At 31.2% G+C, this 60,948-nt stretch overlaps 4 protein-coding genes and 1 long non-coding RNA gene across 5 annotated transcripts; 2 read left to right on the top strand and 3 right to left on the bottom strand.

Moving 5' to 3' along the window:
- The first annotated feature begins 388 nt into the window (after window positions 1-388).
- On the top strand, window positions 389-5,970 carry LOC114370186 (CAAX prenyl protease 2). The gene is made up of 8 exons (XM_028327471.1): window positions 389-706; window positions 1,752-1,811; window positions 1,962-2,174; window positions 2,392-2,503; window positions 3,435-3,506; window positions 3,659-3,721; window positions 4,594-4,671; window positions 5,683-5,970. Exons 1-8 carry the CDS (start codon window positions 500-502, stop codon window positions 5,838-5,840), a joined length of 963 nt encoding a protein of 320 aa, XP_028183272.1. The 5' UTR covers window positions 389-499; the 3' UTR covers window positions 5,841-5,970.
- Window positions 5,971-10,464: 4,494 nt separating this feature from the next.
- Window positions 10,465-11,587, bottom strand: LOC114370741. The gene is made up of 2 exons (XR_003657914.1): window positions 11,388-11,587; window positions 10,465-11,045 (listed from the first exon to the last, which is right to left on the bottom strand). It is a non-coding gene; the product is annotated as an uncharacterized LOC114370741 (long non-coding RNA).
- Window positions 11,588-26,247: 14,660 nt separating this feature from the next.
- LOC114371288 (uncharacterized mitochondrial protein AtMg00810-like) lies at window positions 26,248-27,360 on the bottom strand. The gene is made up of 2 exons (XM_028328765.1): window positions 27,244-27,360; window positions 26,248-26,964 (listed from the first exon to the last, which is right to left on the bottom strand). The coding sequence occupies exons 1-2, from the start codon at window positions 27,358-27,360 to the stop codon at window positions 26,248-26,250; spliced, it is 834 nt and encodes a 277-aa protein (XP_028184566.1).
- Window positions 27,361-33,885: 6,525 nt separating this feature from the next.
- LOC114370173 (purple acid phosphatase 22-like) lies at window positions 33,886-37,741 on the top strand. Its single transcript, XM_028327462.1, has 5 exons — window positions 33,886-34,114; window positions 34,357-34,648; window positions 36,106-36,674; window positions 36,745-36,833; window positions 37,263-37,741. The coding sequence occupies exons 1-5, from the start codon at window positions 33,968-33,970 to the stop codon at window positions 37,477-37,479; spliced, it is 1,314 nt and encodes a 437-aa protein (XP_028183263.1). The 5' UTR covers window positions 33,886-33,967; the 3' UTR covers window positions 37,480-37,741.
- A 10,653-nt stretch (window positions 37,742-48,394) lies between these two features.
- Window positions 48,395-49,978, bottom strand: LOC114372039 (zinc finger A20 and AN1 domain-containing stress-associated protein 4-like). Its single transcript, XM_028329423.1, has 2 exons — window positions 49,816-49,978; window positions 48,395-49,530 (listed from the first exon to the last, which is right to left on the bottom strand). Exon 2 carries the CDS (start codon window positions 49,470-49,472, stop codon window positions 48,939-48,941), a length of 534 nt encoding a protein of 177 aa, XP_028185224.1. The 5' UTR covers window positions 49,473-49,530; window positions 49,816-49,978; the 3' UTR covers window positions 48,395-48,938.
- Window positions 49,979-60,948: the final 10,970 nt, after the last annotated feature.

Here is a 60,948-nt window from a genome sequence, read left to right as displayed (position 1 = left end):
GATTTGTAAGAGGATGAAATGTTTGAGAAGTTTCTCTAGAAGTATTTTTTTAGAAGATAAAAATAAAATAAAATTTTCTATAAGATAAAATTATTTATTTATTAGCTAATTTATAAATATATTCTGGTTTTTAAGAGAAATTATATGAAAAAATTTCTATAACATCTTAGATTTATTTTAAGGATTATCTAGGAGAGATGATTTTTTTTATTAATATTTAGGAGAGAGGATAATACTTCATAAACAATTTGATTGTTTATTCATTTTTAAATATATTTTTATTTCCATAGAAAACATTTATTTTTAATAAAAATATTTTTTTTCTGAAAAAAAAAACACTAATAAGTAAGAAGTAGCCATGAACTTGACTTCTTCAGGTGACCAAAATAGTAACCGTCCTCATTCCTCAAGTAGTCAACCAATGTCCTAAAGAAATAATTCAATTGACCACTTTCCCCCTTCTTGCTCTCTAGGGTTACTACAAGAAGCAGCATCCGCAATGGAGCAAGACGGTGTCGTTTCGCAGCCAGTTGCGTTAATGGCGTGCATAGCAATGGCCCTGTTCTACGTGGCCATCCTCTACGCTCCCACCGTGCTCATTCGTCTCCCACCTCCTCCTTCCTTCAAAGCCTACATGATCCGTCGCTTCCTATGCGCCGTCGTTTCCTCCATTCTCTCACTCTTCATTTCCGCTCTCATCCTCCCCGTATGCACTCTCCCATCTTATTATTAGTATTATCAGTAATAGCAGGCAAGTTAGGTATTGAAAATGGAAAGTTTTCATTGGGAAATATCATGGATTTGTTTCAGCTTAACCAGAGGTCTCGAGTTTGAGTCCTAAGATATATGTAACTGTGTTAAATACTTGGAGTGAGAACTTTGTCGCCTCATAGTGGTCTTATTGCGTCTCGAACAAGGAAAAAAAAAATTAATGTGATTTCCAATGCATCTTTAACATGACTTCGAATAAAAAAAAACATTCTATTTCAAATTACTTAGTGAGGACATTTCTTAGCAAAACCCTTGTGTTATTAAAGATTTAACGAGCTACTGTTGTTTTTGGTGATTTGGATGCATAATTTATGGCAATTTTTTACTGCAAGAGAGATTGAAAAGAACATTTTTTAAAATTGAAGGAGTAACAAAAAGCAAATTTAAATTTGGGGACAAAAACACGGTGACATTAATTTGAATTTCGAGGGACAAAAATACATATTAAAACAATTATTAAAAGACTTAGATGCATTTAGCAATGGGAATTGAGTATAGGGAAAGGGGATAGTCTTAGTCATTGAATGGGTAAGTCACCAATCCTTAAAACGGACTATTTAATGTACTTTATCCACCCGCTGGGTTACGGGTGAATATTTTACCAGATAGCTAACTAAGGTTTGAGTTTCCGTTGGGAGAGGTGTCCTACATGTATTATTTGATAGTGTCTTGAACAAGATTGCTTATGAAGGAAAATTACGTTTGGTAAAAGAAAAACTTACATGCATTTGTTTTGATAATTTTGGTGTTTTGCAATTAGAATTACAGTTTTACTTTTACAATTTTAATATTTTTAACGCAAACCTTTATTATACTGGTTCATGAGGTGAAATTCAGTTTTAAATAAAGAGTAACAAAATACATCTAAGTTTTGTCCTATATTATTGTGAAATTGGTGGGGAATTTGTAGTCATTTTTGTAAAAATTAGCTAAAATAATCACAATGTTTGAGTTTACTCTTGTGATTTTTCTGTGTGAAGGTGCAAACTAAGGAATCGCGGCACATGTTTGGTGTATTTGGCATCCGGAGGGACCATATTGTGAGTAATGTGTATGAAATTCATGGTTCAATTGAGGGATGAAAGAGCATTTTGTCTTGTGTTGTGTGGTGATGTCAAGTTGTTGTTTTTGTTATCATACGCAGATTGGGAAAAAGGGTCACTCATTGCTGAATTTTCTGTATGAAACAGTGGCAGGCTGTGGTTCTTCCTCTTTGCTTGACCTCTCTAATGTATTCTGGGTCTATGTTCCTCAAGTGTCTTCTCTTGCTGGCTTCTTGGAGGCAACACACAAATTCTGGTGCTGCCCTTTCCTTTGATTCCTGTAAATTTGCCTTGCAGAGGTTTCTTGACTGGTTATCTGCGATTTCATCAAATATTTTGGTGTGGCGAAACTATGTTGTGGTTAGTATCATTATCATCATCATGCATGTTTAAGCTTTTGCTATCAATAAGCTGCTGTGTGTGTAGCTTATTTTTCTCTTGTGCTTATAATGAGAATTTAAACATATCTGTTTGCTGACTTGTGAATACAGCTTAGTTGATGTGTGTTTCATGGGTTCAGTTTCATATCTCACATTTATTATGGAAATGATTTATTGTGGTATACTATACTGAACAGGCACCCCTTACTGAGGAGTTGGTGTTTAGGGCATGCATGATACCTTTACTTCTGTGTGGAGGACTTAAGACATACAGTATTATTCTTCTTTGCCCCATTTTCTTCAGCTTAGGTAAGTACATAGATGTCAATTCTAGAAGATGTATGTGATTTCGATAGTTATAGAGTAGAATTTTCTATTGTTGGATGTAAATGAGAATCTTTTATCATTTAATATTCAAAAAATTGTTTTAAGAGAAGGCATCAAACATCCATTGTAGTATAACAATGCTATTGTAACAAGTTTTATTAGAGCTGAAGTTCACTGCACTTTTGAGAAGTTTTATTTTTAGTAAGAAATTTTATATAAAACATTTGGAAGACTTTGTCCTTGAGAATTTGGTTTTTAACAAAGTCCAAAGGTGTTATGTGATCCATGTAGTTGAACTCACTCAGTGGGATAAAACTAGTGTTGTTGTTGTATTGAAGACTTTAGAAGGGGACATAATAAATTCATTTTATGGTTACAAGTTGAAGAAGCATGTGTGTGCGTATGCACGCATGTGCATGCATATGTATATGTATATGTATATAAGAGATTCCCTTTGTCCCTGTACTATAAGGAATTAGTGGCCAATATCTTAACTGTCTTGTTTAATTAGACTATATATGCAAGAGTAACTTGCTGCCTTTATATTTTAAACAAGACACAAGAATAAATATTAACTACTAATTAGCAAAGGGTACCTACCAGAAAGGAAATGTAGTGTCGAAAACTCTGTTCAGTGTTCACACTATCTCTCACATGCACAATCCTTTTCAACAGTGTTGTCCTAAGATGTAATCTTAGAAATAATTTTGGAAATTCTTTATACTTTAATGAATTATTGTATATTTTGCATTGCATAGATACCAGATAAAAAGTTTTAATGGTGAGCTATAATCCGTTAAATATTCAGCAAATTTTCGTTTGGTTGTAGATTGAAGAAAATAGTGAGCAGAAATTGTTGTCCTTTTCAAATGCAAGGCTAAATAAGAAGTTTTACTGCATTATTGGTTTGCAGCACATTTAAATCATTTCTTGGAGATTTACGCCAAGCAAAACTACAGAATAGTGAAGGCTGCTATGGTTATAGGTATGGTCAATGTTTATGTTGTTCATTACCAATGTCACACTGGCAAAGTTGCTGTATCTTTTATAGAGAATTTTAGATTTTGGGGCATTTCAACAATCTCAACTTAGTATTGTTGGATAATAATCTCACTGCAAAATGAATTTTGTCTCCAGGTCTCCAGCTTGGCTACACTGTTGTCTTTGGGTCATATGCATCTTTTCTTTTCGTTCGAACTGGTATGTGGTGTTTGGGCACTTGATTGATTGGTAATGTTACTGGTTATGTTGTGGTTATATTTGGTCTGACTTCTATTAAGTGATGATAGAATGTGCTTCTGAAACACAAATATGAATAGATTCAGCATTGCTAAAAAAATGATTGGATAATGACGTTTAGGGTTAAAATGACTCTGGATTTTACCCTTTAGACTGGAAAGTTTTGTTTTTAGTCCCCTTATAGTTTTATTTATTTATTTGGTTTTGGTCCCTGCCACTAACGATATACCACAACACATATTCTTCGAGAGACAACCATCAAGGCTAATTTTTGGTATGAGATCTAAACCTAAACGGAATGAAACTATAGGAACCAAAAACTAAAACAATGAAGTTGTGACTGAGACAAATTTTTAACAAAAAGGGACCAAAACCAAAATCATGATAAACAATAGAGTCCAAAAATATTTTAAACCTTTCTATAATTATATATGCTTGCCAATATTATAAAAATCAGGAAGGTAAGTACTAAATTTACAAGTTAGTGGATCTAACTCCTCTTCTATTTTAAAGTGTCCCTAACAAGAAAACACACAGAATAAAGCCAATATTAAATGTGTTGGATAAATGTAAATTCCAGCACTTGCCTTAATATACAGAAAGTTTATCTCTGTTATGGGTTGAAATGATAGGAAAGACAGATAAGTATGATATATTGATATTATATTATTATGACATGCTATCATTCTCTTCACTGTTCATTAACCTTACTTTTCTTTGAGCTATATAGCTGTAGTTAGCAATTTGATATCATTCTCTTCACTGTTCATTCTCTTGTGTTTGGTTGCCGTTTTTTTCCTGTCTCTCATTTGCTAATGGCTTATGCTTTGCAGGACACCTTTTAGCTCCCTTAGTTGTGCACATATATTGTAATTTTATGGGACTGCCTGTATTGTATTCGCAGAGAAGTGGTACGTGTATCAAGTTGCTTATGGAGTAAATTGCAAATTTGACTTCTTTGGTTATTATATCAAACTACTATAGTACTATTATTATTATTATTTACTTTTAATCTTCTTACCCTTTTTCTCTTGTTTTTTCTTTTCATCCCAAGCCTCTTTGCTTTTAATTTGTCTTTCATTTCTTGAACTATTCTCTACTTACTATATAATCTAGAGCTCAAAAAGTACTGCCATTTTGTGATGAACTTATGATAGATTTGGAAGTTTAGTTTCAGCTGGACTTCTGACTGGAGGCACAAGTTAAGAATTTTTAAATTCTTAGTAATTGCTTAAATTGTACAGTTAATTAGTTATTTTCCTCCATATCTCTTTTCATTACGAATTATTTACTAAAAATATGAAGAAAAGAATGTAGAAAATATATAGTTATCAGTTACAACTTTAACCTGAGACCTTTTCCTCCTTTCCCTCCTTCTTAACCATCCAACCAGCCTTATATCTCCTAGAAAAGTACAATATTATTGGAGTAACTAAGACATTTCACTTACAATAAACAAAATTTTAATTTTTTAACAGTTTGGTACATATGGGACTGAAATTTTACACTAACAGTGAATCAAGATTAAATCACTAGTTGTAAAAGTTTGATCTATGATTCTAAGTATGTTTATTTTAACCGTTTCTCTAGCATGAAACTTGAAATATAGTTCTCATGCTTCTGTGGCCATTATCAAGTTTTAGATCTAATATCTGATGGTGACACACCGACACCCAATGAGCTCTCCCTCTTCATAAGACCTTATATTATGCATGCATAGGAAGATTTATTTTATTTTATTTTATTTTTTCATAAAAAAAAGAAGAGGGGGCCAGGGATAAAAACAGTGCTAGTTAGTACGATTAACTGTACTCATGGTCTGCTCATTTTTTTCATGGAACTATGAATAAGGTGATTTATGGCTTCACTATACATTTCCATACAAATGTTGTTTTGGACTTATTCATCTGTTTCTGTTTCAGGGATTGTAAGTGTAACATTCATAATAGGATTCCTGGGCTTCTTGTGGCTTCTTTTCCCAATGACGGGCCCAGAATTGTATAATGATAGAATAGATAACTGCAGTTGTTGGCAAAGGTACTGCACATGGAGAGAAACGATAAGAATAACCCAGATGTAAATGTTACTATCTTTTTTTTGGTGGCGAAGGAAGAGTAAACTAAGAATGATTGAATAAATTCTAGAAGAACACGGTTTCACTCAAAATTGCTAGAAGTTAAAATGAGTTTAACTCAGTTGGTTAAGTAAAATGTGTGTTATAAATTTTCTAATATTGTTTTTAATTCTTACAAATAAAAAATACTTATAAATATCTTATTGTAAGACGAGATCAAACAAGTTCAGTAAAATTCATGCAAATGACTCCATAATACAATAAAAGTGAAGAGGAAGAATGCTTGTAACTCATTTTGGCTTGAAATGGTGAAGGTTTGGTAGTTTATTTGTCCTTCAATTGCTCAACTACCGAGTTAAATCTTTGTATGCATTATTAGTCTCGGAGGCTAAGCAAGCCAATTTCCTAATCTTAGAAATGGTGAGTTTCTCCATGTGCATAAAAAATATTACTGTCTGGACCTTTTACTTAGATATGGGTTTTTAATACATTTTATTTTCTTTTCAAATAAGTATTTTTAAGAAAATGCTGCACCAACACCGCATCCTTTTCTGGAGTGATGATAGTTTTACTGTATTTTTTTTAAAAAGAAATGGCAGTTGGTTGAAAAAAAAATTAAGAGTTTAATTTTTTTTATATTATTAAGGTAAAATTTTTACACTACCAATCAATTAAAAATTATTATAGATATAAGTTTTAAAATAATTTATGTAAAAGTTAATAAATTTATAACATACGACAGTTTGTATTTAAATGATAGTATAAAATTCATTTTCATTTAAAGTTCATCCACTATTTACAATTATTCCAAAATTGTCACCCATTTATTCACATTGTGAAAATAAAACATTGTGAAGATTCTCTAATTTATTTATTTATTCCTGAAGCGGCTGTTAAGTGGGATTCAATATTACAATTCACCACCTCAAAACCTTAACCTCAAATTCATATTCACGCCAAACTAATCGCAATGTGACTTGGGACAATTCAAAACCCCAAGATGATGACTTTGAGTTATGAGATTCCTTTTAATTTTTCAATTTGCCACTCGAGCTAATCATTTTTTTATTTTCAAAAGCCATTTTTTTATTTACATTTTTTGTTTTTCATTTGTCAAACCCGTCCTAACTCCATAATATAGTCTTAGATATGGTTATGATGGCCGAATCTGCAGGCTGCAGATACTCTGTAACAAAGAGAATATAATTTCAACAAACATTTAATACAGCTAAGTTAAATCCAAGAGGGGGCAGTGGTAAAATGTTAGATATGTTGGTCCTGCTCTGAGGCATCTCTTGGTTTAGCCATATGGTTCTGTTATACTTCAACTCCACATTACTATTGGTTATTTTATTTATTGTTTTATAATATATATAATTTTTCTTCAGTATCTTTCGTCATATTTTTGGACCCATTTATTAAAATCTATAGATTTTGACTGACTTGTGGGTCTTCAAAGGGAATCTCAGTCATCATGCCCCGGTCCTTAATTCCATATCAAAAACATGACATACTGAGCTGGTTTGGTGACCTTAAGAGGTCAGTTTCAGTTAGATGCAGGATTTACATGATGAAAAATTTGTGAATTCCCTTTGGATTTTGATTGGACATTCTTTATTGTATTTTGAACGGAGATAAATGCAAATTTGTTTGCAATTTTTTTTTTCCCATTAGAAGTTTGAACACGAACTTGTATTTTTCACTCTGAAAATGATGATGTCATGTTCCTTAAAATGTCATCTGTAAATCGAATACTTGGCAAAGTTTTTTAACTGCATGCTACTTGATTTGGTTTATTCAACAAAAATTTAATAAATACAGCAATAATTACAATAGTGTAATGTTAACCAATAATAAAATTTTCTCTAAAACAACAATGATAAAATAATATAATAATTAAATTAAATATTTGTGATATTTTAATTACATTTTGTTATGTTGTCCTTGTGCAAACCTAAGATGAGGAACAAAAACACCAAAGTAGAGGTACAAAATGTTTTATTAGACTAGTTGAGTCAATCCATTTATTTATGTTTCTGTTTTTGTAGGGTGGGTTGGAGTCTTCAATCCACCAATTAATCCACTTTGACTTGCTCTGCTTAACTTGTCAGCCAAATGAGGTGAGGCAGGTTGGCTTGTTGGGTTAGTTTGTGGGTTGGCTCGTTAGATTTGTGTACTTGTTTTTTTTTTGTGATGTGTTTTAAAACATTGAAATTAATTTGTGTTATTGAGGTTGTGGACGACTGGACTTATGTTAGTGGAGACTTGAGAGTAGTTGGTTTCAGATTTCTAATATTTTATGAATTGTGGGACTCATTGAAATTGTGATTTTTTTTTAAAAGGCCTCATTGAATTTGTGGTTGACTGGCTCTAGTTATTGGTTTATATGATGAAATAATTCATAACTTCTAATTGTTGGAATTGTTAGATGAATCCTAATAATTTAGCAGTGTAGTATTGTCATGACATTCCCTTAGATCATATTTTACATGTTGCTTGAATTTTCTATGAAATATGAATGAAACACTTAGCATTGTGCTTTATAGTTGACAACTAGAGATAGTATTTCCTATTTTATTTTTGGTCATAATTTTGTATAGATGAGTAATAAAAAATTTTATTTAGATAATCTTTATTCTTTTCTATTTGTATTATTATTTTTAGTAAGTTCATTAATTTTTTAATAAAAAAAGTACAATACCTCAATTCGTCAACCTGTCTATACAGAGTAGGTTGAGATTTCCAATCCATTTTGTCTACGTACCCCTTGATCTTAGGCAGATCAATGGCTAGATGAATTGCTCCCTTTCATCACCCTTACATTCGAGGTGTTGCTTAGGAAGAAATGAGTTCGTAAATATAGGGATGAGAGTTTTTTCTTTATTAAGAGAGGATAAATTAAAGAAATATAGGGATGAGAGTTTTTTCTTTATTAAGAGAGGATAAATTAAAGGTTAAATAATTGGCTTAAATATGTTTTAGGTGTTAGTTTTTTCTTTTTTTGATCGATGTAAGTCTATTTTTTTAATTTTAGTCCTGCTAAATTAGCATTTTTTTAATTTTGGTTTTTGTAAGTTTTTTTGTTATTTCTATTCCTTTTAAGTTTGTATATTTTCAATATTAATCGTTTTAAGATTCTAATTTTTTCATTTATAATCTCCATAAATTTATGCATACATGAATCAAAATTAAAAAGACACAAACTTATAAAGATTACAAATGAATAAAATATCAAGGATTAAAATTAAAAAGATACAAAATTATAAAAATTAAAATTTAAAAAATAAACTTATAGTGACAAAAAAAGAGTGCTAGCTTACAAGAACAAAAAACATATTTAAACCTAAATAATTTAACAACTTTTCAAATTATTCTAATATTTTTTTTTACCAAAGAAATCAAATTATTTTCATCCTTTCCACTCCTAATTTTTTTCTCTACCAAACAGACCATAATAGAGGTATTTGTGCTCGTGCTTACTTTTAAAGAACCCGTGCCTGTTAATAATTTTGTTAGAACTTCATCTTATTAAGGTCAAGCAACATTTGCCTTTTTTTTTTTGTTAGTAATATGTGCTTACGTAATTACTACTTTACTAGTGCTAAATTTTTATTGTGGACCTTGCAATGTACATTTTATTAAATAATAATTGCTAGTAATTAATGTTAATTCAATCTAAGAATATAAAATTATTTGGGAAATTCATTTAATAAAATATTTCAAGTTATTCGGTTGAAGAAAAAAATTACTGAAGTTAGTAAAAAGTAAAAAAAAAAATAAAAATTGGTGTAATGGTATAATTAACTAAAGATGGGTAAAAAGTAAAAAAAAAGAAAAAGAAAAAAAAATGATGTTGAGATGGACATACTCATAAATCTTAATGATAAATTGCTAATATATGTTCAATTATATATAATTTTTAATTTGAAATTAAATAATATTTAAGACTTTTTGACACAGTTGTTTTATGATATGATACGTTCTGCATCCGAATTGCAGTCAACCGTAATTGTATGCTATGAGGCATTGACAATGTCATGTCCTCTCTGATATTTTCTGGGTTGCCTTTGTTTCTTCTTCTCCCATTCTAATGAATCCTCTTTGACTTTTATTCTTGAATCTTTTTATGACTTCTTTTCTGATAAGAAGATATCTCTTATAAAAAGAATCTGAACGATAAGCCATCTCTGTCACCCTTCGTATTCATTTCTTTTTTTTTTTGTAATTTTCATCAAAATGTAACATATCTTTTCACTTTGAAAGCTGACTGAATGACTAACCACGTTTTATTTTTATTCCACCAACTTAATAATTTTTTATTTTATTTTATTTTTTCACTTTGAAATTGAGCTAATACACTGGCAAAGGTTATTTGTTTAATTTACAAAAAAAAAGGTTATTTGTTTGTCAAGCCAAGTGAAAATAATAAAATAAAACTTGCAACATGACACCATTATACAGATTATGACTTTGCTTCTTGGGGGAGGTTCATACTTGATATAGAATCAACTTATTTTAATATTATTTATTATTAATATATGGAAAATCAACTAGAATTCATGGTAGCTAATAATTATGTTAGTATATATAATTTCCATAATCACATAGAAACAAGCAGAGGCACTAGCAATAATGAGAGCTAAGCATATAATAAGTTTATATTCATTTCTAGCAGATAGACCAGATACACCATCATACAACAATGTAGTTCAGAAATTCATATCTAAGGAAAATATGATTAAACATGGAAATGGAAGCAATAGTGCCCTGGTAGAGGATTAATTGCTAGTATTGTCCTATGGAACAGAAACTACAACTACACTGCTCCTCACATTGGTTGGTTTTACACAAAAAAAAAAGGATTAGAAAAAAACAATTACAGTCACTAGAGGGGTCACAAGATGCTTCTCATAATCACTAATTTAGCACATTTAATTGGTGGAACTAGAAGGGTTTTGACTGGAACTTGAGCTGAGACTCAGGTCAAGAAAGGTGTTTGGATTACTAGCATTATTGGCTTTCTGATTGCCCTTGGAGAGTTTTTGTTTGAGCTCAGACAACAGGGCCTGATTCTCCTGATTCAGAAGCTGTGCCTTCTTCCTTAGTCTCTCATTCTCCTTCATTATGTAACAGTTCTGCAGGTACAGCTTTGAGTTCAACCTTTCCATCACTACTTAATCAAATCACCAAAATTTCCTCCTGCACTTAACCCTGAAACAAAAAGATACTAATTGTTATTAATTGTTTCACAAAACAAACTATGATGTATCAAGCAAGTGAATCAATCCAAAGGGGTATATTATATTTATATGAATGTAATTGATTGAGATTTTTTTGAGAAGAACAAAAGGGAAAAGAAGGTAAGAAGAAAACAAGAAAGGAACAGAACCACCTTAATAAAATTAAATAAAATAAAGGAATATGCAAGCTTCCTAGTGAATGTGTTGATTTATGAAATGCTTTGGTACATATAATTATGACACTTAAGAGAAGAAGGCAATATCAACAGGGAAAAGGCATAGAAGAAGAACAATTGAGTCTTTTTTGGACCACCTTGTCAAATAAATAGAGCATATGGGGTTGTCTGAAAAAACTAAAGAAGAAATTGGGATGAAATGATGCAGGGAAAGGAAAATAAGTTAATAACAGTTGTCCAAATCCTGCACTGACTTGAAAGCAGAAAAAAGAAGAAGAAGAAGAACATGGCTTCTTCTTTCGGCTATCCCAAGAGGGAAGAAAAGGATAAAATAAAGGTCCTACGTAGAAAAGGAGACAAGCTTCGTACACCAAGATCTTCTGTGTGTCTATGCAAAAGCCACAGTTCCTTGGTGTTCCAAGCACACACACATTATATAAGAGGCAATGCAAAAGGGTTTTAGTATCCTCAAAAGTGCCAAAAGTAAAATGGGAAAAAACGAATAAACAAATCACTTAATGGGAAGGCTATGGCTAGAGAAAGACAAAGAAACCATTGAGGGTGGTTTTCCTTTTTCATTTTTTTTATAAACAAAAGAAATTATAAAATAAAATAAATGAAACAGAATCTACAAAGAAAAAAAAAAGATTTGATAGGCAACAACAAACATTCCTTCCACAAAGGTGGAGTGAAAATAACTAAGATACCTCAAACAATGTCTATCCTTAAGTTAGATAGAAGAAGCAACTAAAATAGTACAATACAAGTGATTTGGACTCAGATATCTAAACCCCAAAAAAACACCAACTTTGCAATAGCCTGAAATATACCATGTTTACATTTGTTTGTGAAAGTAACGAGGAAAAACAAAAGTTACAAAACAATAAACATAGTGTGTTGTGTGTGTGTGTGTGAGAGAGAGAGAGAGAGAGGTGGGGTCCTCTTGTCTTTCTCTCTTGAACTTTTCGAAAAAGATCACCTTCTGAAGAAGGGTTGGTTGGTTTGTGGCTAAGTAGGAGACTTTGGTGGAGGGAAGCAGAGTCTCTGGATTTTGTGGAAGGATTGTTGCAGTGTGAAAAGGGTGAAGAGGAAGTGAGGGACAAAAGGAACAAAGGGTGTTAATTTATAGAGGAAAAAAAAAGAGAAAGAGAAGAAGAAGAATAACACAAGACATAAAGGATGAGAGAGAGAGTGGGGAGGGACGTGCCCCTCCTCTCTCTGACACAACAATCATGCATGTGTAAGCATGGAAGGCGGCCGGTTAGTAGCCTAAAAGATTTTATGTTTCGCCTTCTATTATGATGATGCTTATGGCGTCATGCCAATGATGATGCTTTGTTTGCCTTTCATTTTTTTTGCCTTTTCTATTTATTTTTAAGGGTACGTTGCTGCATATTTTAATCAAATCTAACATGCCAACAATGTTTTTTTGGTTAGGATTTACAGAAGTGGTTAAGGATATGAAGTTAGCTTTATGTTGTTTCTTCTAGATGCTGGTTCGGTTTTATCTGGAGTTACTAAAATTCAATTTGATGGATGACCCTTTTTAGGGAACTGATGCTTAAGAGTTATGGGAGAAATTTAACATGTTAATGTTAGTTAGGATTAACATAAGTAGTTAAAGGTTCTACACTTTTGTTTCTTTTAGATACAAGTGTTCGATTTTCTCTACCCTTACTATAATTCAATTTAGTTGGTAACCTTTTTTTTTTAGGGAAACTCCTCATGCTCAAGAGTTATGGAAAAAATTTAACATCCAAAGTCGTTTACTTAGAGTTAACGTTCATCTTTTCTGGAAGTGATTTTGGTTTCCTTTTCGTTGACGTTATAAAATTCAATTTAAGGGACAGTAATTCTTTGCGATGCTCGAATGCTACAGGGGTTATATATAAAATTATTTGCGATTTAGGTTCTTGTACAACAACCCTTCTCTGGATAGACATCTATTATAACCTACCATGTCATTTGCGTCCTATTTGATAATATTGGAGGGCGATTAAAAATAAAATAAAAAATTTAAGAGGAGTATCTATCTATCTATCTATCTATCTACTTATGTATAAATAAATGGTCACCATTTGTTACCAAGTAAAATTTCCAGAGAACTTGATCTGATTTAAGATAAATTTATTCGACATTTTTGTGTTTCTATGGGATTGTTTGTTGTGTATGGAAGAACAATACCTTGTGAGGTAAAGGGCACAGTGGGAATAAAAATGGGCATAATGGACAGGGGAGGAACAATAATGGGGGCTTTGAGTTAGGGTTTGTAAAATGATGATGGGCTAGGCCGTCCCAAGATATGCAATGATGGTTTGGATTGGGTCCAAAACCACCATCAGCACCCTTCCTTACCCCCTCCCCCCCTATCATCAATTACTCTTTTGTTTTTATTTATGCTGTGGTGCTTCTATTTTTAGGCCTCCATAATTTACACTTTCGTTTTTGAAATTTTCATGTGTTGGGGAAGTGTTGGCAGTAATCATTCTCGTTGCCGTAATGTTATTCCTCCTTTTGTTGAAAATGGCCATTTTTGTGCCTTGAGACCTGAGAGAGAAGGGAAGAGACTGCCACTTGTTTGTGGACTTGTCTCCACTACACGGCACTTCCTTAGCTAGCCACTTGTGTTTTAATTCTTTATCATCGTCATCATCGTTTCCCATAATATTTAATGAATATCTTTCATTTTTTACATTTTAGTGATGATACCAAGTTTTGTTCATTTATGCCAAAATCCGTTGCCTTAGCACATCAACTAATTCTTTTTCTTTGCTTTTATTTTTATATGCTTGGGAGAGTGCTTTAACTTTTTAACAAACTAAATGTGAAATCATGAAAAAGGTTTCACAAAAAGGGCTAAAAAGAAAAAAAGGATGAGAAGGGGTGTCATTAGTACCACAACATCTATTTTTTTGAGAATCAATTCTTACTCCTAATCGGATTCCATTCACACCAATTACCCGGTGACTCATATTAGCCTAATTAAAAGAGTTTTTTTTTTATATATAAAAAAAAAAGGCATTGATGGTATTTTGTTTTACGTTATTGTAATGATAATAATTATGAGGAAAGGTGTATAGTAGGGTGTTAAGTAAAGCACTCTTTTTGTTGCCAAATTCAGGTTGAAATAATTGTTGGGGGGAGTAATATAGGGGGGGTTGGATGAGAGTTTGGGCCAGCCAGCCCCCAATTCCCTCGTGGGTTATGAGTGGCAGAAACGTGAAACATCATGGTTGACAGATGGTGTTTTTGGATGTGTCTATTTTACTTATGTGAGTGAAGTTGTCAACCAGTTCATGGGTGTCCCCCCCGTTTCAACCCCGTTTAGGGACTTTGCTTGCATCAATCTATGTTGTCTAATTATGGGGATTCAACAGATGATGGGTACCCCTTAAGATTTATAATACCTCTTTCATCTCTATAACAATTATTATATTATTAATTTTAAAACCCATCAGTTTCTTAAGTAAATTGTAAAGGGTTCGAATCATGATTTTTATATATGAAAAGATCTAATTGAGAGGAATAATTCACTTTTGAATAGCTTTAGATTATTAAAGAAGATTAGTTTGTCTTACTGAACGATCAAGAATAATATTCTTACAATCGTATAGGTAAAAAAAAAATCATATATTAGTTTTAAACACTCATTCTAGATAACAAAAGGCGTTTATAATATGTTCTTTTCTTAATAAATTATGTGTTTTTTCTTATATCAAGTAGCTTACGTTTATTTTTTTTATACTTTTTATTCTTTTTAAATACCACTATTTAAATTTAATCAATCTTAATTTAAATCTGGACACAATTTATGATATTAATAAATAGAGGTGATTTTTTTTTAATTTATAGATTTATTTTTAATTTCAAAAGTCAAATTTTAATTTATTCATGTTAAAAAATAGGTTAAATTAGTTATTTAGTCTTCTAATTTATTTTTTAAATTCAATTTTAATTTTTTTATTCAATTTGATTCTTTAATTTTATAAATCAATTCAATTTGGTACTTTAGTATAAATAATAAAAAAAATCACACTTTGTGGCGATTTAAAACTACTATGTGATTTTAAATCGACAAAAAATACACATTTCTAAAAAGAAATTAAGTCGGTTTTAAAAATTAGAGAATCAAATTAAAAAAAATTAAAAAATTAAATTGAACCAATTTTAAAAATTAGAGGACTAAATTAAATAAAAAAAATTAAAGAACCAAATTAAACCTAAATAATAAATTATAGATCAAAATATTAATTTATCCTAAAAAATAAAACAAAATTCTTATTATTTACGACGAAGATATCTTTGTTATACTATCTTCTTTCTTTTAGGTATGTAATTTCTTTATTATTTGAAAATAATGACATTTTTATATAGAAATGGTGATATTCTATATCTTAGAATATGTTTGGAAGATGGAATTAAAATTATAATTTATAATTTTGATTTCAAATTAAAGATTAAGTATTATTATGATAATTAATGAAAGGTGACATAGGTAATATTAATGATAATGGTATTAGTGATGAAGATAGTTATCAAAGGTATTTATGGGTCTAGGTCAATTGGTAATCCAACCTAACTCAATTATATAGGGTTGATTTTGTAAGTATTCGAGTTAAATATGATCCAATCCACTTAAGATTAGATCATATATGGGGATAATTAATTCTATTTTTTTTTATCCAATTCAATTCATATCATATAATTAAATTTATTATTATATAAAAGCTAATTATTAAATATAAAACATATTAATTTTTATCTCACATAATTTATTAAATTATTAAATTAAATCATCCATATTTTTTCTTTTTTAAGTTGTTTTTTATAGTTATCTTGATTTTGTTAATGTTTTTCATATTAATACAATACTTTATTTATATCTAAAATAAACATATTATATTAACATTGAAATCATTAATTATATTAATTAAATATTATCATAATTTGATCTCTTTGAAAGTATTTAGTCATTATCTACTTATAAAGCTTTAAGTAAAAATAAATTATAACTCTAAAAAAATATTTTTTACAAAATAAAAATATTTTTTTTAAATATTCAGACTCAATTAAACCAACCTATTTATGATTGGAATCAATAGAATCGGGTATGTAAAAATTACAGAAATCCAACCCTTTTGAACATCCTAGTAGTTACAATAATTATCATAGGGCTACTTAGTATGGTTAATGATAATGACAACAATAGGTTTAATTTTAATTTTAAATTTCAATTTCATGTAAAAATAATTACACGTACATATAGAGGTGAGAAATTAAAATTACTTGCGTGTTGGTAAAATTGAAAAATAGGTTTAATTTTAATTTTAAATTTCAATTTCATGTAAAAATAATTACACGTACATAGAGGTGAGAAATTAAAATGATTTGCGTGTTGGTAAAATTGAAAATGACTGAAATTAGTTACTTATTTAATTTTATGAATTTCTTTTAAAATTTATTATTTAATTCTAATAGAACATAAAAAATAGGTTAAATTTTAATTTTAAATTCCAATTTCAGGCTTTTTATGCATCAAATGGACACTTATATATATATATATATATATATATATATATATAAATTGACTTAAATTTTTAAAATATGTACGCACATTATAAAAGTCTGGCCAGTTATGAAAAATGTGAGAAACATAACATATTTTTTTTAATTAATAGATAAATTTTATAATGAATTATACTAAATAATTTGTTTCCGTTCCCTGTTTAATAATATTTATATAAATTTATCTAATGAAAAAGAGTTTAATAGCGACACTATATAGTGATAGTTAAATGAAACGTAATAAAATGTTATATAACTGTATTGTCAAGTTACCTCATATTTATTAAAGGATGATGCATTACTGTTAAATGAAACATATTTTACAATTACATTAAAGTTTCGTAAATAACGTTTTAGCACTGTTATTTAGTTTTTTTTTTTGTCTGTTCACTGTTTTTTAGTTTGATTTCTTTTTTATCACATATTTTACTACAATAGCGGGTAGATGCCCAATGACGAAAGTCATGGTAACAATGTAGAATGAGATGGAAATAGTCATTAGTACATCATTCCTACTCATTTTATTTCGTACTAACAAGTAAAATCCATAACATTTGTGTTCAAATACTGGAAGAGAAACATGGCCAACTTTCAATTATTGTTTCTCACAACTTTTACTGTCTATAAAGTCAATCAAGTTTCATGTGTTTTTATTTATTTAAAATTATATGTATCTTTTATGAAATATAATCTTATTTGAGTTTCAAAGTATTTACAATAAAAAGCTGGAACTCTTATTCTGGCATTTTTTTTTTTATCTTATTTCATAAGAATCATACATTTATTTATCATTTGATACCAACTATCCACATATCTTAGAGAAAGTCAATTGCATAGAAAATTAACATATCTAATAAGAAAACTAATTCTATAAGAGGGAGATAAATAAATTTAGGTCATACAAATATATATAAATAATTAATATATTCATTTATCTTACTGTTATAAAATAAAGGTCCTATATAATCTTCTCTAGAGAGAGAGATTTTTTCTGAGAATGTTAGTTGATGTGAGAAATAATTAATAACAATAAATATAAATATAGACGATTAGATTACATTTAAATGATCAAGATTAAAAAAATGAAATAACTTTTTAAATAGTTACGTGACTAAAAACTAACTTATAATTTTAATTATTCATATATAATTATATAGCTTAAATTTATAATTTTTGTTTCTCAAAATAATTAAATGTTGTAGCAAAATGGCCACATATATATATATATATATATATATATATATATATATATATATATATATATATATATATATATATATATATATATATATATATATATATATATATATTACTTTGTCAGAGAAAATTAAAAGTTTAAAGGTATTAAAAACAGTAGTTCAGATTATTTTATTCTAAAACTAGTCTGGTATATTTTTAATTTTAATTCAATTTAAAAAATGTGTACCAGAAAATGGATCAACTAATTTAATTTAAAACTAGTTTAAGACTAATAAGAATATTTTATTTGTCTTTCTAATAAATGCGACATATCTTAATAAACATATCTTATATTGAAATGGAATATATTGAGAATTAATGTAGCATGAGTATTATGTTATTTTAGACAAATTAGTTGAAAAATTAACGGGTAGTTAAAAGTTAAAAAATTATTTTATTGAATTATAAGTATACTGTAGAATTATATAATAAAATAACTGAAAAATATAAAAAATAAAAATAATTTTTTTTACCTAGAAAAGATTAAAAAGGAAATGTAATAAATGTTTAAAGAGAAAAAAGAATAAATATAAAAATTTAAAAACTACATAGTATTTCAAAAAAATAGAAATTATTAAAAAAAACTAATTTATGAAACACATTCTAAAAAGTAAAGAATAGAAAAAAAATATACCCAAAAGATTAACAAAGTTCAACAATTTATCTACGTTTTCAAAAGCAGAGCGGTTGTTTATTTTTTATTAATAAATAAGATTGTAATTCATTTATATATATATATATATATATGGTGAACAGTATATTTTTATAAACTACTCGTATAAATCTGCTTATCATAAAATAAGACTCATCTCAATATATATAAAAGCTGTCCAGCCATATGTCATCTGTTAGTTGGACAATATTATCAATATATTATTTTTTTACTTGTTTCTCTTACTCTTTCTCTTTTTATTTTTTTTATTGTTTTTTTTCCTACCATGCAAAGCACGGGCACTGGAGCCCGTATACACTACACAACAAGATATATGAAAAGTTTGGGAAATTTTGACTTTGATGACCCATCATTAAGTTTATATAAACTCTAATACTACCATACTAAAATCAAATGTAATCCACTCCAAAAATTAGCTCTAAGAAGATTGTTTGAAACTTAAAAAGAATATTCTTACCACAATCTTAATTGTTGTGGGGTATCTTAACAAAAGCGTGGAGTATGAAGTTTAATTTTATCAATTTGTGGTGGATTAACCCGGGAATCAAACAATTCATAAGAACAATAATTCTTTTCACTTTAACCAATTATAACTTTTGATATTTAACCCCAGACATGGTTTATATACTTCGTACACACTTAAACCAATAAATATTGTTAAGTTTCACACTTTTACTTTTCATATTTCTCTCATACAAATTGATTATTTGTGGTGAATTCTAAACTTTGTTGTTTTGTTCCCTTAACCAAAAATTGGAACAAAGGTGTCTAGCTAGCCACTTCCTCGTGCTCTGCATAGTTTAGTTAGGCCAATTGAATGAGACTATAAGTTTGGCCAAAAATTGCAATTGGTGAGTCCATAATTATTAAGTTTAGTGTGTGCCTTTTCTGCAAATGAATCACTACACCAGCATTTTGTCCTATATCCCCTTTTCTTTTCTTCTTTAACGGCGATATAGCTGCGGCTAAGGCTTCCTCTGCTCAACCAAAGTTGTAGCCTCATGAGTTCCTACCCCATCATATCTTCAAACATGTTCACTACCCTAACATGTGCTTGGTCAACAACCCCATATGCCATTCAACTTCAGATAATAATAATAATAATAATAATAATAATAATAATAATAATAATAATAATAATAATAATAATAATAATAATGGCAGAGTCAAAGAAGTGTATATAGGGAGGCAAAAGGGTATCTCTCTCTTCTCTATATATATCTCCCCAACAAACAAGCCATAAGCGCAAAACACAGGTAGTAAATTGGCGTAAATGCGTGTATGAATCTAATAAAAGGGTGTTATAAATCTCGTCAGAATCAAACAATGATGGCAAAGGCACAACAATAATGGTTCTCTTCCCCTAGTAAACCCCTTCTTAAATAACCATTTTGCTTTTCCCCAGCAAAAAATTGAGTCATCTCCCTTTTTTTTCACCATAATAGTATTTGGTATATTTACTGGTTTTATCAATAATTAATTTTTATAAAAAATTTGACTAATTACTTTAAATAGAATCTTTTTCTTTTAATCATATTTTTATAAAATTCGAATTTAGATCTTACTTGACAAATCAAGTCTAGTTTCATTGGTAGGACAATATTGGTAGTTACCCCCATTTAATAATTTATTGAAAATTTGCACCTTCATTATTTAAGGGGTGGTTAGTTTTTTCTTAAATGTGTATGACAGTGGTAAAGATTTTTCATTTTGTTCTTTTAATATTTGCATGGCCACAGAAATAACTGGCACTCATGAATACCCATCATCATATACCTTGTCTATAATTACAATTATGCAGCGTGGTAATGACCCATCTTTATTTTTACCAAAAGGAAAAAGAAAAAAAAGGAAAATTAAAAGAGCAGGAGATGATTGCATCACCCAGTGAGAAGCAAACCAAAGTAACTGATTTTTGGAGCATCAAGGACCAACACACGTGAAGGACTTTGAAATTTCATCCCATAGTTATATCTGCTCATCATGGGTGAGCGTGTGATACTATTGGCAATAGAAAGATCTGAATGTGACCCACCAAAGGGTAATGAATTGTGTAAGAAAGAAACTAAAGGAAAAGAAAGGAAGGTTAGGCATTTAACCAGACCAAGGCCAAATGCCATGATTTCATCAATATTTCAAACCCTTCTTCAAGTCTATCCTTATTCCTTCCTTCCTTCAATTACTACTTTTTTTTTTCTGAGGTCATTTATAATGATTTCGCATAATACCAATCCCTGCACTGCTAATGATGAATTTTGACATTATTACGGTCCGTAAGTGCATTGAACCCTACACGTGAGCTTAGGGGTTTAATAATTTTTTTTAGACTCTCAGGGGGACCACTAGTAGAAAAATTACACTTCTTCATTGTGTTCACACATTCACTGATTGCTGGTTGCTAAGAAGACCCGTAACCGTAACCAAAATTATAACTTGCACATTTTTGCATTTCTAATTTTTAATTGGATGCATGAGAGGATCTTAGTCATATAAAAATCTCTTCAACTGGATTTTTTTTTATAGACTTTGACACCAAGTTTGGTACAAAATACCATCCAGGAACAACAGTTGTTATATCCGTATATGCATCCCTAGCTATCCCCTACCCTGTAATGAAATATAATTTACATATTTCTCTTTTTTTGTTTCCTTACAAATACAATAGCATGAGAAGACATTCTTAATAAGTCATACATGATGTCAATGACATGTTGGGGTTTGTCAAAAAAATCCACTTAAAAAGATTATTGCACAAGTTTGATTGCAAAAAAATTCATCCAATTACCGTTATTGACTAGCCCCTAGACGTGAAGGGTTACTCATCAAGCAAAAAAAAAAAAGCAATATTAGAAATACGAATCAACACTAAAGTTTGTTCTAGATTTTTAACCACTTATATTAATTCACGTTGACAAACATTTTTAGGATTCTCTTTGAATTTATGAAACAATATATTTTTAAACAGTTTTAAAAGAAGGTAACACATGAATCAAGAGGGAATGTTTTATTTTAATAATTTTGAATTCAGTTCTAAATTTGCATCTATATTAAAAGTTCATAAGAAAACTTGTACTGATCACAATAACTTTATCCAACTGACCGGTATTATTTCTAGTAGAATATATACGTAATCTTAAAAAAAAAAAAAAAAGCAGATGTGAGGTGTCAATTTTGGAAAAACTCAAAAACGAATGTTTGCAAATTTTGAATAAATCAAACGGAGTTTAATGAAATTACATTATAATTCTTTAATAGAAAACACAAAAAATAGGAGAAAAGTATGAGAATTGAGGAATATTGTTATATTAGAATTTAAACATAAAACAAAACAAAAGCTTCTCTTTTCTACTCTGTTTCCCTTTTTGCATTTTTAGGCAAAAACTATTTTTGTCTTTATCTTACCTAGATTTAGCCTTTTCAGATATGAAGCACGCTTTCTTTCTTTCTTTATTTAAAGATATGAGGCGCATTTATAGTACTATAAGGATTAATCTTTATTACATCACTTCACAATCCTGAATACATTCTTTTTTCTATATGAACTGTAACAGTAAATTATTTCCATTATGTTAACTTAAAAGTTGATTTGGACGTGTACGACGAGTATGTGATATATGGTCGGCACATACATATACAGAGTAATCCAAATTATTTAGGGCCATACCACTGCCTGATTGCAATATTTAAAATAGTACTATATATTATTTCGAGGTGTGTTCAATCTTCCTACAATGTTTTCTTATTAGTCTTGTTGTTTCTTTTGTAGGACAAGAATTAAATATGTTTAATATTTGTGAGACATTAAGTATATGTATTTATTTTATTTAATATCTTTATAAAATAATATAGAAATTGTAAAAATATATATAACTTTACTCATATACCAATATTAAGCCATTTGAGATAGTCCTATCATCTAATTGCATAATATGAAAAGGGAACTTGAAATCATACCCCACTGCTGCAGAAAAAAGAATTTATTTCCTAAACCCCTCTGTTTTTTTTTTTTTGTTTTGCTAAGTCCGAAAAAATGAACATATAAAGGTGGTTTTGTTTAAACTTAAAAAAATATTTTTAAAATATAAAATTTTTATATAAATATTTTTTTAAGAAACAGATATGATTTACTTCTTAAAATAAATAAATAAAATTATTTTTTAAGCATCATCGATTTATACAAACACATTAAAAATTAAAAAAATATTTATTTTATTTTATTAAAACAAGCATTTTATTTCAAGAAGTGTGTAACCCAAACCAAAAGCTTCTCTTGGGTTGAAACCATTGCAGCCCACTTTGAAATCGAGGCCCTGTCAACAGCCGTTAAACTTTCCTAAAAATAAGTAGTTCTGTTTAAATTAATGGATCGGAGTATGCATGCTTTTAAATTTACAAATTACAAAGAAAAAAATGAGGTAGAGCTCACGATAAGGAAACAAAACTTTCTATTTACATCTTGAGTCAAAACCTGGCATTTAAGCCACCGAGGGATATACCGTTGAGATTTTTAGAGGAATGACTTGGTTTAGATTCACTCAAATGTTGGTTTGAAAATATCATACGCATTCAAGTGAACCATACCATTTGGATAGAGTGATGCAATATCTGCTTTGGGCCATTAAGGATCCTATGAGGGGATTTGAATCATGCACTTTCATGTGTATCTTACCCCTTTTATTTTTATTTAAAAATACCAAATTATCCTTTCTCAACTCTAACACTTTTCTCTTTCTGCGAATTCCTCATGTGACAACATCTCCTTCACTCACGACCAACAACTTCTTCTCTCATGACTTCACCTTCTCCACAACAGCCTCAGGACCTCCTCCTCATATGTCACAACGTCACAGAATATCCTTTTTTTGCGCATGGTCATTGAAGGTAAAAATGAAATTCAAAATATGGTATTTTGTCTTCCAGAACAATAAGCCCAGAATTTTTTTTTTTTTATTTTCAACCATTATTCTAGAGACACGATTCCAAAAGTTATATAATAGCCTTTCGCAATGGTTATTCCAGAATATAAATTGAGTTCCATGATCGATTTTTCAGAATACATAAAATATTTTTTTCAATCATTATTTTTTATTGTTATGAAATAAGCATTTTAAAAATTATTTTTTATTATTATGAAAGACGGAGATTATTTTTTATTGTTACCAAACACTTATTTCATAAGTTATTTTTTTTTTACTGTTATAGAATACATATTTTAAAAGGTAGAAGAACAAGAGTCGTAGCATTGTGAGAAAGGTGTTGAGGGAAGGAGGCGACGCAGGTTGAATGGTTGCTGAAGAAGGGAGGTGTTTGAAATGGAGAAAAAGGTGCTAACTCATTAAATGTAATTTAGTATTTTCAAAATAAAATGAAGAGAATGATACACACGTGAGCCTAAAGGATTCAAATCCCCACAATGAGTCTACATGCGTAAGCTCAACAAAAGTCCATACGTTGTGCATTTCGTACATGTCCAAATCTGATTTATTGTTTAAAAGTTGACATTGAGTGAGTGAAGGATTAATTGGTAAATTATAAATATTTTAGTATATTTTTTTTGGATCGCCAAATAAATATATATTAAGTTTAACGGCACCACCGGTACCAAAATTTTAGTATACTCTTAATTAAAAATATATTTTAAAATCATTTAAAGAATATTCTATGATGATTTTAATTAAGTTAAATGGACTATGTTGTATATTTCAACATAAGAGAGGTGAATAGCGTAATACTTATATTTCTTACGAGAGAAAAAGAAATGTAATGTTCTATTTTGAGAGTTAAAAATATTTATAATATGATGGAGCTAATTCATCTTCTAATAACTTTTTTTATAAATGAAAAGTTGACACAAACGATTTGACATTTGTGTTCTTTAATCATAATATAAGATTTGATCTTCTATTTAGACATAAAATGACAACTAAAGGTATTAATTTACTCAAAAAAATAAATCAATCTAGTGAAAGGAGGATTAAATCTCCTAATTATAAAAAAAACTTTCTATATATAAAAAAAAACTCACCCTCATAATTTTATTACTTAAGTTATCCATACTTCATTTTGTTTAAAAGCTTAAACTCACTAGCATTTATATAAGTTTAGGCGTATAATATAAACCCACTCAGTAGTAGGTTTGTAAGATTTTTTTTCGAAAGGTATTATCAAATATAAAATATACTTATAAAGACATTTAGGGGCATGTTAGACGTGGCTTTTAGTCTGAAAATAATTATCCAAACGTGGCTATTGCAAGAAAAAAAAAACCCTAAATTAAGGAAAAAAAAGGAACCGCAACCTCAAGTGCTAATGCTTCCGTATTGTTACATTAGGCTGTTGTAATCTCCTCCATTTATATATATATTTTTTTGGATCAAAGATCAGAATGCCTTTTAATCTATTGCATTAGTGATGTACCAGAAAATTTTACACGGAGAAAAATAAAATATAAGTTCTTTAATTAAATAAATCATTATCCCAGTGTGAATGGAAACAAGAACAAGAAAATCACCCTCCTTTAAAAATCATTTAGAAAAAATCCATTGAACCTAAAGTCCATCGTATCATCCGCGAAGGCCAGTTGATCGTGTTACAACTTACAACTTTCTCCAATAATATTTGGTAGGGCAAAAACTACATGTCAACTCAGAAAATTGAACGTCACATCACAGTTAAAAGTGCAATCACAAACAATTTAAGAACATGAAGATATTTGACTTATTTGCAAACATCGTTATGGTACTAAAAGGAGATTAGCTTTTTTTAGGATGCATAAAAGGGAGGCAAAAATGCCTTTAATCACTACCGGGGAATCATTGCAAGCTATCAATTAATACGAATGACGTATCAATAGATAGCAAGATATCATGCTCATCAACGAGAATTCAATTGGAAATAGGAACAGTCTCACTTTGCATGTGGATGGGATGCAAAAATAGTGGGTATTGGATGGCATGAAGCCATATTGAATCTTATGATCATGAGAAATAATATAAGGTTATTGGAGAAAGATATTTATTATTGAAAATGAGAAAAATGAGTTAATAATCTACAGAAACAACTCTATTAAAGTTTTTATACATACAAGATGCATAACAGAAATTAACTAACAAACTAATTATAATTCCTATAACTAATTATTATCCCAATACCCCCCTCAAGATGGGAGGAAGATATTCTCGATGCCCAACTTGGAGATGATGCTAAAAAAAAGCACTTCGAGGCAAAGACTTTGTGAAAACATCTGCTAGTTGATGATATTTTTTAACATGAATCAACTTTAGTGCTCCTCTGTCAACTTGTTCTCTAACATAATGCAGATCTATCTCTAGATGTTTGGTTCTTTCATTATATGTGGGGTTTGTTGCAATCTGGATTACTGCTTTGTTGTCACAGTAGATGACTGCAAATGATGTCTTGATGTTTAAATCATTTAGCAAGTTTCGTAGCCAAGTAAGCTCACTTGACACAGATGATAAAGCTCTATATTCTGCTTCTGCAGATGATTTACTAATTGTCTTCTATTTCTTTGCCTTCCAAGAAATCAATGAATTTCCTAAGAAAATACAATATCCAATTGTTGATTTCCGGCTATCAATACATGAACCCCAATCTGCATCTACATATGCATGGATGGATGTGTCTAACTTGGCCTTAAAAAGGATCCCTTGTCCAGCTGTGTGCTTGAGGTATCTTAACAGAATGTTTGCTGCATTCATGTGTCCTGAGCGAGGATCAGATACAAACTGACTTAGTTTGTGAACATTGTAACAAATATCAGGCCTTAAGATGGTTAGGTATAGAAGTCTTCCTATGAGTCTTATGTAAGTTCCTGGATCTAGAAGTTGTGATCCTGATTCTGCATTCAATTTGAGATCAACCTCCATAGGTACTGCAGATGGCTTACAAGCAAGCATTCCAATATCCTCCAAAATTGACATAGTGTAATGTCTCTGACACATGAATATTCCTACTTGAGATCTTGAGAGTTCTAGGCCAAGGAAGAATTTTAGATCACCCAAATCTTTTAATTTGAAGTAGTGCTGAAGCATGATTTTTGCAGAATTAATTGTTGTCTTATCAGGGCTGGCAATGACAATGTCATCAACATAGATCAAAATGGCTATGAATGATGAGCCTGTTCCTTTGGTGAACAAGGTGTAATCATACTTTGAATGAGTGTAGTTTTGAGATGTCAATGTGGTTCTAAACTTATTGAACCAGCTTCTTGAAGCTTGCTTCAGGCCATAAATTGACTTATTCAGCTTGCAAACAAGAGGTGCATATGATCTGGAAGGAGGTTCATGGTTATAGCCTTAAGGTATCTGCATGTAGATTTCTTCATCCAAGCTGCCATTAAGGAATGCATTGTTCACATCTAGCTGAGCTAGGTGCCAATGCTGAGAAGCAACAAGAGACAAAAGGAGTCTGAGAGTAGTAATCTTAGCCACAGGAGAAAATGTCTATTGAAAATTTAGGACATATTGTTGTGTGAAGCCACGCGCTACAAGTCTTGCCTTGTGTTTTGCCACAGTTCCATCAGAGTTCAATTTCAATTTGAATAGCCATTTGCAGCTGATAGGCTTCTTGTTAGGTGGGAGTTGAGTGATTGTCCAAGTGTTGTTGAGATCCATGGCTGTAAATTCATCTTGAATAGCTTGTTTTCAGTGAGGAAACTTGACGGCTTGCTTGTATGTCTGTGGTTCATGATTTTCAGAAATTTGACAAATATAATGGGTATGAGTTGCTGTAAGTTTTGAGTAATTAATGTAGTTTTGGTTAGGATATAGAGGTTTGGAATCCACAGTTACATTGTAACAATGGTAATCAACAAGGTATCCTGGTGTGCCACATTGTCTAGTTGATCTTTTGAGCTAATTTTCTGAAAGAGGGCTAGGTTGAGGATAGTTTTGTATAATTGGTTGGTTGTCTGGATGTTGTTGTGTGTGTATAGGATCAGGATCATCACAAATGTCTAGAGTAATCAAGTTTGGAGTAATGTGAGGGCTAAGTGGATCAATGGAACTTGTTAAGAGTCTTTGTCTTTGAAAGGAAAGATGTGTTCATAGAACTTCACGCCCCTCGATATGAAAGTTTTGAGAGTGGTCAAATCCAACAACTTGTAGCCTTTATATCCATGAGGATATCCTATGAATACTGTTGCAGTAGCTCTTGGACTGAACTTGTGTCGTGTGGGCAGAAGAGTTGATGCATAACATAAAGTTCCAAAAGTCTTGAAATCAGAATAGTTAGGTAGTTGTTGATGCATAATTTCATAAGGAGATTTGTGTTGCAGAATAGGACTTGGTGTTCTATTCATAAGAAAAACAACTATTTTAACACATTCTCCCCACATTTTTATAGGAACATTGGATTGATACAATAAAGTCCTAGCAATGTTTAATATATGTAAGTGCTCTCTTTCCACCACACTATTCTGTTGGGGTCTCTATACACAGGAAAATTGATGTAAGACACATTTTTGAAGGAAAAATTCTTTAAAAACCAGCTCTCTAGCATTATCAGACCTGAATGCCTTAATACTAGTTTTGAATTGATTTTCAACATAGGAAAAGAACTATGGTATGACAGTTATACAATCAGATTTATTTTTAAGCATATATATCCATGTGAGCCTACTTCTATTATCAAATAATGTTAAGAAGTAAATAAAGCCATCATGAGTGGGTTGCCTAAAAGTTCCCCATATGTCAGCATGAATCAAGTCAAAATAGTGATTACTGAATTTATTGGGATTTAGGAAAGGGAGCCTATTTTGTTTGGCCATATGGCAAGTACTACAATGATAATTGGAATTAACAGAAGTAAGATCCATTTTATTAGCAATTATTTTGTATACAGGAATGGGTATATGGCCTAATCTTTTATGCCAGGTTTCATATGAAACATTATTACATATATTCACATATTTAGAACAAAAAATGTGTTTTGGGAACTCAAAAACCAGTTATCCTTGCTTTTGCTTAGCAGTGCCAATCCTCCTCAAAGTCTTGAGGTCCTGGAGAATAAAGGAGTCACATTCCATTGTAAATAAAAAAAGATTAGCATTAATCAGGGTGACAAGGGATAGAAGATTAAATATGAATGTAGGTATGAATAGAACATTGTGAAGAAAAATGTCTTCATTAATCTTAATACTACCTATTCCTTCTACTTTAGTTTTTGTGGAATTAGGCAGAAGAACATGAGAGTTAAAAATGGTAGTATATGAATTAAATAACTCTTTGAGACAACAAATGTGAAAAGTAACCTCAGTGTCAATGATCCAAGTGTGGTAATCATTATTAAAATCAGCATTCATACAGATACCTGTAACATTTGTGGCTACTGCATCAATGGTGTTTTTGGTTTTCATGTGATTAGTTAAGAAATAGATCAATTGTTGACATTGAGTAGCAGTTAAAGTTGGTGCTCGAGCAGAAGTTGAACTTTCGGGTGTGTCATTTACTTGATTCACAGAGTTGCTAGTGCGATTTTTGAAGTAATTTGGAAGGTAACCCACAAGCTTGTAGCATTTGTCCTTCGTGTGTCCCAACATGTCACAGTGAGCACATTTGGGTCTTTCTTTCTTGATGTATTTCCCTTTATTGCTGTCATATTGGTTCTTTGATGCAAAATTAACAGAAAAGACTATATTTTCTAAAGTATTGGTGGGTGAGTGAGTAACAACAATTTCCCTTTGAGCTTTTTCTTGAAGGATTAGGGAGAAATCATTGAAACCCATTAAGAATGACATTACATACTCAGATTCGTTGTGAGTTTGGAGTTGTTGAAGACCTCCGCAAGTGCATGGAAAGGTTGGTTTGTAACCAACCAATTCTTCCCAAATTGACTTAAGTTTTGTGTAATACGTGCTGATATCGTTAGTTCCTTGTTGCAAAGACATTAATTGGTGCTTCAATTGGAAGATTCTAAGGCCATTTTTCCTCGAAAACCTAGTTTTCAAGTCGTCCCAAATTTCTTTCGTGGTGTTTGCAAACAAGATGTTGGTGATGATTTCTTTAGATACCGAATTGTAGAGCCACGAGATGACAACATTGTTTGCACGTGTCCAAGCATCATAGGTGGGAGCTTTTTCTTTAGGCTTCGGGAGGGTGTCGTCGATGAACGTCGTTTAGTTCTTGACAGAGAAAGATACCTTCATCGCTATGCTCCAGGTGGTGTAATTCTTGTGATCAAGGGGTTGAGATGTGAGAACGAGGCTAGGACCATCTGAATGATGAAGGTGAAGAGAGTTGGTTGGATCTTGACTTGGATTGGTGGTTGGTGTAGCCATTGAAACCAGCAGAATCAAATCAAGAATATGTTGTAAGGAAATAATAGGTCAGATTGATGTGAGAGTGAAATTCTCTAATCTGATACCATATTGAATCTAATGTGAATTGAATATCATGAGAAAGAATGTAAGGTTGCTGGAGAAAGACATCTATTATTGAAAATGAGAAAAATAAGTTAATAATCTATAGAAAGAACTCTATTAAGGTTTTTATACATACAAGATGCATAACAAAAATTAACTAACAAACTAATTATTATCCCAATAAGTCATGAACTGTGGTTGGGATTTCATAGGCTATGTAGGCTTCATTATATGCCATTTGCTAATGATAAAATTTCCTCGTCTAACTCCTTGTGGCAACTCTAATGAGTGGCCATGATGAGTATGACGAATAACTATAAGTTAGATTTAATTGTATATTTAACTATAGTTATTTTGTAAATTTTATTATCTATGTCTTATTTTTTTTAATTTTATGGATACTATGTGTGTCTAAAAACAGTTAAAAAAAAAACCAACCTTGTTTTGTTATTAATTTTTGCAAAATGACATCATTTTGTTATTAGTATGATAATAAAATAATAAAAATTGAAAATGTAGGTGATAAAATTTGTGGAAAAAAACTTGAATTAGGCATGGCAACGGGGCGGGTCGGGGACGGGTTTTGTTTACCCCACCCCTGCCCCCGAAACCGACGGGGGTGTAAATACACCCCCCATCCCCGTCCCCGACGGGGGTCGGGTTTTCCCCGCCCGCCCCGCCCCCGATATTTTTATAAAATTTTATTAAAAAAATATAATTTTTCATAAAATAAAAAATATAATTTTAAATAAAACATAAAATTATAAAATTCAATCTAATAGTTTCATATTTCAATGTGTTATATATATTAATTATTAGCGGGGCGGGTTCGGGGTGGGTATTGAGAATCCCATCCCCGACCCCGAACCCGAATTTGGTTATCGGGGAAAACCTAACCCCAACTCCGGTCAACTCGAATTTTCTTTGTCAAAATCGGGGCGGGTCCGGGACGGGTCCCACGGGTTCGGGTCCCGTTGTCATGCCTAACTTGAATGATAAAATATGTAAAAATTGAAAACTAAGTTGTAAAAATTGCAAAAGAAAAATTGAAATAGTAAAATTCACAAATAGTAATAATTAAGTGATAAAGCATATAGTCAAGTCTATGGCTCTGATTGGTTCATTAAAAATTAAGGGACACTGGACAAGAAAAATAGTTTTATTTTGCGTTAGATTTAAAAAATGATTAAAAGATAACAAAAATTGAGCATGTGAGGATACGATTAAATATTTAATTTTTATTACTCAGAATATTATGAGACAAATTTTTGTCTCAAATACAAAGTATTAAGAAAACACATATATTCATATTTCTAACTCTTAATTAATAATCGAAAAAATAGTATTTAACCAATATAATCTTTTTAAAATGAAAACACCAATATTTTTTAAATTTCTTTCTCTCTTTTTTTATATTTTGATAAACACATTAAATTTTATATAAAATTATATTAAAATAATTAATATTAAATATTGTAATAAATTTTATATTATTTTATTTATGTTGTCTATTATTTATCAAGTAATATATATGATAAATTATCTTATAACTTGTGTGTGTGTTCTATATTATTCTTGGTGTTCGGTATCTTGGTGTATGGCCAACGCAACCTATAAGTTATAACAAGGCAACAAGGATCAAAACATAGGTAGTTAACGAGACTTTTTAGATTAAATGAGTACAAGTCCAAACTGGTCACAAGTTTGCAGAGCTTCTGTCAATCCATATCAGCGGGCTTAATATGAGTGCTGCTAGGTGTACCCAACATTATTGCTGATGCACCCAGTATTAACCACGAAAAGACAGAAATAACCCTTACGAATCAAGTTGATCAGTAAGTTAATTTTTAAGACTTATGGATCAACTTGATCCGTAAGTCTTTTACGGATCAAGTTAATCCGTAAGTTGATTTTTAAGACTTACGGATCAAGTTGATCCGTAAGTCTTTTACGGATGAAGTTGATCCGTAAGGAGAGAAATTAGCAGGGATAGTTTTGCCATTTTCAAAAATGTTGGGTGCACCAGCAATAAGCTGGGTGCACCTAGCAACAATCGCTTAATATTTGGGTTTCTAAACTGTGTTTGGGCTTCTTCGTTGGAGAGCTCAGTCCACAAAAAATTCTCTTAAGACCTGCCTTATCAACCAAATATTATGAATGAGTTATTTTAGCTTAATTAATTATTTCGACAATAACTTTAAGTAATTGTCTTAAATATTTGAAATATTTTTTCATTTAATATTTATTTTTTATCAGTAAGAATAAAAAAACTAATATGAAATCATTTACAATAATTCACCTATCATATTCAACTAATTAAATTAAATTCCTTTATAATTTTTTTAAATCTAATTGGGCTTTGTAAACCTTTAACATATAGAGAGAAAAAAAATACTAATCTTATTTGTATTTTTATTATAAATTTAACGACAATGAACATCTTTACTATTTATAATTTTGGTCCATCTCTTAAAAATAAAGACATTTAGCACTATAATTTTTAAAATTTAGAAAATTTGATCCTACTGTCCTATTTGATATGCTTTGACCATTGAGTTTTAAATGTTTACTGTGTCTTTAATGACGTGTTAGTCTAAAAAATATATTTTTGAATTTAATTATTGATGATTAGGAAATTAAATTTAAAATCACTTGATAAAAAAATAATTTATGGGATCAATAACATAAAATATTATTAACAACTTTTGCCACTTTTTTTGAAATAGTTAAAATATTACATTTATATGTCTAAAAAATACATTATATTACTTATTGATTAAAAAATTAAATATTTAACTGATCGATTTCTTTTCATACAAAATAAGAAAGATAAATTTTAAATAGCTTTTAAAAAATTTCATTTATCTAAGACCTTGAATACCCCTTTAAAATAAGAAAGCCACAAAGGCGCTTGCTTATATGGTGTTGTCGGATAACATGCATTGCCATTCTGAATAACATACAATATTATAGTTCTTACCAATTCCAAACATTTTTTTTATTTTTATTTTGGGACAGATCATTTCACATGATTCATGCTTTAAAAGTTTAAATTCTCACAAGCTTAATTGACGCTGAAGGAGCACTTAAGTACAACTGTATATGACTACATGTTTAACGCAGGTACACAAACCAATTTGGAACAACAGAAAATAAAAAATTACACAGTCTTTCTTAATATTTTTTAATCGATAAATGTTAATTGTAAATTTTATTATAATATTAACTTTTCATTTGAATTTAGATTTTTTTTTTCTTTTCTCACTTCAACCACCAATTTAATCTATAACTTCTTGGTCTCTCTTAATGTACCATGCCGTTCTCTTTTTGTGTAATTTCTTCTTGGCATATTCCAAAGATATTCTAATATAACGTGTTTACAAGAATATACTATATAACTTCGAAATTCCAAAGTCTTTGTTTACATAAAGTCTAACACATTACAAGTACAATATTTTACATTTTACGTGGGTATATATCAGCTATGCTACCCAAGAAATTATATAATTAAACAATAATAAATAAAATTTGGTGGCACTTGGCATCACAAACGTGGTTGTCCAATTAGAAGCGGAGAAGCAAACCAAGAAGGGATCAAAGGGTCTTCATTGATCATTGCTGAAAGATTATCCAAAATTCATTTTCTTTATATATAGACTAATTACTTGACGCTATTGCAAACACATCCACGTCCTCTCAAATTAAATTATGTTTATTTTACTATTTGAAGTGCATTATTTTAATTTGATCCTTTCTGTCTAAAGCCCTTTATATAATTTTCGTTCTCCGTATTCAGAAAGGTACAAACTACTTCCCTTACCTATTGACAAAGTCTAATAAGCCAAACAAAAAGCAAGATAATGGCAAAATGTAACAAGTCTCTTGTCGTGATTCTCCTCCTCCTTCACATCCTATGCTTGCAATCACAAGTGAATGGTTTTTCTCGTCAACCTTCTCGCCAGTTAATCTTCACACCCCACAAACGTTCGGATTCTGATCCTCAACAGGTTCCTTACAAATCAATCATGCACATATTTTAGTATTTTTTTATCGACCAATATTTAGTTGTTACTAGTGAAAAAAATTTAAACCCATCATCTCTCTCTTTCTTCTTCATCTTCTTTTAATCACCAAACTAACTTTATAACTGGCGTCGTGTCATATTTTAGTATTATTACATGTACAATTGTACATATTTCATTGCTCATGAATCATGATCATGGTTTTTCATATATGTGAATTAATGAAGGTGCACATTTCGTTGGTGGGCAATGATCATATGAGGGTGTCATGGATAACCGATGACAAACACTCAGAATCTGTGGTGGAGTATGGAACAAAGAAAGGTGAATATAGCACAAAAGCAACGGGGGAACACACTTCATACCATTATTTCTTGTACGAATCCGGCAAGATCCACCATGTGGTAATTGGGCCTCTTCAGCCCAACACAATTTACTACTACAGGTGCGGAGGATCGGGTTCTGAGTTTTCCTTCAAGACACCTCCACTAAAGTTGCCTATTGAATTTGTTGTCGTTGGTAAGTGGTGGTTTAATTTTCTTTAGCATCACCATATGCATTTTGTTCTTTAATTTGGTACATATATGATATATGGTTTATAGTTTAATATATAGTAGATCAAGTTGTATTAATCTCATTTCCAAACTTGTGTGATTATGGTACTTCTCATGTTTGACTTGAAAAAATGAATTCTGGCTTGTTATTTGTTATTTATATATCTTATCAAAGTTTAACTTTATTATTTTGTTTCTAATATCCCACTCTAGGACATAAGGATTTATATTAATCTTTTGGTCTTTTGTTATCACTAACATGGGAAGACTAGAAAAGAAAGAACTGCCATATGATACGAATGGAAAGGAAAAGAAAGATAAAGAGCTAATAAGAGTAATAATTAGAATGTGATAAAAATTAATGTTGTTTTAATAATATTTCATTGTATTATTTAAATACACCATGGTTCGTACAAGATAACTTGAAATTCTTCACTGGTTTAAATAGGATGTTTGTCCCGAAGTCAATTGAAGTATTAACTATCAATTAACTCATTATTTTCATGGGTAGTTTGGGAGAAGCTTTCGGATGTAAAAATAACATAACACTTAATTAGAGGACATTTTCTTTTTGGATCAACAAAAAATTTTATTAGAGGGTACCAGTAGTACCAATTGAAGATACAAAATCAAGAATATTACATGATGACTCTATCAAATTCCCATGTCCCAGTATATTAATAACCTGCATAATTAATAAATACTATGACCCAAATTAGAGAAGATTGATACTTATCAGTAATTTTTTTTGACAAACAACTTCCTTATCAGTAATTAAATCATATAGCATACGTACGCAACTTTTGTTAAGGTGTATCATATGTGATTCATAAACCTTCCCTGTTAATTACTCGCTTGTTTTGATAGATTGCTCAATAGACAATATATAACTCAAACAATTAAACATACACCAGTAAATAGTCTATGCATTAACAATAAAAAAAAAATTTCTACGTTATCATTTAGTCACAATTTGTTACATATAGCAAACCTAACAGAGAGAGTGAAAAAAAGTTTTTTTTTTTTTTTTATCATTTGGAGGTAGTTTTCTTTTTAAAATCATCTAATGGAAATACTTTTTGAATTTATTTTCATTTAAGAGTAAGTTGTAAAAGTAGTTATGATTTTGTAAATAAAAGTTGTAAATCTTAATTCAATTTTAGTTTTAGATGTGATCTTGCTGCTAGAAGTCGTTTTCATAATTTATGTTTACAAAATCGTAACTATTTTTACCATTTATTCTTACATGAAAATTAATTTAAAAAGGATCACCATTTGATATTTTTGAAAAAGAAAATTAAACCCAAATGAAAAAAAATCGAAAAAAATAGGAAAACATTGAATTGTAGTTTGACATTGGGTAGAGATTGAACAAATTTTATATAACTATTGACTAAACTCCATACATATTCATGCATATAGGGGATTTGGGACAAACTGAATGGACAACATCAACCCTAAAACATGTGGATAGCAAAGACTATGATGTGTTTCTACTACCTGGAGATCTATCCTATGCTGATACCCATCAACCTCTATGGGACTCCTTTGGTCGTTTGGTGGAACCCTACGCTAGTCGTATACCATGGATGGTTACAGAAGGCAACCATGAAATCGAAACTTTCCCCATTATCCAACCAAATGGTTTCAAGGCCTACAATGCTCGTTGGCCCATGCCATACAAGGAAAGTGGCTCCACCTCAAACCTCTATTACTCATTTGATGTTGCTAGCACCCACGTCATCATGTTGGGCTCTTACACAGATTTTGATGCACACTCCCAACAATACACGTGGCTTCAATCTGACCTAGCTAAGATTGATAGGAAGAGGACGCCTTGGGTGATTGCATTGTTGCATGCACCTTGGTATAATACTAATGAGGCACATCAAGGTGAAGGTGAAGACATGAGACAGGCCATGGAAGAGTTGCTTTATGAAGCTCGTGTTGACTTGGTCTTTGCTGGCCATGTTCATGCATATGAACGCTTTGTATGTCATATTATAATTTTATCTCTTTTTTTGCTTTTCTCGTTTTCATTTTCTATATTTTTTACTGCAGACTCGAATTTATGACAATAAGGCTGATTCATGTGGTCCGTTGTACGTGACGATTGGAGACGGAGGAAACCGTGAGGGGCTTGCATTAAGGTGAGATATATATATATATATATATATATATATATATATATATATATATATATATATATATATATATATATATATATATGCCTTGATTAACTTTTTGCTTAATTTTAATAATGAAATTTAGTTTGTTTATACTTTTAACTTTTATAAAATATTTTGTCTCGGGGCTCCTACATAGGACTGAAATCAATTGTTTCTCTTTTTTTGTTATCTTTCCCTCTCCCTCCAGTTAAAAAATTACATGTTATTGAAAGCAACAACATTCCCTCTTCATACTTAATTACTTATTATTATTTTTCCTGCTATTTTCTATAAAAAAAAATTGGAATTAGGATAGAAAAAATAGAGACATAAGCTATTCATTATTGAGGATTAAAATCCAAGACAAGTTAAATAAACTTAGCAACACGAATGTGTTGATTGTTGAAACAGGTTTAAGAAGCCTCCTAGCCCACTTTCTTTGTATCGGGAGCCAAGCTTTGGTCATGGAAGGTTGAGAATAGTGAACGAAACACATGCATATTGGTCGTGGCATCGCAACAATGACACCGACACATTTGTAGCTGATGGTGTTTGGATTGAGAGTTTAAGCAACTCGAAAGCTTGCTGGAATGCACAAGGCCAGCATGTTGCTCATGAAGAGCTTTGAAAGCTCAACTTTGACACCCAACAAGAAAGAGAAGCACTTTAGGAAAAATTATTAAATATACTCTAAAATTACAACTACTATATGATCTATAAACACATGGCTAGGACTATAATATTATTTTTCCTAGAAATAAGTTTATGTTGAACATTTTCTCATTTTTATTATGTTGTGTGAAAAAAGTATTACTCACCCTTGCTGTACTTTTTCTTTTGTAAACAATAATGATGAGGTTTGAATTTACGAATTCATGTAATTATGTTAATGTTAAAACAAGTTGAAGCACCCATATAAACAAATCTCAAACTTCACTTTGCTATTTTCGAGACTTTTATATTATTTGAATGAAGAGTGAAATAAAACTAAGGAAACAAAGGGATTTAAAGAAATTAAAAATAAATTTTATTTAAATGGATAAAAAGAAGGAATAAAAAACATTTATTTGAATGGTCATAGGCGGCCTAATTGGCATGTTGATGTTGCCACATGAGATTGTTCCACACTACCGTGCGTGATAGATATATTGCATCATATAATCATGAACCACATAACTGATCACTGCACGTATGAGAACTCAACTTATTGCATGTACTCTCTTTTGAATTTGGTATAGTTAAATTTTGATTGCTACATGAATCAGAACAAGAAATCCCACAAGAAAATAATAAATTCATGAGTTTTCCTTTATCTGCACTCTGAAATTTAACAAAATGATTTCTAGCATGTGGAAAATTATATTTGGTCATATACTAGTTCCTGTGAGTGAGAGAAACCGAGTAACATCATGAACAGAACTACGGAACCATGTGTTTGGAAATAATAGCTGCGAAAGAAGAGAGGGTTGAGGATGATATGTACGTGATGGGATTACAGAAGACTGAGACAAGACAACACTGAGATGAATGAAACTGTGAGACAAACGACACCGTGAGAGCGTGTGTGCGAAGAAGAGACGGGTTTAAGGGTGGTCCAAGGGGTGTAACTGTTTAAGGAAAAAGGGTATAATGAGTAATTAAAAAATAAAGAGAAGGGATGAGAGATGTACTTGGCATAAATGAAAGGTGTAAATAGCAAATGCGGATGATAATGTTCGCAAATCCACGCAGTAACTTATTGAATTTTAGAGCAGGACCAATTTGGTCCAAAGATACTCTAGACTATATTTAGACACAACCAACCAACTTATAAATTGTCTGGTTTTCTTTTATCCCAAGTGGTGTGGGACTCTAATTTTCCAACACTCCCCCAGGAGTCCAGTTGGGCTAATTTTTTTCTTTGTTCCAATTGAGATTAGTTTCTATTTTTCTATATTTATTTTTTGTGTGGGGTGGGGGAAGCTTTTAATCAATTTTAAAGCATATGTGAAAATGGACGTTATAATCCCTTCATCATTAGAAAATATGTTTTTTATATTGGTTATTTATGACTTTCTACATCGATTTTTAACCGATGTTGAAAGTATTATTGTTAACATTGATTCTTTAAAATCGATGTTAACGTAAAATTGACAACATCGGTTATTTAAATAACCGATGTTATATAATAAGAATTACAAAAAAAAATGTATGACGATTGACAGTTCACATTGGTTTTTATACAGAACCGATGTTAACTTATACATTAACATCGGTTTTCTATAAAAATCGATGTTAACGTATACATTAACATCGGTTCTGTATAAAAATCAATGTTAACTTCCAAACGTTAACATCAGTTTAAGTAAAAAACCAATGTTAACTTAAAAAATTCATGTTAACATTTTTTATGTTAACATCTGTTTTTAACAGAAACTGATGTTAACGTATAACTTAACATCGGTTTTTTACAAAAATCGATGTTAACATTTTTCGATTTTAACATCGGTTTTTTTAAAAAACCGATATTAATATACACAAACAACATTGGTTTTTTACATCGATTTTTTTGAAAAAAATCGATGTTGTTATTAGGAATTTTTTTGAAATACTCTTTCCGTCTTTACAAAAAACCCAAAATTTAACCTGTAAATTTAAAATCTGACCACACAACACAATATATATCATTTGCATTCTGCTTTCAAACAGGTTTTAGTAGAAAGCTAGTTAGTAAACTATCAATTGTAAAAAATCAATTGATAACTATGAATAAATAATTTATTAATAAATATCAACAAAAATTATTCAATGTTAAAATGAAACAACAATTGTAAAAAATGTAATGCAAGTTAGTAAACTAATTAAGTAAGCTAAAGTTACATAGTTCCCTAATATCCTAAGTTTGATTTCTAACTTTGAGATAATACTGTGCCCACTGGATGCGAAGCGCCTTCAATCTCTCTGCTTTCAATGGTCTAACATCATTAAAATACTGCATGATCAAATAAAACATAAGTTAATAATGTAATACCAATGATAAGAAAATCAACTTTGTTTGAAATAAACAATTACCGTTTCACAATTATTCTTGAAACTTCCTAAGATTATCGTGGACATCAAGTGCATGACGTAATAGCCGCACTCAGTGCTTGCTTTTTGTCTATTGCACTAAATACATAATGAAATTTGGATGTTAAACGTTAACTACAATTAGTGTACACACACATAAAATATATATATAAGTAGAAGTGTTATTTAAATCACGTACCTTAACAACAATCCACCTAGCACCAGCCTTGAATTTAGGTTGTGGAGTATCTCAAGTCCTTTCAAAGCACTATTGAATACAAGGAACATTAAAATTTTGATGTTGTTGAGTTATGCTAATGCAAGTATTGAAAAACAACACTGACCTGTTAATTATTCCTTTAAGGTAGTTGTCTGGCCTGTTATGCAAGGAACAAAACCAGACAACAATATTTTCCTTAGGCAAAATGACGACCATTTGCCAGTGTGCGTTGTAGTGGAGACCAATATGGGTTATTGTAGTATTATACATTATTTAAATTCAGTTGTTCAGTTTGACTTACCTATTCAGGTAGGTTCCAAGGTAGACATTGCGTTTTTGAACTCTACATCCAACTCTTCATGTAACTTTCTGATTCAAATTGCGATTGTCCAGCTCTTTGAATGGATTATGGCTCGAGGAATCCATACACATCAGAATTCCCCGCTCGCATACTTGTCTCAGTTAGATGCCTATTGTTGTTAAGACAAAGTTAATTATGTATGAATTTAAAACAATAAATTAGGTAATTAACAATAATCTAAATTGACTTACAGAATTCACAATTGTATAATAGATATGTTGAGCCATTGACCATCGTGTGCAATTTCATAGAGATCTTTGTGCTTTATGTACAACGGGAAGTGTTCATTAAACACCCCGAACATGGTAGCATCCCACATAACCTGGAGAGGCTTCAAAAAAAGTTGTGAGATGGTCAATGTCATCAAATATAGGGGATCATCGACCTCGTGATTTGACTTATCTGGAGGTTTTGCTGGAGACATAGTTGCATGTTTATCCAACATAGTCAATTAACATAATTTAACTACAGTGAACAATTCAATTGAAAAAAAGAAGCATATAATGAGAGTAAAATACTTATTCTGATAAACGTTTCACGAGATGTGTCGGTCAAGCAAGGAAGGTGTTAAGTATCTGCCCCACTAACTTAACCTCGTCAGTGGGTACAGGAACGGGAGCCTCTGCATCTTTAACCTCCTCAACACCAACCTTCACTTGGCCATGCAACAAAGGGATGTTGTGAAACGTTGTGGATCCCTCATAAATAGATACCAAAACACAAAGAATGAAAATCATAAGCCAAGAACATGTAGAACACTCTAAGTGGAACAAAGGAAGAAAGCACACTATTCCATTCAGTTGACACTCAACCAGAGTCTCAATCATATACTATTGTACCTGCATATTTTATTGTTCCCGGTTCTGGCATACATCAAATACCACTCATTCTCTTTATTCCTCAAAATACTCACTTAATGCAAACCAGATCCAAGACTGGAATTGTGCAACACAAAATTCATCCTACTCTTGTTCTTGCTCACATGGAACCAAAGTTTACCAAACAAGCCTTGGCTGGTCCTACATAGCTAGCTGCCATGAAAGTTGAATATGATGGATTAATTAAGAATGGTACTTGGTCACTTGTTTCTAAGCCTCCTAACAGGGTTCCTATTGGCTATAAGTGGGTTTTCAGGATTACAAAAATCCAGATGGTTCAGTAAACAAGTACAAGGCCAAATTGGTAGGTAAGGGATTTCATCAGCAATATGGAACAGATTATACTGAGACCAAAAATTAGGATCTAGAAGGGAATTGTTATTTGAACACGAGCAAGTTAGGACCTGATAATGGAATTCGAGGCAAATGTATATTTTGAGGGGCTTTGTAGAAGCCTGGAAATGGCATAGATGAACCTAGTAAGTAAGAAAACTGTGGGTCTTTTTTGTTATTTTTGGTAAAACTTGACGGGTTTTTTGTTCCCATACAATCAAAAAAGAAATTATTCAGCTACTAGAATTATTATTGAAAAGTGATTGGTTTGGGAACTTTGAAGAGTTGGATTTTTTTTGGTTTGGGTAAGATGAAGATGAATCCAAAGATGTGGCTGCGACAATGAGGCACAACATGGAAGGAAAAAGAGATGAAAGACTGTTTAAGAGGGATAGTATGAAAAAATATTAAAATAAAAATAAAAATAACTAACTTAAAAGTATACCTAAAAAAATTAGTGCTGGTGACCAATGGTATGATCATCAATCAACTATTGGAATAGTTGATTGTTGGAAGAGATGACACTGTTTAAGTGTAAATGTCAGGATGAGGGTGAAACACAGGCATTTTAGCCTTGAGCCAACTGTAGGATTACAAGAAGCTGTGGTTCAAGGAATAAAGGCCAAAAAATGCACCATAATAAACCTGAATCCCTTCAAACAAACATACATTACAACATAGAGTGTGTTTGGGCAAGATAAGGACAAAACTAGGCAGAGAACAACACAAGTCAATCAGCGAAAAACAATAACTAGAAACAGTGATTTTTTTTTTTGTTTTTAGCAAATGCTAGTTGTTAAATTTTGTTAGTTTTGGTTAGTGGGGGATTTGTATCCACGACCTCCCCCCCATCCCTTCTCCTGACTCTTTTTATATCAAGCATAAGGATCCTAAGGTATCTAAAAGGCACTCTCTCATGGGATCTTTATCTAAAACATGCTACTGCCCCTTTGGCTTTAGTCTCTTCTAACTGAACTTGGTCTCTCACACAAGCTTCCTATCATCCATTGTGACAACACAAGCACTGTATCTCTTGCTCATAATCTGGTTATTCATGCTCATACCAAACACATGGAGTTAGACTTATTCTTTGTTGAACAAAAGGTTCTGAACAAGCTACTCCGAGTGGTTTATGTGCCAGCTATAAGCCAGTATGTTGACATTCTTACCAAGGCTTTATCTCCTAGCAACTTTGAAGCTTTCAAGGCCAAGCTCACAATGTTTGATCCTTCAATCCTTCTCGGTCTCACCCACCATGAGCTTGTTGGGGGGGGGGGGGGGGGGATTATTAGAGTTTCTTACTCCACTAAGTAAAATGTATGGGTTTTTTACTTAGTGGAAATTGTCAACTGCAATCTGTTAGAAGTTTGAGCTGTAAGTTTCTGTTAGGTGGTTAGAAGTTACTAACTATAGGTTCTGTTGGTCCCTCTATATAAAGAGTTGACACATACCTTTGTAACTTGGCTTGATATTTTTCTAATCAATGAAATCATTTTTCCAATTTCTATCAGTCCATAATAGATCTCACATCTCTAACTCTAAAACAACACTCCAATTATAAGTTCCATCCAGATGATTACATTACAATCCAAATCTGAAGTGAGCTTGTTCATTTCACCAACTTTTTTAGTCATATTTAACATTTTATGTTCTTCATTTTTAGGTTTTTATTTTGATAGGCATGAAAACGAGTTGGGTTCCACCCTACTTTCTGCTCATGGATTCAGTCTATTCTCTTATAAACCAAATTGTTCCTTTCAGTTAATGGCAACTCCATTGGCTATCCTTTTTGCTTTTTTTGCATTGTAGAAGAGGTTTTTAGTATGGGAATTTCTGCTTTAGTGGAGAAAAGGGTTTCTAACTCCTATGGCTAGTCCTAAAAATTTCACCACCCATTCTCATGTAATGTTATGCACATCATGCAACTTCTAGAGAATTATGATTAAGCTTTGGGACAGTCTATGAACAAGGCTAATTGCACTTTCTACAAAAGTTGTATGTCTCAAAATAGGATTCAACATGTTGCTTACTTACTGAGATTCAACCATGGCTTTGTTCCTAACACATTTATCTAGGGGTACTTATTTTTCAAGTCAAGCCACAAAGGATGCATTTGTAGCAACTAAAAAGTAGGTGTTAAAGTTTAAAGACATTATTTAACAACCAAGTCCTCACATTGGTAAATTTCATTTGAACTCACCGAATATAAACCAATAACAACAGTTGTTAAGGGAATTAACAAATAGCAGAAATTTTATTCAATAAATACAGACACCAACTATAGAATAAACCCATGTTATACAACCATATGTTTAGTGAAATGTTATAGAAGAAAAGCATAATTTTACCTGCAATGTTCCTTTTGTGGATAAAAGAAATAGCAAGTACAAGTCCTAAAGTTGCAGCAATGGAGCTTCATCAACAACAACACAAATAATAATCACTAAGAACAAAGGGGTAATTGCCAATAGGCTCACTCACCTCTGATATAGTGCAAATCAAAGGGCCTGAGCCTAGTCTCAGGGTATCTGAAGCTTGAAACAATCAAATTACAACTTTCCTAAATAGATCACATGCAGGTTACAACCAACTAAGGGAGGTTAAAAGCTGAGTTTACGGGAAGTTATAACTAAGGAAAGTTAACATAATGGCAAGCACAAGCAAAACTTACCTTGTGATTGTGAGTACAAAGACGAGCAAAGAATGCTTTCGTGCCATAGGAATGGTTGCAAGGAAAGCAACAAAGGTCGTTCAAAGACAATGACAATGACAAGGAATGCAATGAAGGTCGTTCAAAGACAATGACAGTGACAAGGAAAGCAACGAAGACCGTTCAAGGAAAACAAGAAAGCTTACCAAGACACGACGGTGAGTGTCACAACAGACACGACCAGAGCGCGACCACAGCCTCACAGTGGCTTTGCGAGACTCAGCCTTAGGGGTCAGGGGCAATGGTAGTGACGACGGTGGCGACGACGGCCTGAGGGTGGCTTTACGAGACTCAGCGAGGGGGGTTTGCGAGAGACTAAGCGTGAGATGAGACAAGGCTTTTCAGTTTTTAAGTTTAATTAAAAATACAACATCGATTTTTAAAAAAATCGATGTTAACATAGCTTCGTTAACATTGGTTTTTAAAAAAACCAATGTTAACATAACCCTATTAACATCGGTTTTTATAACATCAATGTTAGCTAAGTCATGTCAACATCAGTTTTGAAAAAAATGATGTTAACAAGGCTATGTTAACATCGGTTTTTTCAAAATCGATATTAATAAACTGGTCTTAATTACAAGTATGCCACCGCGTTTGTGTTAACATCGGTATTGTTAACCTAGCGATGTTAAATGTATAATTTCTAGTAGTGCTTCATAGATAAAATATATTACTACCTTTACTAAGAACCTAGCTAGATCGTTTTCCTGGAAGTTGAAGTGCAAACTTTTTTTTTATTCTAAACCATAAGTATTATTTGATAATCTTGTAAGTTGAGTAGGATCATTATGGACAACAAAATCTAATACAATTGCGTATCCAAACTCAAACTCAAAGCTTAAATAATCTTATGTCAATTGAATCATGTATTTGATGGTGTTGAAGTGGAATCTTTGAAAAAGAAAGTCACATCATATGTTGAAGTGTATGATATTCATAGACAAAAAAAATATTAAAAAGAAAAATATTTAACACGTACTTTTAAGAATTTAATTTTGATGTACACAGTAATTTTATATATTATCAATTAATTAATTAAAATTCATATTCAATATTTAAAAAAAATCATAATATATAGTTCATGTTTTACACTTAATTAATTAATGAATCTAGTTTAATTGGTTAAACATAAAGATGTGTGCATTGTTTTCGTAGTACCTGCTTTCGGTGGTTAATTGTTTGGTGAATTCTTTCCTCACATTATCAACTCCTAGATTTTATCATGTACCTGTAAGTAAAATTTGTTTGGTGTTATATAGCTCACTTTCACTATGACTAACCATTATTAGTATCCTATAATTTAACTGAATATCTATCATTTTCAATTTTGTTTCATAAATTATCAATAACTAACAATAATTTTAAAACAGATTCACTAACCTACAGATATATTTCTGTCACAAAAAGAACAATCTCTTTAAGCATTCCATCCATAGAAGAGAAACCATTTGGGATAAATACAAACAAATCAGAATTTGAGGACAGTTCAACAAATGAAAAGAGGGTGCATTATTAAACAACAAACAAAAAGGTCTAGAAATAGCTATCATGCATATAACTCTACTCTAGTATCGAAGTTGATGAAGTGTACTACTCATCGTTTGCAACTTGTTATACACAGCACGCCAACCTGCTTGAATTGGGTGCAAGAGATCCCAAAAGAAAGCTGATTTGGGATTGTCACAAACCTTATATTGCTTAACATTGTTCTCATCAACGCTCCCACAAAAATGTTGGCTACTTAACCCTACGCAGCAAGGCTTGAGAGGGTCCTTAATGTTATTGGTAGATGGGTGGTTCAACACTGACATGAAAGTGTCGAAAAGGTCAAGAACTATGAAGGAGGAGTTATCCTTGGTTTGTTGGTTCAACTAGGTCACGGCTTGGTTCAATAGGTTGTTGTGGAGAACTACGAGGTCGTTGATTTAATGTGCTATTACATTGTTGGAATGAAGATGTGGCTGTGGCTCCAGGAAGACATCCAAGGGGTTGTAGACCACCCACAACAATTTTCCTCACTCCCAAACTTTGGATGTGAAGCAAGTTGGTGGCAGTTTGATTAACCACTGAGGCGATGAAAGATGGAAAACCCTATGTACATTCAATGGAAAAAAAAATGAAAATTTAGTAAGTGAATGAATATGAATAATTAAAATAGTAACAACACTAAAAAAATCTAATTCAATTGGTTAGTTAGGATGTATGAGAATTATAATCCCTAGTGCATGTCTTTGATTATTTTACCAATAAAAAAATAATAACATATTTTTTAATACATTGAACCTTTTGTCGACATATATATGTGATATTTTTCTAATAAATGTGATTTTTTTCTTCTATAAAGACTAAAAGAAAATATATTTTTGCTAGTGGATCTAAAACTTCTGTTTTAGTTTGATTTATGTTTGAATCAATCCTGTTTTAATTGTAAATCTCCTGAAAAATACACTCATGATTGATTCATGGTTGCCAGTATCCTCACTCTTGGGGAGACCTTGATAGGTCTTCCAAAGTCTACATTCATTAATTTTATTTTTTTTATATCACTTAGATAACTTTGCCAATAGGAGCCGTCGCCCTCAAACTGACGTATAGTTTTCATCTCTTATGAATCTCCAGACCCTTCGGTCATTATTAGCTATGCTTCGAACTGATCGCAAATCCATTCTTGGAATAGATCATTAATTTATCCTTCCCTACTGGTTGGAATTTGGATCAATTAAATCAGCCACCATAAGCTCGTTGTCACTCGAAGCATATTGATCAAGGCAGAGTAAGTTCCTTGATTTATCCCACAACCACAACACAAATCCTGAAAAACTTTCAAAATTTATTAACCACCGCCACTGTTTAGCCAAAAGAGCTAGCAACAAGAAAACCAAGAACCCCATCCTTCATTTATGCATAAAAAACTTCTCCCGATTGAACTGGTGCATCTTACGCTTTTCAATAGAGCCCCCCCACCTCCCTCCCTAGAAAATTGTGTTATCATTTGTTTTGTCATTACAAGGATTGTAGTGACTGAAAACAATTCATGATGTAAGTTGGAATGGTATGCACCACTGACTTAATTAAAGTCTCTCTATCTGCATTTTAAATGTCTTAATTGCTAACTTTATATATCTTAATTTATTGTGTTATCTATTAATAAAATATTACTTAAATATTTTAAAGATAAATAATAATTAGTGTCTCAAGGATATTCATTAAGGAACATATAATAAAATATTTTATTGAAAGATGAAAAATTATGTTGTTCATGATCTATTGTAAAAGACATTCCTTAGATTATTATGAATAGTATCATTCTATCAGAAAAAAATCACTACTTAATCATCTTCTAAAAAATCCACCACTTAATCTAATTAATTTTATAAGTTTTTGAAATTAATTTTAAATTTATACTGAAATTAATTGATTTAATTTTTTTTTATTAATTTTGATTAATTAAATATTTATTTCTTATATAAACTAATCATAACTTTTTTTTTATAAATTATAATTATAATTATTTTACTAGTCATAGAAAATATCATCTAACTAATTTTCAACATATAAGTATATGAAAATCAAATCTAGTTAATAAAATTTCTCTAAAAATTTAATGTGAGACAATTATTAAATTTAGAGCAAATAACGCTTATTCCTCTTAATTTTAAGACTTATTACACGTGAAGCGCTACACAAATCTTTCATAATATTAATAACTCTATTACAATCGCACCCCATACTTCACAGTGTTAGTTCTGTTAAACGAAATGGATCACATGCGATGCACATGTTTCTTCAATGAAATTTTAGGACCCTTATATCCTCGTCTTCCTCACTTTGTTTTTCTCATACCAGATCAACGAATACCAATATTCAAACTCAACAACACCAAATCAAGTTCAATATATTCAAATCCAAACATAAATCAAATTCCACACCACCAAATCAAGAACACCAAATATTGGACAAAAGTAGAAAATGTTGAACCTTGCAGCTTGGTGAATCAGAAAAACCTAATTAAAATTAATATAATCAACATTGAGGAAATACGGGTTTGGAAACCCCACTCTCGCAATTGAAAACAATTGATTCATCACCGTCGGTGGTGGAAACATAACGCACTCCCTTCTCCTCTGTCATAGAGCATACTAGGCATATAAATCATTCAAGCAGGATAAAAAAAAACAAAAAATATCTTGGAGTAGAATAATTTCACTTTCACATTCATTACAATAAAACGCTCCACCGTACTGCATCGTTGCCCTGAGACTCTTATCACAAATCATTTCAACTTTCAACCACCCCCGACAGTGGACCAAAGCCAAATAAATATGACTCGTTCATTTCATCATCCCTTCTAGACCAGACAAACCGACTTTTCAAGCTTTCGTCTTAATTAAAACACAGATCATCATAATCATAATGTTACATAATAACCGCATTTTCCCTCTCACTCTCTCTTTTTCTTTCTCTCGCATACACGAGGACGGTGGAGATTAAATCACCAAGCTCCGGTCCCATCGAACGGCCCAGATTGAAATCATCAAATCCTCCGCAGCTTCTCCGCTTTGATCACGGGGTTGGCACGTGCAATCTCCTCTCTTCCCACTGTCTTGAAATCGAACCCGCACGCGTGCTCCTCCGGGTACCTGTGGGCCCCGCAGAACGTCACTCCGCACCTGCACTTGAACCCGGTCAGCCCCACGCGCTTCCGACACGTGGCACACCGGTTCGGTTGCGCAACCGAACCTGAGTTTATGGAAATAGAACTCGACGCCACCGCGACCGTGACCGTGACAGCAACCTCAACCTCCGCCGCAGACGGCGGTGGAGATTCCATGAGCACATCGACCGCCGACGGCGGAGGTGACGTGGACGACGACGGTTTCGCCGAGGAGGCAGAAGAGAGCGCGGTTTCGATTGTGGATTTCGTCGACGCTTCTTCTTGCTCCTTCAAACGGATCGCGCTGTAGCATTTGGAGCAGAGGTTCATCGTGGCGGTGCTACCGAAGAAGCCGCAGTTGTTGACGCAGAGTCGGTGACCTTCGGGAGGTTCACATCGGTGTTCTTCCGCCATGGATCTGTGATTTAGGTTTTCTCTTCTCTTCTTCCAGGAATCGGAAAAGTCTCTGAACCTGGCGGGGAGAGAGAAAGAAACAAACAAACAAAAAAGGAATAAGAAACGATTACGGTTCCGTTTGGATTCGGAGAAAATTTAAAGGGGAAAATGGAAAAGCTGGCTCTGGCTGGAACGAAAATAAGCGGAAATTGAGAAAACGAAAAATACAGGTTGCGAAATTAAACTAACTAAGGATATAAATAGGCGAAATTAGTAGCTGGAACGAAATTTTATGAAATAATAATAATAATAAGGGAAATTAAATTAAGAAAAGAAAGAGAGAAGGGAATAGTAATAGTACCTTGTTTTGTTGAGGTATGGAATGAGAGGAGAAGGAAGGAAGAGGAGGGGATGATAATAATAAAGAACGATGGTGAGAAGAATCTTAACGGGGAAGGATTTGATTAAACAGATTCAGAAAGGATGTGAGAGAGAAAAAAAGAAGAAACCACGAAACTGGACAAATTCATAATAATCATTTTCGATTATTATTAATATATTTGTATACTTTAAATAAATAAATAAAACTCCTATAATATACAAATAGTAGTTGATGATGTACCCAAAAAAAAAAGAAAAGAAAATAAAAAAAAAATAGCAGTTGATGAGATGAGAATGAAAGATCTTGAGAGTTACAAAATTTGCTCCGCAAGTTGTGACACGGACGTAATAACTACGTGTTTGTGGAAATTTCAATTCCAATTTTTAGCTAAATTGAATATACTTTTAATGTTTATTGTGACTTGTGAGCTTTCATAAATTCACTTTTAATGTTTATTATTATGACTTGTGAGCTTTGGTAATTTTCATTTTTCAACTCTTACTCTTCTAAAATAGTGAAATTTGATCAGTTCATGATGGGGTGAGCAAGTGATGAATTTCAATTTTTCGCAAAATTGAATAAGGTTTATTACTACTAGTGCAAAAAAGTAATATATATATATATAAAATTATGTGACTTGTTTTAAAAAATATAATTATTATTGAAAGTTAAAATAAAATATTATAGTAATTTATAATAATTAAGGTAAAAATATTCTTAAGAAAGATAATAAAATAAAATTATTTCCTTTAAAATAGTTATAAATGACTTGTGAGCTTCTATAAATTTGAATTGCCACTCTTCTAAAATTTGTTCACTTGTTGGTTGATGGAGTGAAACGAGTGAAGGACATGGTACCTTTCTGCAGGAATTTGTCAATAACTAAATATAATAACTCCATCTTTTAGGAAGGGATAAACTTCAAAATGAAGGAATTATCATGCTAAGTGATTATAATCAATTTTAGTCTATTACATTCTCCGTCTCGTTTAATTATTTTATTTGTTCACTTTGAGCTATCTAGTTATAATTACTCCATTTTATTTGTTTACTTCGAGCTTTATAAATTATTTAAAAAAAATAAATAAATAAGTATTAATTATTTTTCAAGTAATACTCTTGTTTCTTAATAACATACTTAAATATTTAAAAAAATCATAATTTCATTTTAATTTTTAAGAAGGATATTTTTTAAAAAAATTGTTTTATCATAATAATTTGTGTAATCAATTTTTTTAAGAAATATACATTACTAAAATGACAAATAGTGTGAGTCGAAAAAAAATAGTATTATAATTAAAGATATTTGAAATGGGCTTTGCAAACGTTGCACATTATAATATACTTTATTTATTTAATACAATGATTTAGGAATTTCTATTGATTTAAACGAAAGAAATAAATCTAAAAATTTGAGCCAAAATAGTTTGGTTTGGTTGATTTGTTTAACATGGTTTACGTTGAAAAAAAAAAAGTTATGCACTAATAATATAAAAAATTTTACATAATTATTTAATCATAATTTATCATATATAATAAATTTATTAATTTTTAAAATAATTATCTTAAAATAATTTAAGCAATAATTTTTTTAAAAAATACATTATCAATGCATATACATTAAAATTTTATTTGTTTAGTATACAAAACTAAATAAACTAACAAAACTCTTTTAGTGTGAGAACCAATTCAACACAACCCCTTCTCTAATTTAAAAATAATAATCAAATTCCATGAACCAATCTATAATCAAACCTTTATTAATCAAGTTAGTATGGTTTAAATTTAAACAAAAAACAAAACGAACCTGATATATTTTGATTAATTTAGAACTTTTTTTCTTCCCAAATTCGAAACAAAATCCAATTCATAGATATGCTAAAAACCTCTACAGCAAATCATACATGATGTGCAAGTTTCGTCTAAGTACAACATAATTTTGAGCTGAAATTTGTGAAAAAACTGTAACATTCACTTATCACTGGTGCTTTTTCTTAAATCATAAATCATAAATATCTTTCAATCCATTAAATTAATAATTAATCTTACTTACAATATATAATTGTCATTAATTTAAAAAAATTTCGCAACAAAAAAAATTAAACACAACTTTTTCTGCTAAATGAATTATTTCCCCTAACATGTGGAAACTCTACATCATTACGGCAACCTACAAATTTTACTACCTACTAAGTTAAAGTCTGATTTGTAAGTTTGTGAGGTTGAAACTCTATATAAAAAAAATCTTATTATTGGCTCAGTAATGCTTATAATTCATAAAGGTGATTAATTAGTATAGAGACCTAATTTAATTCATGATGGAGTGATTGGCAGATTCTATTCATAAACATAAGTGAGAAAATAAAAAATAAAAAATTCAGAAACTCAATTAAAAGAGAGAGAAAAAGTTCAAAAAGCTAAAAATATATATAGAGCTAGACTCACCTATCAATTTAACCAATATAAAATTGATACAGGGCAAGTACATACTTCATTCCTTCTTCTATCATGCTTTATCAGAACAATTTTATAATAAACAATGTTTCCTCTTTAAATATTTAATATAATTCCATACCTAAATTTATTAAGACGACCTTATTTCAATTTATAATTTAATTGTCATGCCTGTTGACGCTGAATGAGATAATCTTATTCTTATGCATTATGTTAGTATTTTTAAGTGATAGAACATTAAAAAGTCAATATTACCAAGAGAAAGAGACAGGTGATAAAAAATGCATTATATTTTTCTTATTACAAATCATTAAAAACATGATATTATTATTATATGGAGTGAAAGGGACAAGCTGGCTGTGGAGGTGGTGAATATGGATTTGGTAGCCACTTTTTAAGTTCAGCATCTTTTTTAGAATTTAGGAGAGCAATCGTTGAAAACAAAAGTGCTGGACAATATGTATATTAAATTAAACGAAATCATGTTTCTGGCCATAAATTTTGTGTTATCTTATCTTTAAAATATTTTGAAATGTCTTATCTTTATTTTTTTATGACATCGAAGAATCAATTTAAATTTAAATATTAAAAGTTTAACACAATATGATGATTTTGAAATAGGATATATCAACATATTTTTATATGGAATTAATATCCAACAATAGTAAAATAGCCATCAATAAAAACTTGAACTAACTTATAATGAAATAACGATTAATTTACTAATTATTTTTAGAACACCTGCCAAAAATATTAAATTAATGTCAAATACCTTGTCCCCCCACTAAGTTTTCTCACATTCTTTAAGCAAAATTATAGTATTTTATATTATCTCCTGTTGCATTATAATTACCTAGTACTAGTACTAATTTATCAATACGTTATTTTATCATAATGATACACTCTCTCTTCGTAAGGTCGTCACAACTCACTTCTTCTATTTATTATCTAGAAAAATTACGTCAACAGCTTCTCAAAACGTATTCTAAAAGTATTAAAGCCAAGATTATTATTAATTAAATTAAATTCTAATAGAAAATTTCATAAACTGATATTTTTTCCTTTGGATAAAATTGTCTTTGGCAAATAATTGATAAACACCAATAAATTAAATCCTGTTGAAATCAGTGAAACAAGATTATTATAAGGATACGAAACAGTAATAATACATTCTTATCACAAACACTCCACTTGAATAAAAAAACAATGGGGGTGACTTTTGTGCCGAGTCCGTGTCTAACGCGTGGCTTCAAGTTGTGGCTAACTTGAAAGTGGAGTTGAGAGTGACAACCAGAAAAGAAAAGAAATACTTTTATTAAGTGATTGATATTGATATTAAATTTATTCTTTAAATAATGTATAGATTTAAATTTTGTGGAGGAAAATTATATAATTAGGAGAGAAGATCTTTATTAAAGATGATTAATGAAGTTTTTTTAACAAAAATTAATTATTAATAAAGTTAATAAAATATTTTACAATAATATAACTAAAATAAAAGAAATAGAGAAATATTGTGCCACAGATATTTGATAGATAGATATACAAATATGGCTTGGTTTGGTGGGTTTGGGGAGGATGGGATATTGTGTTGGCAAGTATTTAGGCTAGTGGTGGGATAGGAGGTACAAATAGCTTGTTGTGTTGTGGAACCAATGTTGTGTGCTTAGCTGGATGCACTGTGGTTTTAGTTAATGATCGAATGAATCCACCAAGGTAAAGTGAATGATGAGTTGGTAACTCAATGGATCCTTTCTAAACATGATGCTATATGAACGACGCATATGTTGGAATTGTATCGATTACTATTATCTAATTATTAGATCATTTTTTTAATTATTATAATTAGTTATGTAAATAAAAATATATGATATTTAATTGATGAATATTAGTTATTTTCATTTATTATTTAAGGGTATTTATGATGGATCAAGTCTTTATTTGAAGTTGAAATGAAGGATTGATGTTGTCATGTGACGGTTATAAATTATCGTCTCATTAGATAATTTTAATGTGATACAATAATCTAAAAAATCTTAATCAAATTAAGAATAATTTTTCTCTTACTATGTGTTTCAATGGTTAATTCAATTAACTTAACAAAGGTGAATTCTATCTCTTTTTTAGATACACGTTAACTTTTCCATTAACTCTTCACTCAAGAATATTCTTAAAAAAATTTATAAAAGAAAATGGATCTTTTATTAAAATAGTATTGTACTTGCACAAGGATAATCAGGTAATCTCTCCTCTAAGTTTGCTTCTTCTTCAATGTCTTTTCCTTAAGTATTTGATATATGACGATTTAAAAAGGAAGGTACCGGCAAAAGATATTTCATAACAGTTATGATTATCAACTTTTCGATGACTCACACACTACAATATTTTACATGATAACACTTCATTTAATTCCTTCTTGGTTAGAACACTCGGTAAGTAGTCTTTTTCGAGACCTCGATAATCTACTTTGATAGCTTTTAAGATCAATGATTGTTCTCACAAATAAAAACAAGACTTTTTAGCATGTTTTGTCCTCATTCACACGTTTTTTGGGAAACTTTTCAGAACACTCATCCCATAGCTACTCCAAGCCAAATACACTTAACTTAGAAGTTCTTAAGTGATGAATACTGAAAAGTAGATGCATCTTGTTGATATATGTAGTATAAATTAATTCCTTAAGTCATTTTCAAGTGTATAGTCTAATATTTGCACAATCTTTGAATTCTTCTCTTTATGGTGTGATCCATCTAAGTGTTACATACTCTGATGCTCAATTTAGATCTTCGACCAAAGCAATAAATACACATTTAACATCAATAAACAACTCTTACTACAATATTTCTGTAACTATTTATATAGATCTAAATGGGCCTTGGACCTTATGAGCCCTTGTACGTCATTACCTCTTTAGGTAATATGTTTGTAATTATGACTAGGATTCTAATCTATTTTTTAGTGATGCATTATGATATTTCTTATTAATATGTCTTAATGATGATTGAAAGTCTTAAACATTCAACCTTGTTGAACTCCGAATATGTAATAAAAATATTCTAATATTCATCTGAGTGTATTCCCTTTTTGGATTATATAATGATTATGCTTTAGTGTCCAACCTCTCTAGATACCAACACACTCTTTAGGAGGCATCATAAGCCCAAGAGTTGTCAAGTGTTTAGCTTGACCAAATACTTATATACTTTTGGAAAAATATACAAGTCTTATAAAATATAAGTATTCAAGTATTCAGTTTAGTTAAATTCTTGATTACTTTCTAAACACTTTGAATACTTAGAGTTTTGAGTATTCATGTACTTGATCTAATCAAATACCTAAATATTAAAAAAGTATGTTTCAATTTCTATTAGGAAAATTATCAGCATTCGGTGTATAGACTAATACCTGTACGGTATAAGTATCATAATTCGTAACATCCGTGTGCGAGGAGTGACGATGCAAGATGAGCTTTGGAATTGAAAGCAACCGCTGTGTGTGTTGTGTTGTTTTATTTTAGTTTCTGTGGGCTGGGGTTGGCACCGCTGCTTTCACTATACTGGCATACGTCCATCACATTTTTCCCCTACAAAAAGAATTATCGTTATATTAATTAGTTACATAATAATGTATAAAATGATAAATATAAATATCAAGAAGCATGACTCTCGGATAAAGCTATGTTCGTATGCCAGCCATTTGTCTCAATTGAAAATTTGAGATAATGTATAGTATATTGACCCCATTTTTCACGTAATTTAATTTGATGCTTTTATTTTACACAAATAATTTTATTGGATGCTATTCTAATAGTGAAAAACTAAATGATTTTTTATATTATAAATGGTTGTTAGCGTGATTAATTACATTGTGCATTGTGCATTGTGCATGGTGAACCAAATATATTTCTAATGAAATTGGAATTGAAATTACGATTTTAAATTATAATCCTAAGATCAAGTGCTAAATAGACACTTACAAAAATTGTACACACGTAATATTAGATTTATTGTAGTATAGATTAATTAATCGTTAAGACCAATATGTTGACTACTAGTCCTGTCATGACACAAAAATTTTATTTTTTTATTTTTCAATTATCTGAAAGTAAATTATTTTCATATTTTTTGACAGATTTATCTTCATACTATTGATTATTATTATTGTAAAAGATAAGTTAAAAAGTAACGTAATTTATTCTAATTTAATATATTTTTGAAATATAATTGATAATATTTTTTAAAAATATGCTTAATGTAAATACCAAATTTTATTAAAAAAATCATTAGGGTTCTTGTATGAAATCGATAATTATCATTTGTAATTTTTTGATGAGATAAAGGGTGACAAAGGCCACAACTATAACAAGATTCTTCTTGGGAAGAGAGTTTCCACAACGTCAGTCCATAACAGCCATTTACAATTCTTTGGAGGGACATTTTAAAAACATGAAGTCCCAAACATTCAGTATAACCTGCCAATCTTTCAACAAAAAAGATTTAATCCTACTCAAAATAGAAGCAAAATGATGAGTAGATGTGGCACCTGTGAAGTAATCAGATGAACACTAATAGCAGAATCAGATTCAATCCAAAGCTTCTTGATATTGTTGTGCCAAGCAAACTCGATAACAGTATAAATAGCTTGTAACTCAGCCATCAAAACAGAACAAGCACCCAGGTAATTTTAGAAAGCCAGTCAACCACACACCTTGAGAATCCCTGAAAACACCTCCACAAGCAGCAAAGTGTCCTCTAGCACCAACTGATACATCAACATTAGCTTTAATCCAACCTTGAGGGGGAGGTTTGCAACCCATAGAGATCCAAGAGCAGGACCTTTTCCTGTGAGGATCATTTGTAATTTTGGAGCTTTAAAAATTGTGTAATTTATTTTCTATATAAATATACTCTCTATTATATGTTCTTAATTGTATCATTTTGAAAAAACACATACTTAAGAATACTTTATATGATTTTTTATGTTTATTAGATGAATTTAAATTTTCATAGTTGGCCTTCAACTATTAAATCTTGGATTCGCCCCCTAAATGAAATAAATGCATAAATTAAAGTTAATGTTATCCGACCTGAACATCATTTGTCTTTATTAAAAAATAATAAATAATTATTTTATCTTTGAAATTACATATCGATGATAAATTCTATTTTAAAGAAATGAAAAATAAAAATTTAGTCTATAAAAATATAAAAAAGTGTGACAAATTTATTCTTCCGTTAATGTCAATGGATCTTTTCATGTGATATGGTGGAATGAAAGTATCACGAAAATGACTTTTATCTAAATGTCGATGAAATAATTTGTAATCAAAATATCGATTGACTTATTTGTCAGTTTCGTTTTTTATTCCTTCCTTTCTTCCTCTACGTTGATTCTTCCATTTTCATTCTCCTTTGGACCATCACCAATCACCTTGAAAGGATATTTTGGCGACCTTACTTTTTATTTCTCTCCTTATTTTTTCTTTTTTCTTTTTTCTTCTCATACAAATCTACAAATTTAATTTCCAAATCAGATCTACAAATTCCATTTCAGTCATGGTCCATTTTCGTTCATTCTCATCACTAAACTTGAAGAATTTGTAACCCTTGGAGTAGTTGGTGACGACTTTTGCGCCATAAACGGAAGGTTAATGGGCCCAAAAAATTTCATGGAGGAGATAGTCTGTTACGTCGGGGGTGAGATCGCAGACGAAAATGGAGTGTTTTGGGATAACATCGGGCTTGCAATTGTTAATACCAAAGGAGGCCCAATTGAGCCTCAAGGCGTGGGGGAAATGCTAGGTGCATCCAGCAATATTGTTGGTGCACCCAACAATTTATTGAAACTACCATTTTGCCCTTTAAGATAAAATTATAAAAAGTGCGAATTACCTCCCGGAAGAAACACTTTCTTCGAACAGCTTCTTCTTCTCTTCCGTGAACCTGCTTCTTCTTCTCTTCTCCATGAACCTGCTTCTTCTCCGCGAGGCGCGCCCAAGGTTGTCTTCTTCTCCGCGAACAGGTTAGTCTCCCTACCCTTTGCTTGTAATATGCAGCATTGTTGTAGCAATGGAACCTTAGGATAGTTATCTTAGGGTAGAAGACGAGAGGGTAGAAGACGAGAGTATGCCAAAAAAATGGGGAAAATGGCTGACGGCGGAGTCTTCCGGAAGACCCATTAGGGGTTCTTCTGGAAGTTCCGGAAACCTGTTCCGGAAAGTTTCCGGAAGAAATGTTCTTCCGGAAGAACACTTCTTTCGGAAGACTCCCGGAACACCTCTTCCGGATACTTTCCGGAAGAAGTGGTTCTTCCGGAAGACGGGCTCTTCCGGATGACCTTTCAAATTTCCGGAAGAACCTTCCGGAAGAAGTTGTTCTTCCGGAATTGTTCCGGAAGAACCACTTCTTCCAGAAAAGTGTGTTTTTTTTAAAATAGAAATTGTTTTATTTTTTTTAAATGAATTATTGTATTTATTTTGGTTATTTTGTTTTTGAGATTTTATGAAAAACGAGGTTTGGGTTTTTGATGTCATGTTTTTTTTATAATTTAAATTGTGTATTTTTACTAAATATTAATTTGTAAATTATTTATTTTTTTGTTTATAAAAGTAGTTGTGTTTGTTTTTGTTTATTGTTTATTTTTTTAAATTAGTGTTTTTTCTTTATAAATGAAGTTGTTCATTTTTATAAATAAAGTTGTGTGTATTTTGGAAATTTTATAAAAATACAAATTTTTTATAATTAATTAGTTGTTTATTTTTTTTTATTATAAATGAAGTATTTTTTTTTAAAATTGTGGATGTTTACTAATTAATTTTTTTTACATTAGTTGTGTTTATTTTATAAATGAAGTTGTTTATTTTTTTTTTAAAATTATGTTGTGGATATTTTTATAAATGAAGTTATTTTTTTAAACTAAGTTGTGGATGTTTACTAATTAATTATTTTTACATTAGTTGTGTTTTTTTTACAAATGAATTTTTTTAAATTGTTATTTAAATTAAGTTGTGGATGTTTACTAATGAATTTGTTTTTACATTAGTTGTGGTTTTTTATAAATGAAGTTTTTTTTAAAAAAATTAAGTTGTGAATGTTTAGTAATGAATTATTTTTATATTAGTTGTGTTTTTTTTTATAAATGAAGTTGTTTGTTTTTTTTTTTTTTTTAAATTAAGTTGTGGATGTTTACTAAATAATGTAGTTGTGTTTTTTTTAGAAATGAAGTTTCTTATTTTTTTTATAAAGAAAATTATTTGATTTAAGTTAGTTTTATTTGTTTATAAATAAAATTGTTTTTTTTATAAAGAAAATTGTGTATATTGACCGAAAAAAATACGTGTTCGACATGATTTGCAGATCATGGCCAGAACACAAGGTTTAGATCGTGCCATAGGTAGAGTTGTAGGCAGAGATAGACCTACTGACCAGGATGCTGCTGATGTTCCCGAGAGGCGTAGGCCTACTGCCTCAGCCCGTAGGCTACGCGTTCATCAGATGACTACGGAGGGACGTGATATGGCTGAGGACGTCGCTGACATGACTGACGATGTCTCTAAGCAGGCTGCGGAGGTACCTGAGATGCGTGCGGACGCACAGGGTGCTGATAGTGGTGAGGGGTCAGATGGTGATGATGCTGCTGAGGGATTCTCTGGTGGTCCACGTGACCCGTCAGTGCTCACATCATTTGCCGAGCATGTTGCACATGCCGTTTGGAGTGGACAGGTATTTTAATTTTTTAATTATTTATGATTGTTGATTTATTTGTTTGTGATTAATTTTTTTAATAATTGTATAATTTGTACTTCAAATCAGGAACGTCCTGATTTGAAGTTAGTGTCACATGGGAGGAAGGTGACACTGATTGGGAGGCCAGTGCCTGAGATTGAAGGCCTGGTGGTTGCCACAGGATTAAGTCCACTGATAGATTGTTCAGTTATTACTGGCGATCCTGGACTTATATCCGCATTTGTGGAGAGGTGGCACAGTGAGACTAGCACCTTCCACCTTCTTGTAGGAGAGCTGATGATCACATTGGATGATGTGTCGTCAATCCTACATTTTCCCATCACTGACGCCTTGCACAATTTCCACGCTCTTTCTACGGAGGAGGCCAGATTTTTGCCGACGAAGTTGCTGGAAGTGTCTGCCGAGGAGGCCAGAGCCGAGACAGCACTCACACGTGGAGCATATGTACGATTAGGATGGGTTCAAGACATTTATGAGACGAGATGTCAGGCCCGGCGGTGGATTGTCGCAGCTCGTGCTTATCTGCTGCACCTTGTCGATTGCACTCTTTTTGCTAATAAGAGTGCAACATACGTGCATGTGGTTTACCTTGACACTTTCCGGGACCTCGCTCATAGTGGTGGTTACGCTTGGGGAGTTGCCGCGCTGGTTCATATCTATGACCAGTTAGATGAGGCTTGTAGGACCACCACCCGACAGCTTGCGGGGTACTTGACGCTACTTCAGGTAAATTTTTTGTTTATAAATATGTTACGTTCGATTATGATTTAAACATGTTTTTATGTTATGTTAACCTCAATTATTGTGTAGTGCTGGATCTATGAGCACTTCCCTAGTGTGCACCAGTGCGTGACTGACGATACATATTAGGAGATGTCCCCACGTGCTTCCCGGTGGTTGACGTCGAAGGCGC

This window comes from Glycine soja, chromosome 10 (genome assembly GCF_004193775.1).
Source record: "Glycine soja cultivar W05 chromosome 10, ASM419377v2, whole genome shotgun sequence".
Taxonomy (NCBI): domain Eukaryota; kingdom Viridiplantae; phylum Streptophyta; class Magnoliopsida; order Fabales; family Fabaceae; genus Glycine; species Glycine soja.
The sequence above is the reverse complement of the archived record's forward strand: the minus strand, read 5'-3'. Positions and strand labels throughout refer to the sequence as shown.

Bases quoted from the DNA above. Each gene is read 5' to 3' on its own strand.
- LOC114370186 (XM_028327471.1), top strand. From the start codon at position 500: ATGGAGCAAGACGGTGTCGTTTCGCAGCCAGTTGCGTTAATGGCGTGC. The intron at 3,507-3,658 runs GTATGGTCAATG...TTTTGTCTCCAG, and splicing joins GAAGGCTGCTATGGTTATAG to GTCTCCAGCTTGGCTACACT. The intron at 3,722-4,593 runs GTATGTGGTGTT...TATGCTTTGCAG, and splicing joins TTTTCTTTTCGTTCGAACTG to GACACCTTTTAGCTCCCTTA.
- LOC114371288 (XM_028328765.1), bottom strand. From the start codon at position 27,360: ATGGATCTCAACAACACTTGGACAATCACTCAACTCCCACCTAACAAG. The intron at 26,965-27,243 runs GCAAGACTTGTA...TATGGCCTGAAG, and splicing joins GAACTGTGGCAAAACACAAG to CAAGCTTCAAGAAGCTGGTT.
- LOC114370173 (XM_028327462.1), top strand. From the start codon at position 33,968: ATGGCAAAATGTAACAAGTCTCTTGTCGTGATTCTCCTCCTCCTTCAC. The intron at 34,649-36,105 runs GTAAGTGGTGGT...TCATGCATATAG, and splicing joins TATTGAATTTGTTGTCGTTG to GGGATTTGGGACAAACTGAA. The intron at 36,834-37,262 runs GTGAGATATATA...TTGTTGAAACAG, and splicing joins CGTGAGGGGCTTGCATTAAG to GTTTAAGAAGCCTCCTAGCC.
- LOC114372039 (XM_028329423.1), bottom strand. From the start codon at position 49,472: ATGGCGGAAGAACACCGATGTGAACCTCCCGAAGGTCACCGACTCTGC.